This window comes from Balaenoptera borealis (genome assembly GCF_965194805.1).
Source record: "Balaenoptera borealis genome assembly, chromosome: 13".
Lineage (NCBI taxonomy): Eukaryota > Metazoa > Chordata > Mammalia > Artiodactyla > Balaenopteridae > Balaenoptera > Balaenoptera borealis.
Window position 1 is genome coordinate 39,481,988 of NC_138870.1, and position 72,089 is coordinate 39,554,076.

At 38.5% G+C, this 72,089-nt stretch overlaps 1 protein-coding gene across 1 annotated transcript; it reads right to left on the reverse strand.

Moving 5' to 3' along the window:
- Positions 1–6,678: 6,678 nt before the first annotated feature.
- LOC309608861 (uncharacterized protein) lies at positions 6,679–49,190 on the reverse strand. The gene has a single exon (XM_082349507.1). The coding sequence runs from the start codon at positions 14,506–14,508 to the stop codon at positions 14,254–14,256; it is 255 nt and encodes an 84-aa protein (XP_082205633.1). The 5' UTR covers positions 14,509–49,190; the 3' UTR covers positions 6,679–14,253.
- Between the last annotated feature and the right edge of the window lie 22,899 nt (positions 49,191–72,089).

Below are 72,089 nucleotides of genomic sequence, written 5' to 3' on the forward strand. Positions count from 1 at the left end.
TTTCTAGATGCCTTAGTAAGGGTATAGAACATGTAGACTTTGATTTAGTTTCTGAAGAAGGGCTTTAAGTCATTGCTGGACAAAGCTGGTATTTGTGTGCATTGTGCTAATAGGGACTTAGGACACCATTCCTGTAATCATCTCACAGAAACCTTTACACCCATCCAAATAGATAATCAGAGATGTAGATGCAAATGTTCATCTCAGTATTATTTATGATAATGAAGAAACTGGAAACAATTCAAACGTTCAAAAATAGATTAATATTTAATTAAATCATGATATCTATTATATAGATATGCTTTTTAAAAATTACCTTTTATTTTTATGAAAGTAATACATGTGTATGGTTAAAAAGTCAAATAGTGCTAAAGGTTTATCACAAAAAGAACAGCTCCATGACTCAACCCTCCTAATTCTCAGTCTGGCTTTGCAGAAGCAATAATATCCAGCTCTTAAGTATTTATTTTGTTATTTACCATTCCCCCCAAATAATATATGATTATAATGCCACTCCTTGATTTGTTAATTTTACATATTATTCATTCTTTTTCAGACTGAGCAGACTTCAGAGCAAGAGAAGTATCAGGGATAAAGAATGGCATTATAAAAAGTAAAAGGATAAAATCTCCAAGAAGACATAGCAATCTTTAATGTATATGTGCCTAACAAAAGAGTCAAGATATGTGGGCAAAAATGATAGACTTGCAAGGAGAAATAGATGAAACCACTATCATAGTTGGGGACTTTAACGCTCCTCGGTCAGAAATGGGCAGATCCAGCAGGTAGAAAATCAGTACGGACATAGTTGAACTCAACAGCACCATTAATCAACTGGATATAATTGACATTTATAGACTATTCCATTCAACAACAGCAAAATACACGTTCTTCTCAAGCTCACATGGAATGTTCACAAAGACAGACCACCTTCTGAGCCATAACACGTACCTTAACAAATTTTATAGAATAGAAATCATACAGTGTATGCTCTCAGACCACAGAGGAATTAAACTAGAAACCAACAATGGGAAGATATTTGGAAAACCCCCACATACTTGGAGATTAAACAATAACATGTGGGTCAAAGGAGATATTTCAAGAGAAGTAAATATAAATGAAAATACAACTTATCAAAATTTGTAGGATGCAGTGAAAGCAGTGATTGGAGGGAAGTTTATAGTATTGAACACACACATTACAAAGTAAGAAAGTTCTAAAACCAATAATCTAAGTTTCTAGAAAACTAGAAAAAGAAAAGCAAACTAAATCCAAAGTAAGCAGAAGAAAATAAATAATGAAATTTAGAGCAGAAATCAATGAAATTGAAAATAGGAAATCAAAAGAAAGTCAATGAAATGAAAAACTAATTCTTTAAAAGATCAATAAAATTGATAAGCCTCTAGACAGGCTAACTGAGGGGGGATAAAAAAGAAGACACAAATTACTAATATCAGAAATAAAAGAAGGGACATCACTACAGATCCCACGGACACTAAAAGAATAATAAACAAATATTGTAAACAACTCTATGCCCACAAATTTGATAACCTAGATGAAATAGACTAATTCCTTGAAAGACTCAATCTATCAAAACTCACACAAGAAAACACAATATAAATAAGAATATACTTACCAAAGAAATTGAATCAATAATTAATAGCTTTCCAAAATAGAATGCCTGTGGTCCAGATGGGTTCACTGGTGAACTCTACAAAACAAGGAAGAAATTATACAAATGCTCTAAAATCTCTTCCAGAAGGTAGAAGCAGAGGGATGCTTCCTAACTTATCCTATGAGCACAGCATTACCCTAGTAACAAAACCAGACAGACACCACAAGAAAACTACAGACAAATATCACTCATGGACATAGATATGAAAATTCCCAACAAATATTAGCAAATCAAATTCAACAATGTGTAAAAGGAATTATACAATAAGACAAAGTGGGATTTATCCCAGGTATGAAAGGCTGGTTCAACATTTGAAAACCAATTAATGTAATCCATCACATCAACAAGCTAAAGAAGAAAAATTACATGATCAATAGATGCAGGCAAAGCATTTGACAAAATCCAACACCATTCATCATAAAAACACTCAGCAACCTTTGAATAGAGAGAAATTTCCCCAACTTGATAAAGAACATCTACAAAAATTTTAACTAACATCATACTTAATAGTGAGCCAGTAGAAACTTTTCCACTAAGTTCAGGAACAAGGCAAGGATGTCCTCTCTCACCACTTCTTTCTAATATTGTACTGGAAGTCCTAGCTAATGCAACCAGACAAGAAAAGGAAACAAAAGATATACTGATTGGGAGTGAAGAAATAAATCTGGCTTTGTTTTCAAATTACATGGTTTTCTGTGTAGAAAATCTGAAAGAATCCACAAAAATACTCCTGGAATAAGTGACTAAAGCAAGTTACAAGGATACAAGGTTAATATACAAAAGGTGCAGGATACAGGGTTAATATATAAAAATCAATCTCTTTCCTATACACCAGCAATGAACAAGTGGAACTTGAGATTCAAAATACAATACCATTTACATTAGCACCCAAAAGAATGAAATACTTGGGTATAAACCTAACAAAATATGTGGAAGAGCTATATGAGGAAAACTATAAAATTCTGATGAAAGAAATCAAATAACTAAATAAATGGAGAGATAGTCCATGTTAATGGACAGGAAGACAATATTGTCCAGATGTCAATTCTTCCCAACTTGATCTATAGAGTCAACAATCTCAGTCAAACTCCAGGCAAGGCAAGTTATTTTGTGTATATCAACAAATTGATTCTAAAATCTATATGGAAAGGCAAAAGATGCAGAAGAGCCAAAACGATATTGAAGGAGAAGCAGAAAGCTGGAGGACTGACAGCACCTGACTTCAAGACTTACTATAAAACTACAGTAATGAAACAGTGTGGCATTGACAGAAGAATAAACAAATAGACCAATGGAACAATATAGACAACCCAGAAATAGAGCCACATAAATAGTCAATTGATCTTTGACAAAGGAGCAAAGGTAATACAATGGAGCAAAAATAGTCTTTTCAACAAATGATGCTGGAAGAACTGGACAGTCACATGCAAAAAATGAATCCAGATCTAGATCTTACCTCCTTGACAACAATTAACTCTAAATAGATGACAAAAAACTATAAGACTTCTAGATGATAACAGAGAAAAAGTCTAGAAGGCCTTGGGCAAGGTGATGGCTTTTTAGGTACAATACCAAAGGCACAATCCATGAAAGAAATAATGATAAACTGAACTCCGTTAAAATTAAAAACTTCTGGAAAAGACTGTCAAGAGAATGAGAAGACAAGCCACAGACTGGGATAAAATATTTGCAAAACACATAATTGATAAAGGACTGTTATGCAAAATATACAAAGAACTCTTAAAATTTAACAATAAGAAAACAAACAACCTGATTTTAAAATGGGCAGAAAATCTGAACAGACACCTCACCGAAGAAGATAACTGTTAGAGGAGACTCTTAGAGGACACTGTTAGAGGAAAACATAGGGAGAACACTCTCTGACATAAATCATAGTGAGATCTTTTTTGATCCACCTCCTAGAGTAATGAAAATAAAAACAAAAATAAACAAATTAAAATCAAACCTAATTAAACTTAAAAGCTTTTGCAAAGCAAAGGAAAACATAAACAAAATGAAAAGACAGCCCACAGAATGGGAGAAAATATTTGCAAAAGAAGTGACCGACAAGGGATTAATCTCCAAAATATACAAACAGCTCATGCAGCTCAATATCAAAAAAATAAACAGCCCAATCAAAAAATGGGCAGAAGACCTAAATAAACATTTCTCCAAAGAAGACATACAGATGTCCAAAAAGCACATGAAAAGATGCTCAACATCTCTAATTATTAGAGAAATGCAAATTAAAACTACAATGAGGTATCACCTCACACTGGTCAGAATGGCCATCATCAAAAAATCTACAAACAATAAATTCTGGAGAGGGTGTGGAGAAAAGGGAACCCTCCTAAACTGTTGGTGAGAATGTAAACAGGTACAGCCACTATGAAGAACAGTATGGAGCTTTCTTACAAAATTAAAAATGGAACTGCCATATGATCCAGCAATCACACTCTTGGGCATATATCCGGAGAAAACCATAATTTGAAAAGATACATGCACCCCAATGTTCATTGCAGCACTATTTACAACAACCAGGACATGGAAGCAACCTAAATGTCTATCGAAGGATGAATGGATAAAGATGTTGTACATATATACAATGGAATATTACTCAGCCATAAAAAGAACAAAATAATGCCATTTGCAGCAACATGGATGGACAAAGAGATTGTCCTACTGAGTGAAGTATGTCATACTGAGTGAAGTCAGACATTGAAAGACAAATATCATATGATATTGCTTATATGTGGAATCTAAAAAAATGGTACAAATAAACTTATTTACAAAACAGAAATAGAGTCACAGATGTAGAAAACAAACATATTTACCAAGGGGGAAAGGGGGGAGGGATAAATTGGGAGATCAGGATAGACATATACACACTACTATATATAAAATGGATAACTAATAAGGACCTCCTGTATAGCACAGGGAACTCTACTCAATACTCTGTAATGACCTATATGGGAAAAGAATCTAAGAAAGAGTGTATATATATATATATATATATATATATATATATATATATATATATATATATATATAAAACTGATTCACTTTGCTGTACAGCAGAAACTAACACAACATTGTAAATCAACTATACTCCAATAATAATAAATTAAAGAAATAATAAAATGGGCAGAAAACCTGAAGAGACACCTCACCAAAAAGGATATATAGGTGGCAAATAAGCATATGAGATGTTCAACATCACATGACATTAGGGAACTGCAAATTAAAACAACAGTGAGATACCAGTACACATCTATTAGAATGGCCTAAATTCAAAGTATTGAAAACACTAAATGCTGACCTGGATGTAGAGCAACAGAAACTCTCAGTCACTGCTGGTGGGAATGCAAAACGGTACCTCCACTTTGGAAGATAATTTGGCAGTTTTTTTAAAAAAACGAAACATACTCTTACCATATGATCCAGCAATCGCCTCCTTGTTATTTATCCCAAGGAGCTGAAAACTTATATCTACACAAAGACCTGCATGCAAATGCTTATAGCAACTTTATTCATAATTGCCAAAACTTGGAAACAACTGATGCCCTTTAGTAGGTAAAGGATAAATAAACTATGGTACATCCAGATAATGGAATATTCAGCACTAAAAAGAAATGAACTATCAGGTAATGAAAAGCATGGAGGAAACTTCGAAGCATATTACTAAGTGAAAGAAGTGATAAGAGAACTATAAAGACAGTAAAAGGATCAGTGGTTGTCATGGACTAAGGAAAATGGAAGGATAAATAGACAGAGCATAGAGAATTTTTAAGGCAGAACAACACTCTGTATGATACTATAATGGTGGGTACATGTTATTATACGATCGTCATAACCCATTGAATGTACAACACCAAGAGTAAACCCTGATATAAACTATGGAGTGTGCATGATAATGATGTGTTAACATAGTTTCATTGATTGTAACAGATGTACCCCTGTGATGAGGGATGTTCATAGTGGGAGAGTCTTTGCATGTGTGGGAACAGAGGCTATGTGGGAACTCTACACTTTCTGCTCAATTTTACTGTAACCTAAATCTGCTTTAAAAATGTGTGAAAAAAAGTCTATATACCTAAAAATATAACTATTTTTCTCTCACACACATTTCTTGTCTTCTTTTCTCTTATTTTTTTCCTGGCATTCCTTCTAGTTAGATATTGGACTTCTTAGCTTGTCCTTTTAATTTGGTTCCCTTTTCTTTCAATTGCCCATGTTTTTTGTCTTTTTGTTCTACTTTCTGGGAAATTTCTTCAATACACTCCAAACTTCCTATTGATTTTTTTCCTGCTATAGTATTTAAAAGTTTCCATGATGTTTTTCTTGTGAGTTTTCCTTCCTCCTCTCCTCTACCTCCCAGCCCCAGATTCTGTTTCTTATTTCATGGTTGTACTATCTTCTTTTAAGTTTATGTCTTATGTATACAGTTTTATTTTTGTGTTTTATCCTCTTTCCTGAAATGTGTTGGGTTCCATTAAGTTCTAGTTTTTAAGACCTGTTTGTTTTTCATGGGGGAAGCCTTCCTCCTATGTCTGGAGATTTGTCTCTTCATTCATGTTTAAGAACGAGGCACTACAAAGTTGGCGGGAACTAAGTGCATGGCATCACTGCCGGATGATAGGGCTGAGAGTTAGTTTTTCTATTAGTTGGCCCACAAATATTAGTACCTGTGGCTTTTTTTTTTTTTGAAGGTGGCTTTTTTTTGTTTTGTTTTATGTCTCTGTTGGGTCTTCGTTTTTGTGCGAGGGCTTTCTCTAGTTGCGGCGAGCGGGGGCCACTCTTCATCGCGGTGCGCGGGCCTCTCACTATCGCGGCCTCTCTTGTTGCGGAGCACACGCTCCAGACGCGCAGGCTCAGCAATTGTGGCTCACGGGCCCAGTTGCTCCACGGCATGTGGGATCCTCCCAGACCAGGGCTCGAACCCGTGTCCCCTGCATTGGCAGGCAGATTCTCAACCACTGCGCCACCAGGGAAGCCCCTCAAACCCCCATTTTCAATATCTTGTATCATCTCTGGCTTCTCTTCTAACCTCTGCCAGGCTGGGCAATCACATGTCTAGGAGGTTCTCTGGTTCCTTTTCTCCAGAGAATGAATCCTCTGTGTCTATGTGGTAGGAAGGGATAGACCCTTTGTTACTGTTCAGGGTTCTTGGCCTTCCTTAGTCAATAGAGGTTGATAAGAAGCCAGACAGGAAATTCGGGCAAGGCTTTATTGGGGCCCCTGCTGCAGCAGGGGGCAGTGAAAACAAGTAACAGGTTTCCTTTCTCGCTCCCTGATGGGGGGTGAGCTGGTTCCACATATGGGGTGAAGAGAGGGGTGTGTCCAGGGGTTGGGCCAGAGGGGTGTGTTGGGTGGTTTGCCCACCCCTTTGGTGGTGTTGTGTGCAGGGGGCATGCGCAGTACCCTGCGTTTTCTCCTGACACCCTGTTGTTGCTCCAGGCTCTTCAGAAGTGGCAGTTGGGCTTTTTTTGGTCTTTTTGTATCTTGTTGTCCATAATTTGCCCCAGCTGTGCATGCACGCAGTTATTTTTTAGTCCCTTATCGTTTCTTTGTGTTTTGTTGCTCGAGGAGACCTTTGAGGAGATGTTTGTCATTTGTCCAGGTGCAAGCACTGCAGCAAAGGGTCCCAGGTCCCAGGTCCCAGCTTGTCTCACCTTGGCTATGCCCAATGGACCCTTGGTGTCTACTCCTAATACAGTTCCATGCTCAGTTCCATGCTTCGCCTCTACTTTCTGTGAATCCCTTTGAGAGGATTCTAGAATGAGTTTTCTTGTAGCTTGATAAAATTCCCAGCTGTAGGCACTTAGTTTCAGCTTTTTTCTGTTCTACTAAGACAGTTACTATGCCTTCATGTAATTTCCATCTTGAAAAAAATGATTTTGCTTACTCTTCAGTTCTCTTTGTAATTTTTCCCTTTACGTTGAGAGGTGAAGAGAATGAACATATGATTTCAATCCACCATGTTTAACCATGGGTAATATGCTTTTGAATAATTTTTTTAATGTCAAGAGAAAATGCTCAGCATGTGGAAAAATTAGGAGACTAAACTGTGAAATGAAACATACAAAAGTTTATCCCTAGATTGTGAAATTATTGGTAATAATTTATTATTTTCTTTAAAAAATCATTTCTGGCTTTGCCAAATTTTCTGTAATAATCATACACCCCTTTCAGAATCAGATAATTTAAAAAATATGTTTAAAAATTCATACTGATGCTTATATTGCCTCAACAAGGGCAACTTTGATTGCAGTGAATATTAGTGATCTGGAGAAGAAAGAAGTGTTCATTTTCTCCATAGTAAATATTAAAGCTTCCATAAAAAATTAAATGTAGGCAGGGGAGAAACAAGCTATAATCTTCCTGGTAAGAAATGGTGAATTTTCTCATCACTACCAGTGTAAATTCAATTCCTATAGATAATGGTTAGCCATATATACTTTAAGATTATATAACTGGTATGTACTAAGGATTTAATATAAGGATATATTGCATACAATATGGTTACTCTAAATATTGGAAGGTGCTTTTAAGTGTCTGCCTATAATCTGTCAGAATATTCCAAAATGTGTTCTATGAAATACCAACTCCAACTGATTGTCTGCAAAGAAATAAGTTTGTAGATTGCTGCGTATAATTTTGCTTTCTAGGAGAAACAATTCACATTAGGTAACTGAAGCCTTTGAGGATACTGCAGTAGAGAAACTTGGTTAATTTTATTGGTTTAACTTTGTTTGGTTATGAGTTTTTGAAGCTTAATTTGACCATGGAACTCTTTTTTCACAAAATCCTACCATGTTATCCTGATCATTATCTTCATCACTGTTATTATTGTTACTTAAACTTAAATGTCCAGTTTTTGATTTCTTTCAAGTCATAATCATGTTCTTTGGGCAGAGAGGTTATGGGGCCACAGCTGCTTTTGTGGTCTGGTAGAGTCAAATCATTCAGTTTATTAGAACATAGAGTGCAATAAAATGAACTATCCTGGGTGTCCCCTGCATTGCTTTAGGAGGAAAATATTTTACTGTTTTGTTGGGGAAAGGGGGTAGAATAATTTTCTTGTTTTGTTTGTTTTGTTTTTGGATAAGGCTCAGGAGTCGTGGTTCCCCGATATTTTTCCAGTAGCCGTGGCATTTTGTAAAGCCTGGAGCATCTTGTCGGGGGGGAGTATATTTGCTAAGATATATCTGTAGGTGCTGATTATTGTCAAATTGTACAGCTGGAGCCCTGTGATATGAAGGTTTATTGTCTAATTTTCAAGCAAACACAATTTTAATGAAAGTAATCATTGGGGGATTTTCTTTACCACATTTGTTTTTTATGTCTGGACTCTTTATGAAAGGAAATGGGAAAAATAATTTGGGAATCTAAATAAATCAGACTTTATCTGTTGATATTGTTAAACTGACTATCTGCGCATATACAATAAAATAAATTGCTGGGAAATAATCAGCTCTTTGAAAACAATTTTTCAAAGCCTCCCACTCTAGTCTTTCCACAATGGGAGGTCTCTGGTCTTATGGGAAAGATTTAGAGTAAAGACATGGGTTCTAGTCCCAGGCCTGCCACTAAACAGCTCCAAGATATTATTATTAGTACTATGAATAGCAACTTTTATTGAGGGCTTCATATATTTTAGTTATTGTGCTACAGGCTCTATGTGCATGGGTTCTTTTAATTTTCACTATACCCCATCGGAGAGTTGGACTAAATAACTCCTTGTCCCTTTTCTAGGCTTAAATGATCCCAGAAGATATGTCTCTGCTGCAAGACCTTAATTCCACTGGGGTTGAGGTATGTGTGTGGGGGGGTGAGGAGTTAGGAAGTGAATCTTATCTTCACTAAAAGGGATGAATAGACAAGTTCTTGGGAGCCTGAGATGGAACTCAGAACCATTTTCTAGTCTAAACCAGTGTATAATCTAATATAATATATATTATCACCAGATGTCTTCAGTTGGTTTTTCTGGGGGCCCAAGCATCTGATACCCAAACATAGCATTGTTTTCTTGGATCATAGTCTGTTTAAGTTGGGCAGGGGAGAGGTGGCTTTCATTGACTTGACCATTAAGGACACTGGACAGCCATTCTTCCAGAACTACCAAAATTATTGTGGCTCCTTGAAAAAAATAAATCTTTCAGTTTTTTTAAATAAGGCTCCTGTGTTTGACCATTTCACCATCAACTGTACCAGTCAAGTGCCATCGTGTATCCCCATCACTGTAACTCCATCATCTGATATTTATAAAGTGTCTTGGGGTTTTAAATTCATCTCCTCACCCATGACCTCATGTGATTTCTGTTCCTCAGTATTATACCATATTGTTACATGTCTGGAAGACAAGAACTTCTAGAATATTACTTTTACTGTCTGAGTGCAGGGCTGAGCCACCATCCAGTGGACTCAAGGAGGGAAGGTAAAATCCAGAGGCTTATTCTCAGTTCTGACTCAGTGGACTGAAAGCTTGCACTGCGCCTTGGCCAGATGATTTCTAATTGGCTTCTCTGCTTTGGTAGTGTGGCCTTGGTCCAAGGGGCCATTCTGGCTTGGAGATGGCATGGCAGGCAGAATCCTATTTATCTGTTTTTAACACAAGTATTCCAATGTACAGAAATTTGGGTGTGTGTCACTTCTGTATACATTATGCCTTCTTTTGATGTACAGCTTTAGTGGAATGCATCATCCATCCTTTATCTTCTTAAAAATGTGTCTCACAAAACACTCAGGGAGCTTTTAAAATTCCTAGGAAACTGAGCTCGATGTTTATTGAACTCTGTCACTCTTCTGAGCTCATCTTTCTTAGTGTTTACCCTTTAAATTGTTATCTGCTGAGAGACAGTTGGGAGGTAGTTTTTCTCTGCTCAGTTCTTATTAGGGTTTTAATGATTCTATTACCCCTTCCTCCATTAGGAAATAACTACATGTTAAATAGTTCACCAAATAAGAATAAAATTTGATTTAAACGCTAATAAAATTAATTAGCGTTTAAATCAAATCTGCTGAGTTGAAATGTTTTTGTGGGCAAAGCCTTCCCTGTCTTTTAACTGTGGAACCTTATTTTTAAAAAAAACACACAAAAAACGGAAAGATTTATTTTTTCAAGCAGCCTCAATAACATGGTAATTCTAGAAGAATAGCTGTCCATTTAGTTTCAGGCAAACTGATTTCCTAGGGCCCCAGATCACACAGCCAAGAGTTTACAGAGATTCTGGTGCCTCTAACAATTATGAACAGGCAACTCCTACACAACATGCCACAGTGTGGGTGTGGGGACTGTGAAAGAGACTCTGACCAGTCTAAAATCCAACAATTAGAGATTTATTATTTTGGCTCAAGATTTTGTCACCTGGCAAATTATAAAAAAAACCCGTGTGAGGGTTGACATGGTCAGCCTTATGAGTTTCTCAAAACCTTTCCTGAGAGCAGGTTTTGATATTGCTGGCTGGGACGAAACTAGACATCTAGGGATGGAGAGAGGATTGACAGTGTCAGGGAGATGGCGGCTGGGGGAAGGGAAGCCTAAGAAGGGCCAGCTGGTGATGGGAGAAGGGTGGAAGAAGGCAAAAGATAAATTCTGCCTATTGTGTTCATTTATTTGTTCAACAAATATTTATTGGGAATCTATTTTGTTGATTGAGAAGCACCGTGTTAAGGACTGGGGAAGACAATATCACACCCTGTGGGAGTCTAGGTGTGGGGGCAGGAGGCAGGCAGCCACGTCAACATGTAGTGACAGCAGAGTATATGAAGTGTCATAAGATAGGTGGGCACACAGCACGGTGGGGTCGCAGAGGAAGGATGTATGGCGAGAGGGATGACAGAGAGCCATCTCAGAGACACGGATGTTTGAATTTGGTTTTAAAAGGCAAAGAGAAATGTTTGCCTGGAGGACTAGAGAGAGAATGGACCCTGTATGCCGAGAGGTAGCAAAGGGCACAGAGGTGGGGAAGGGCTTGCTAGGGTACCGAGGTGAGACATTCCAAGAGGCTGGAAACCATGAGGTGCATGGGAGTGGCTGGGGAGTTGGGATAAACTCAAGCTGGAACAGTGTGGCAGACCTTCATCTTTCTTATGGAGCTTGAACTTGACTCTGTAAGTCATGGGGAGGTTCTGACGGAGTAAAGGGCCTGGCCAAATCTGCATCATTGAGGTATAGCTCTGACCACCTTGAAGTGGATGGATTGGTGGCCAGGGATGCAGAGAGACTGAGGACAGGAGAGCAGTGCAGTTTTGACCATATCATGCTTCTGGCACATCCTACAGCTCGAGGGTACTCTGAAAATGGGAACAAAATGCATAAAATCTGTGCCTCTGTAGCCCGCAACTATATGCAAACCTCAAGCAATTGTTTGCTCATGCCTGAGTTTCAAGTGTTTTTGAAGGAATATAACTCAAAGCCTCACAAGGCCAGGAAGACCTAATAGCATAAGACGATGCAATTATTTAAATCTTGGATGAGATATATAGGCTTATGCACAAGTGTTCTTGTTTTTATATTTGTACCAAACGTTTTCAGGTTGTTTTTAGCCCATTTGAATAGTCCATCGACACAAGAACTAACAAGAAGATGAAATTTTGTGAAATTCAACTGAAAAGTAAATGTAATCCTAAGGCTTAATGTTGGTATTTTTCAAAGGACTCTTTCAAACCTACCAAATGAAAGGCTTCAACTTTTAGCAAAAGCTTGGTCTTGATATAAAACATGCCTTTTAGATGCAGTTTCAAAAATATGATGTTCCAACCCAAAAGACACACTCTGATTTGAAGTCCTGCTTTCCTCAGAAGGAGGACAAATCCTGCTGAAGCCAGGAGCTCTTACTGTCAATCCCCACCCTCATCTGGAATGTTTCTGTGGCTCAGACGCAGTGAGCTTTGAACCCGTGGACCAGCGCTCCTGTGGCCATTATACTATGTCAAGGGTAAGAGGCAGATTATGAGAAAATAAATGTTCAAAAGGGAGCAACCTTGCAGAAATAAGAAGAGGGAGGCAAGTCAGATCCTTTTGCTTTGATTGTGAGATAGAGTCACAGCAGGTGCTGGGACTTATGTCAAAATTATAAATAGAATGGAGATTCTCATAAGAATAGCAGAGTGACGCCAGGGTAAGAACTAAGATGAGGTTATGGAGACTTACTTGATCTCCAGTGGCATCTTTTCATGGGGCCTTTCCTGATTCCCCAGCTACACTTTCCTCTCCTGCTTTGCTTATAGTTTATTTCAGGCAATGATTTCCTCTCTTTTGCACCAGAGTTTTGTATTAGGTTTAGCCTGACTACTGCATTGAATTTACCCATTTATTTATCCCTCTTTTGTCTGAGATGGGATTTAAATTGGAGCTACATGGTAAGCCCCTTTGAGGACAGGACAGGTGTGCTACTCATACTGGTTTCCTGATAGTCCAGGGCCTTATATGTAGTAGGTGCTTTACACAGACTGCTTGAAGAGAACTTCAAGGTTTCTGATAGGTTTGATTTCCTGCCACTCACAGCATATGACCTGAGGCAAGGAGTTTAACCCCACTAAACACCAGATTTCTCACTGGGTTCTGCTATTAAATGAAATAATGTATTTTTAAAGCCCCAGTACCTAGCACATAGTATGAACTTAATAATTTCGTACAATTATTATGTGTCTATAGCTTCAAGATTACAATAAACCGTGAGAACAATTTTATTTACACCTATAAGTGGGTTACCTTACTTTTACAAAATGGGACCAAAATACTCTGCCTGACGGAAGTAACAACACACTAGATATAGTGGGTGTTCAAGAGACTCAAAAGTCAAGGTTATACGTCCTACCCAGAGAAGTGATGGAAGAAGGAAAAGAGTTTTAGACAAACTGACAAGTGCACTGGAGTCACACGGGGTTCCAACTTAGACTATTTGTAATGAAAACAGTACTGCCTATTTGTATTTTTCAAAGGACTTGCCCATTTCACAAAGTCTCATTATTTGATGGCTGACAAGATCTGAATTCTCTAGGTAATATCTATAATGTAGCTGGCACGCAGGCAATTTTCTTGGTGCCCTTGCTTGCTAGAAACAAGGGCATTCTCAGTTTGGGCCCCTTCTTCCCTGGGCAACTTCAGATAGAATCTACTTTTCTTCTTATCAACCCCAGCCCTTCCTCAGAAAGTAAGAAACACAGAGTGATTAAGTATGTGGGCTTGGAGACGATTTTGGGTCCCCTGGGATCTGAGACTGAAATTACATATTCAGTTTTTAATTTGGATTTCACACAACCCTGTGAGGTAGGTGGGTAAGTATTACTTTACCCCCTTTCCAGGAGGGGAAACTGAGGCTCAAAGAGGTGAAGTCATTTTTGTAAGACCACACGGCTCATGTGTGGAAAGGTTGGGATTTGAACTCACTTCCGTAGCTAGCTCATAACCGCTATGGAACACTGCTTTCCTGGCTGAGCCAATCACCGGCTGGTCAGTATTGACCAAGCAGTTAGAACTCCCAGAAGGGTAGTAGCAGCGCTGCTACAAGTCAACACGATGTCCCACATGCCCACAACACAGCCAGACCAAAATCCCACCCAAGGAAAGCTGGTTAATGATGACCGTCAGTAGCCACACGCCTGATTTTATAAACGCCGAAGCCCATCAGCCCCATTCCTACCCAAATCTCCTGGTAAACTTGGGTATAGTAGGGCTTCATGGGGATCCAAACATTCTTAATAAGACTTTGAAGCATCTTGACGCAGGACCAACGGCTCAGGCAGCCCCAACTCACAGCCGACAACTCGAGATCTCCCAGCACTTCTGCCTTCTCATTTGTTGTTGTGAGAATAAGTTGAGATAACATTTATATATACTAGTGTTTGTATCTACCAATGGGCAGCTATTGAGGTTTGGGTGAGGGTTTTGAAGAGGGTGATTTTAGGTAGTCAGACGCTGCTCATGCTTCCATATGGCACCAAGGATCGCAGAACCACAGGGACTGTGCAGTGAGAGAGAGCAAACGTGCATCTAGCACCGAGGCCGGTGCTCAGTAAATGTTTGCTGAATGACTTGTTTGAACCTCTATGTTGTAAGTCGTTTGCAACGCAAGATGCAGTAAAGTACACAGTTCCTCACATCGAGAACCTCCATTCTAAACAGAAGGAGCTAGACAAGTAAACAGAAATTAAAACAGTATAATATGTGAGTGAGGTGTCAAGAAGAATTCTTGGAAGAGAACTCTGGGCACTGAGTCTTAGAGGACATGTGGGAGTCTGTCATGCAAAGAGAGGAACGTGTGCCAGGAATAGTATGTTAAAAGGCGCTTGGACGCCAGGGCCCTTTGAAGAAGTACAGATTTTTCTGGGAAGAAGGCGTGTGTGGTGAGTGGGGAGTGAGCGATGGGATACGGCCCCAGGCCTTGAAGGCTGTGCTGGGGAATTGGGATTGCATCCACAAGGCAATGCGTGGAGCCCCTGAAAGACCTTAATTAGGGAAGTGTCATGAGCACATTTTTATTTTAGAAAATTCATACCATTGGGAAATGCACAGAAGGGGTAGAATAGGAAGAGGGTGGATATACAGATAGAGTTACAAGGTTATAATGGTAGAAAAGAAGTCGAGTTATTACAGCAGGGATGAGGAGGAGGAAATGGCTTTCAACTGTACTTAGAAGGTAGAATTTATTGGACATAAGGTCAGGTTAGCTAAGAAAAAAAAGGGATCTGTCTTATTTGGGCAACTACATACATGGCGGTTTCATTAATAATATTAGCTCCCATTTATTGAGTGCTTATCATGTACCTGGCATATTGCTAAGTGCTTTGTGTGCATTATTCCATTTCATTCTCATATCGGTCTGCAAAGTGGTTATTATATTCATTGCATGGATGAGGAAGGTGAGGCTCAGGGCAATTAGGAGCCTTGCGATATGTCATGTGAACTAAGAGGTGGAATTGGGATTCGAACCCAGGTGTCTGACCGTGGGCTCCCAAGCCTATGTCATCAGTCACTGGGGCATGCACAGACACTTCCTGTGCCGAGGAACTGTAGAAAGAGAAGGTCTGGAGAGGGAAGGGAGGAGATGCTGATCACACAGTGCAAGCATGTTCCTACATAAATCCAACCCCGAAAGTTCTATGCTGAGTTTTGCTTGCTTGGAAGCAGCATAGCTCTTCACTGGGGGTGTTGGTCGGTGTGGGTAGAAGAAGGAACCAAGAAGGTGGTCCTTACTAGCATCCTGCTGACATCATGGTGTCTCTCTTCCCTCCTGTAGAGTAGCTGTTGATACAGGAGAGAGAACGAGCAGGATTCTTTAGGTCAGTGTCCCCAGCTTTAGAGGGGATGAGGGAACCCAGCATCTGAAACTACAAGCAGGGAAACCCAGGGATCCAGGGAGGTAGACACAGCTTACATCTCATGGTTAAGGACATTACCCCCACAGGCTTCCTTTAAATACTGAACTCACAGCAAGCAAACGGGCTTAAATAAATATTGGTGGAAGTGATGCAAATTATATGCGAATGAAGAGCTGTTAGTTCTCCTGGCAATCGGCATCTAAGTCAACTCCAGAATGTGTGTGAATCTTTGACTAAGGCAGGCATGAGTGCAGGGGCTCCAAGAGGACGCATCCCCTGTCCATGCCCTCTCAAAATGCAGCTCTTTATTCTAAAGAAGGGCCCACTTAAAGCCTGATTATTCTCCCTAAAGAAGCCTCAGTCTCTTGGGTCTGTCTTGTGAACACATTTTGAGGGTAGGGCACGAGAGAATGCAGTGCCTGTCAGCAGGGAGAGGAAATAAGCTTGGCTTTGAAATGCAGGAAAATACAAACTAACTAATTAGGGTTAACCATTATGCTATTTTTTTTGTAATTCAGCACAGGTTACTCAGTAAATTAGGGGCAAATAGAAATTTTTCATGAATTTCGTCATCAGTCTTTGCCACCATTCAGGCCAGCTAGAGAAAGAGAGGAAAAAGCTCTATCTGGAGTGGTGCCTTCTCAGTGTTGTTCTAAGCTCACAGTTATTCCTTTGGGAGGCTTATTGATAAATCTACCAATGAGACTCCAGCATCTCTGAAGGTTGACTACAGTGAAATGGACATGTCAGTCCTTTTGCTCTCTCACCTTTTGGCACTTGTTTGTGTGGGTTGAGAGGTGTTGGGTAGGATGTGGGATGGAAGAGTGTCAAGAATTAATGGGCATTGCCCAAGAAGATGAATCAGTTGACTGTTTAAGAACCACCATCTACGTGGAAGTAAAAATAACTCTGGGGCAGGAAACCTTATTATGCATATTGTAATTATTGTCTGGGGCATGAAATGACAAGAATGTGTGCTATGTCTATTTGGCTACTGACTTCCCCATTCCTGGCTCCCAGGGACCCCCAGGAGAAGTCTTCTTCTCTTCCTTTGCCAAAGTACCAAAGGTTTCTGCTTCAAGAATGGTTGGGGAGGGGAAGGGGTTCGTCCACCTTGGTGCTTTACCGATTATCTTCCTTCACCCACATACCCGCAGGCCAGTCACCCCTTTCTCGCCAATTTGAGGAGATAGGCAGAGTCTGCACCTTTTGTTGGTATTTCCAGGAGCTGGGACATAAGGAAAGGGGCAATGATATTATCAACATCAGGCCAAATTTGTCTCTTCTCTCTCCCCCTCAATTATTTTTTATGATTCTTTTTTTTAAATTATTATTTATGTATTTATTTATTTATTGGCTGTGTTGGGTCTTCGTTTCTGTGCTAGGGCTTTCTCCAGTTGCGGCAAGTGGAGGCCACTCTTCATCGTGGTGCGCGGGCCTCTCACTATCACGGCCTCTCTTGCTGCGGAGCACAGGCTCCAGACGCGCAGGCTCAGTAGTTGTGGCTCACGGGCCTAATTGCTCGGCGGCGTGTGGGATCTTCCCCGACCAGGGCTCGAACCCGTGTCCCCTGCATTGGCAGGCAGACTCTCAACCACCACACCACCAGGGAAGCCCCCCTCAATTATTTTTAATTGCAGAAAGTATTTATTTAAAAATCTAATAAATATGATACAAATTATACATCCAACAACATCTATAAAAAGAGTCATCAGAAAATCAATATTTCTGTTTGAAGTTTACAGAGATTAATATAGCTCCTTTCCTTAAGAGTTCTATTTCTTTCAACTAGGCAGCCGTCATTACGGATAAGAAAACCATGGCCACAATAGCAGTATTAAAGTTTAAATAACCTTCCACTGCTCTTGTTTATGTCTTTATCATCAGTTGAGCTTTCCATTTCTTCAAAGTCCTGTACATGGCTGGTAATTTTCAATCATCAAATCAAAGTCCTTTGTTGGAATTGTTTCTTTGGTGTCATGCAAGATATGCAGTAATTTGATCAGTCCAGTCCTTTCCATAATTAGAACAAGAGCACATCTTCCTGAAGTATGTGCTCATATCATGGTCTGAAGTCACACAAAAGCAAATGCACAAAGCCCTCATGTTGTGTGGTCCTAAAATATCAGCAATTTTAAATCAATCAATCAATCTGTTTATTTATTTACTAACCTCCAGTAGTTTTTCCACCACCCCAGAGCTAGACATTTATAGCTCTGCTCTATTTTTTTTTTTTTAAATAAACTTATATATTTATTTTTCGCTGTGCTGGGTCTTCATTGTTGGGTCTTTGCTGCTGCGCACGGGCTTTCTCTAGTTGAAGTGAGCAGGGGCTTCTTTTCGTTGTGATGCGCAGGCTTCTCATTGTGGTGGCTTCTCTTGTTGCGGAGCTTGGGCTTTAGGCACGTGGGCTTCAGTAGTCGTGGCTTGTGGGCTCTAGAGTGCAGTCTCAGTAGTTGTGGAGTACGGGCTTAGTTGCTCCGTGGCATGTGGGATCTTCCCAGACCAGGGATCGAACCCGTGTCCCCTGCATTGGCAGGCGGATTCTTAACCACTGCGCCACCAGGGAAGTCCTCTGCTCTATGTTTGACTTATCTGCTGATGATAATGAATGCAAGTCAGAGCATTTCACTTTAAATACATTATTTCTCTGTTCAATGGGTGTGTTGTGGATACCCACCCACAGAAGACTTATTCTAAACCTTCTTGGGTTCCTCAAACACTTAAATGCCTTGAGGATTCCCTATTCATATTATTTACATACCTGTAGAGCTTTAGGCATATGATCACCTGGATGTAATGTGGCATGAAAGCCTCATGGGATTGCTGAGATTGTAGGTACTGTGACCCTTATTTTAAATTTCATTTATTTATTTATTTATGGCTGTGTTGGGTCTTCGTTTCTGTGCGAGGGCTTTCTCTAGTTGCGGCAAGCGGGGGCCACTCTTCATCGCGGTGCGCAGGCCTCTCACTATCGCGGCCTCTCTTGTTGCGGAGCACAGGCTCCAGATGCGCAGGCTCAGTAGTTGTGGCTCACAGGTCTAGTTGCTCCGCGGCATGTGGGATCTTCCCAGACCAGGGCTCGAACCCGTGTCCCCTGCATTGGCAGGCAGATTCTCAACCACTGTGCCACCAGGGAAGCCCACCCTTATTTTAAAGAAGGGGTAACATGTGAGGTGGGTGCATTTATCTGAAGGTCTTTTGTGGGGCAGAGAAGATAAATGCTATGCTCCGACTCTCAGGGGAGACTTATACTGCATCAAATGTCTTTCTCTTTCCGCTGTCTTCTGGTGGTCTCCCTGTCCTGGTCTCTTTCCTCTCTACGGTCCTCCACACAGAGTTAGAATCAAGTTCCTTGACCCCTTTATCGTATTTCTCCGTATTTTCTAGTTTATAAGATTCAGACATCTCAGCTTACCCTCTCTGACAACTGTCCCTGTGTCATGTGTCACAGCAGCCTTGTTTTACATTAGTCTCTCTGGTCCATATCTTTGCATTTGCTGCATTAAGAGTCTTGGCAACTTCTTTCTCCTCCTGGCCAACACAAGCCCATCCTGTCTTCTGAAATAGTCATGAAAACTCCCCTTATCCAGGCCCAATATTCTTGGGGGATTGATTTCACCTATTTCTAAACACCCTTCTCCACATATAATTATGTAAATAGTTGAGAAGTGTTTATCTAATTTTGCAACGATATAAAGAGAAAAACTTTAAGACACATTCATAACCCTACCATCCTAACACAACTTTTAAATTTCTTCATGTTTCCTTCACGTAAGCATTCACATGGTTGTAATATACACAACTTGTATTTCACTTTTCATTCAAAATTATTTTGTTACTATTTTCCATGTCATTGTATTACCTTCATTTTTTAATAATGGTAGTACTATACTCTATGGGCTGCGACTGAGAGAGTAGGGTTTGTGGCCAACCTATGTGTACCCCTTGGGCAAGGCACATAAGCCTTTTTGAGCCCCAGTCTATCTGTGAAATGAGGATAAAATGTATGTAAAGCACATTGTACAGTGCCTGACATTGGACAAACTCTTGCTGTGATTTATTACCTGGTTTCAGCCATGTGACATTGCTTTTATGGTTTGCTGTTTTGAAAACGGTTTTAAGGTTTCTGTCGTTTGTCGTTTTGTCGCTGTTTCATGGGCAGTTCCCAGACAATTGTTCAGCTTCTCTAGGGTAAAGATGGAGCTTTTGTTTGTTTTGTATCACTTCATAGGTCTTCCATTAAAAGACAGAGGTCTGTTTCAATGGACTGTCAATCACTCAGTGCAGTGGCTGACTACACTGCATTCTAAATAATTTCACTCATCGGGTTGAAACCTAGTCACTAGATTTCTATGCCCTGAGACCCCTCTGAGCTTAGTTATAAGTTGCCAAAATAGAAGAAGCGGCTTTGGCGAGATCCCTTTATTTTCTACATCGTTGCTAGCCCATTCCAGCTGAGAAAGTTGAGTTCAGTCAGTCCTTCATTCTGCCCACCTAATTACCTTAACTCTAAAATCTAGGTCATCTTGTGAATGGATAAAGAAGATGTGGTACATATATACAATGAAATATTACTCAGCCATAAAAAGAATGAAATATGCCATTTGCAGCAACATGGATATACCTAGAGATTACCATACTAAGTGAAGTAAGTCAGACTGAGAAAGACAAATATCATATGATATCACTTATATGTGGAATCTTACAAAAAAAATGATACAAATGAACTTTTTTACAAAACAGAAATAGATTTACAGATATCGAAAACAAACTTATGATTACCAAAGGGGAAAGTGTGTGTGTGTGTGTGTGTGGTGGGGGATAAATTAGGAGTTTAGGATTCACAGGTACAAACTACTATATATAAAATAGATAACCAACAGGACCTACTGTATAGCACAGGGAACTTTACTCAATATTTTGTAATAACCTATAAGGGAAAAGAATCTGAAAAAGAATATATAAATATATTCATATATATATACACATATATGAATAACTGAATCACTTTGCTGTACACCTGAAACTAACACAACTTTGTAAATCAACTATAGTTCACTAAAAATAAAATAAAATAAAATAATCTCTCTGTAAAAGATAAATAAATAAATAAATAAAATCTAGGTCATCTTGGGCAAACAGCTTAGCCTTCATCTAAAAGGGGTGTGTCCACCGCTTGTTCAGAACATTCTAATTTATTTAAGGGAGGAAGAGAGGGGTGAAGGGAATGAAAGATGGTCTGCCACTCTGACCTGTGTGAAGGCACTTATGTGATAATGGGATGGGGGTGGAGCCCTGGCCCCCAATTCATTTACATATGGCTTCCTGACAGCCAATCACCAATTGTTTAGCTTGACCACTCCCCTTCCTGAAAAAGGTTCCCCTTAAAGCTTACAACTAACATTTTCCTGACCAGTTTAGGAGGTTCAGATTGGAGTTTTCCACTAAGAAATGGCTGCGTACCCACATATTCTGGTATATTCTCTTTCCTAAAGTACTAACTTGTCATTTTAGAGTAAGCTCTTTCCTCCCATTTACAAAATGAGGAATAATCACTGCACTCTCTGTATTTCATGGACCCAGCAGATAATGTTAGCTGAGAAGAAAGGTGCTTTTAAAAATTCTCATGTTACTTTGGTTTCAGCTGTTTACATATCCTAACAACTATATGCAATTTTCCATGTTCTCAATTTTCTGTCTAGTGATAAAACTTTTGTTCTCCAACACCTCTTGATGGCAGTTGCCCAAAAGTCTCCTGTTTTGTCTTGTAAGCTTATCAAGCTTATCAATGGTTAGTTGTGTTTGTAGTAATTCTCTATTTTAATATGGGCTTCTGATATTTTAGGTTCAAAAAATAGCTTCTGTGCTAATTCTCACGTCAAATGAGGAGGCTCATTTCCAATGATTGCTTAATCTTTATCCCCAAAAGAATATTTCCACCATAAAAAAGTCAAAAGGCATTCTCCACACCAACTTGCCTGCACATGTCTGCTTTGCTTTGTTCCCTTTTTCTTCTGCTCTTGAAATCTTCTGGCATGACTGAAGCCTGGGAAGCAACATAATTTGAGGTGAAAAGTTTGAAGTCGTCAACACACCTTCTGAAGATGCATTTCTAGTATCAAAATTATGTAGAGATGGAATGGGGTCAGTTCCCATCTGGCTTTTCCACCTTACATTAGTCTGTAGTTTAGACTAATTGACACCATTTCCCATTGCATTGTATCAAATTTTAGGAGAATTGTTTCCCTCAGGGTAGAATTTCTATCAAATCCCTGTATAGCTTACTCTGCAACAATAATGGGAGAAGACATTTTGCTAAAGTGTGAGCAACTGACCTCTTGTTTTTGAAAAGTAATTATGAAGTCACCTCTTTTTTTAATCCTAGTAGATCAATTTTCTGATTGAAAAGAATTGAAAACTTTGTTTTGCTTTTTTTTTTGAAAATATGACTACCATCAGGAGTTACCAAGTGTAATTTATTCTTTATATATGAAAGATAAAGTCACTAGAAGAACATGTGAGGGGGCAGAGAGATAGATTTCAAACATGCTGTCTAAATAAAAAACCAGTTTTCAACCTGTTTCAGGGGACAAATTGTATGAATGAGAGGCAGTGCATCATGGTGGATAAGAGCATAGACTGGGTTTGACTCCTGGCTCTACTTACTGGCTGTGTGACAGCAGGTGAGGTATTTAATCCCTCTGTGCCTCAGTTTCCTCATCTGTAGAATGGGGAGAAGACCCCCCCTACCACTACTAATACCTACCTCAGAAGGTTATTGTGATGATTAAATGAGTTAATATTTATAAAGTGCTTAGAATGGTACCTTAGCGCATAGTAAATGTGATGTTTCAGCTGCTGCTATCACTACAGATGTAGGATTTTATATTATGAAGACCGAAAGAGCTTTTCTGTAAACATGGCCTAGGGCCTTCTTCCAGGGAAGATCCTTTAGGTCTAGACTTCCTATTTTACAGTTTTAAATTTATACCAACATTTCTTCTGTTTCACTAAATGGAGAATCAGTTCTACCCAGAAATCTCAATTCTAATCATTATCTGATAGCCTTAACTGACAAACAGCGCACTATTTGGGGAAGTATTTTTCAAGAATCGCTTGATGATTAAAGTTGACTGATAAAAAAATTAGAGAACAAACAGGAACATTTGATGGTGAAAATACAGTATTTTTAGGATCATGGTGAGTATGTGTTGTAGTTCTATATGTAACAGTTTGTAATTCTCTATGTGCGTGATTATTTAAGCAAACCTTGCTTTCCTAATGAGACCTGAAACTCCATGGGAATAGGGACTATGTTTTGCTTACCATTAAATTCCAGCACCCATTGCTTGACACATAGTAGGCATTCAAAAGTAGTTGTCAAAAGTAGTTGAATGCATGGCTTGGTAATAAAAAATGATCCTTTGGAAGTCATTTTGTTATACAATAGCCTCTTAAGAAGTTGATATGTAGCTGATGGGGTTATTCATACTCTTACTATTTCTATTAAGAAAGTATAAGTGTGACAGAACAAGAGCAACAGAGAGATTCATTAACTTAGCAAAGAGGCAGGCTTGAGGATCAGCCTCTAGTCTTCTGAGTCCTAGTCTGGGTGTGTTTCTAGTAAGATGAAAAGGATTTACAAAATCAAGAAATTCTGCCTTCTTTTTCTCTTTAATATTTTTCTTTCTTCTCCTCTGCAGTAGTTCCGTGGCTTGCATCTCTAGATGCCGAAAGAGGAAAGGAGAGAATCTTCAGACACTTGGTTAGTACTCTCCTTCTGGAAGAAAGTGTACATCAAAGAACAGACTAGCTAGCTACATACTCATGATTCAGAGCCTTGCCTCTGAGGGGCCAGGTCCTGGTGACAGTTTCTGACATTCTGATAAAGTTAGTGTGTGCTGCTGCCCCCCAGGCAGGTGTCCTGAACATCAAAAGGTTAGTATCAGCAATGGCAATTTTAAATGAATGTGACATCTTGCTGAAAAATTACCGCATATGCAAATGGATGACTTTGTATTTAGCTCCTGAAAATACTGTACATAGAAAGACATCCTTAACCATCTGCAAACAATTTTGAGGAAATTAAAGTTTTGGAGCTCAACTCAATGATTTCCTCTTATCTTTGTTATTATTATTATTTCCCCGTTGCCTTGCCCTCAAATCAGATCCTAAAGCTTGTTTCCTATAAAATAGCTCCCAACAAATTTGTAAGTCAGACTCTTTGCCCTCTGTCCTCTTTGACTTTCAGACATCCCTCTGGTCTTGCTCTAAGTTACGTGTACATATCACAGACCTAAATGTTCTTGCTTTTTTGCTACTCTTAGCACATGTGGAGATGATTTAGTTGCTGAAAGAGGAAGTTTTGGACACCTAGTTTTTACAAAATCCAAATCCTGTGGAATCAGACAGAGGTTTTTCTGTCTCCTTAAACTGTAAACCAGAAGCAAAATCAAACTAAATTTAAAAAAATCAAATTATGCCATTAGAATAATGTTCTGTATCAAGGGCATGAGAATTTAAGGTTAGGTAATTTACAGTTATTACTGTTAGGCCACACACAACTCTATCCAGTTTGGTTACATCAGGTGGAGTTGTAATCGTCTTTTGGACTTGTTGGCTCTCTTGTTTCATTTCAGCCTCCATGCTAGATTAAAATTCCATAAAACCGTGATTAACTAAAATGCTTGAGGAATGAGGACTTGTGTTTCACTTAATTTTCTGGTTAGCTGTTAGCTGAAGTTTAACCAGAAAAACTCTTGGCTTTAATCCTTGTTGAAAAACTTTCTAAAATTATTTCATTTCCTTGAATTAAAAGGATAGCACAGTGGAAAAGTCTGTCACTGGTAGTTTGGAACATTGCACGTTTCTAGGGATCATTTTCTGACTGTTATAAAATGTTACAGATGGAGGGTTGAAAGGTTGAAATGAATGTGGAAACTAGACCCCTGAGGTCAATCAGCGAGTTACCTCTATGTTTTAAAAGTGGACAATAAACTAGTAATTATTGAGCACCTATTACTTGCCAGACCTTAGACTCTCCCCTTCAGGAGCCCAACATTCTGGTGGAGAGAGAGATGTGTTAACAGATAATTACTATATAATGTAATAAGTGCTTAAGAAGGAATGAGGTAAGTGCTATTGTAGCTCAGAGCAGGGAACAGTCAATGACCTGAGGAAGTCAAAGACCTCATCTGGTGGAGGATGGTGGCCTGGGTCTTGACACATGCATGGGAGTTAAGTAGAGATGAGTAGGTAAGACATCCTTGGCACAGGGAACAGACTGACCCGGTGTGTCTATCTGTCTGTGTGCCAGCTCGGGAGACACTGTTGGTAGATGTGTCTGGACAGCAGGCTAGGGCAGACTCTAAAGGGTCATTTATACAGAGTTCAAGTGCTAGTTTGTATGCAATATTTAACAAAGGAGTTTAAAAATCTGATGTGTTTTCCAGAAAGATTGCTCCAGCAATGGTGGGAAGGAAGCATGGGAAAGAGGAAGAGGCTATTTTGACTAACTAGTTAATATTTCAAAAAACCTTTTACTGTTTTGTTGACCTGAATCATAGTTTGTAATATTATTTTACTGTTAAGTGGGAAAACATTTCAGTTTTCTTCTCTCTTTTAGGTGCTGTATTATTATTATCTTCACTTTGAATATTGGGAAACTAAGGCACAATGGGCTTGTGACTTCCCCAAGGTTCTGAATGGAATCCATTGAGAAACTGTCTCGAAGTTTCTTCCAGCAATCGCTAGACCCCACTCCCCAATATTACAGCATATTTATGATATAATTAACTTTCAGAAAGCCATATGGCTTTTGTTACAAAGACTAAAGGAATGTGCTTTTCATAACAAATGGCATATGGCCTCCAATAGCTCTTTGCTTGCATATTTTAACAAAATGAACACATACAGAAATTAGATGCCTCAGGTCAGTTAGCAGACTGAGGTTGATTTTCTTCTGCTCTCTCTAATTATAACTGCATTTTTGACAAATATCAAGGGGTTTTTTGGCAGCCTGTGAATGTAAATATACACAACGTGGCTCAGATGATCCTTTTCTCCTATGGCCTTGCCCCTTTAAAGAGTTGGCACTGGTCTCATTCACAGTGGAGCGTGCAGCTCACAGAAACAGGCCATTTCTCGTGAAGCTGCACCCTTGCAGAATGGTGGGAAAATCAGCTGACTTAAATGATAGAGTAGACAAAAGGAACACATAAATGGGTACCACTGAGTTGAAAGTTGACATTTATCTTTGGTCCCTTAAGTGATGTAGTGCTGATTGGGTACATGATAGTTACTCACATGCTGAACTAATTTAGTCGCAGTTAAGTGTGAGGGCTCACACTTGATCTCTTAGAGTTATTCGGGAACCTTTCTATTTTGGGTAACATGCCTTAAAGTTCTGCCCTCTTAGTTCACACTGTGTCTCCTCCTTTTACTGATTTAGCAGGTTTTCTGATGGAGTCTGAGAATGAATTCCTTGCAACTTTCATATTATCATATTACAATATTCATCACTGATTATTTGTGCTCAAGGTCAATGACATTATCTCATTGGAATTCCCTGGACTCTGAATTCATAACATAGTCCAAAATGCTCTTGTCTGTGATGGGAAAATTGCAGCACAATTACTGTAAGTCAGTTGGTTCACAAAGGATCTGAGTTTCAAATTTAGCTACTCATCGTATCGGCAAATCACTTGCATTTTTTAATGCTTGTGTTTATATTACACTACTAATAAAAGTTTTTTGTTAGTTAAGTGGAAGTATATCAACTTTAAAAGGAAAATTAAAATATGCATGTTTCTTCAGTAACTAAAGTAAAAAGTAAAAATACATTTTAGTTGATATTGAAATAGTTAAATCCTCCTATTCAAAGTGTAATTTTCTAAAAACAAAACCACATAATTTAGGATAATTTATTAATGTAGAATAAACCAAATGTTTTAAATAATAAATTAAACTTTTAGTCTGTCTTTTTCTCATCTAAAAATGACTCATTCAAATCCTGTTCATACAAAAAAAGAAAATGTTTGTTAACTTGGATTCTAATTCACCTTCTATTTACTATAATCTATATTCCTTTTTTGGACAAGTCATAGCTTCTCCTTTCATAAAATAATATCTTCCATTATGTTATAATTACAAAGTGTGGACTCATAGGATCAATGAATCATAGGGCTGGATGAAATAAGCCTTCAGCAATCATCTCTGCCTCTAGGGCACCTCTAAACCATGAGTCAAAAAACAAGGTGAGTAAGAGACTCCTTTAGCCAGAAACATGGTTTTGGCTAGATAACAAAAAAAAGTAAACCTGGGAATTCTTTTCTTCTTTAGGGAAAATACTTCTTCCTTCCTTTTTTTTTTTTTTTTTTTAAAGTGAAACTCACCCCAAACTGATATTGTTAGAATAATAACCCCACCTAAAAACCTGTTGTGTATAAAAGTGTGAAGCGAGTTAGACTCACTTCATATTTGAGAACTGGATTCTAGGATCTGTAAGACTCCAGATAAATAGTGTTTGAGAATGAAAGATTCTGCACTCATTGACTGAAGCATCTTTTATTACCTGACTGCAAAATATAAAAACAGTATGTAAGGCTACCACGGAGCAGAAGAGATGAGGATGAGTAGAGGACAATTTAAAACGCCACAAAGCTTGCTGTTATGATTGTTTTATTACTATTTTAGCTGTTATTATTGTTTTAGCCATTTTTCTTGAATAAACGCTATTCAGATTTAAAAAAAAACAGTATGTAAGTACAAGATTTGTCAACAGATTAAATGCTACATCATCTATAGAAAGCCAAAAAACTATTTGGAAGAGAAAGGCATTAGGGTAACATTTATATACTAACAAAAGTCAATTGGAAGTTAGAATAAAATGTTATTTTCTTAAATGTTGTAATTCACTCAGGTTAAGACCATTCTCATCCTGCTTATAGGTCCTGTACAACTTGGATATCTCCAAGTATCCTTGTATTCGAGGATATGCTTCCAAACACTGAGACAATATGCCTCACTGTGTGAAGTCAGGGCAAAACTTCAAGCAGACTTAATCCCCTGGCTGTTTATACGATGGTCCTTTCAGGACTGAACAAATGTGGACACAAAAAGAGAGACCTGGCTCCCTAAAATTACCTTGAGTATTTGGGTCAATTTGAATTTCATATTCTAAGGAAGTTATGATACGCAAAGACACAAACAACTTGTTTCTCCAGAGTTTCAAATCCTGCGCCAAATTATTTTAACAAACAAATATGGTTACAATGTAAATGGGGGACATGGCCAAGACCAAACACAACTGCCTTTAAAGGGAGGTGGATTCTGTTACTCAAAAATATGTCTTGTTCTGCTGGACGCCATACTGGGTCTGAATATTCTAAGGTGGTCTTAGAACTAATTTTGAGGTTGGACGTGCAGAGAGCTGAACCGGAGTTGGAGAGACATATGAAAGGAGGGGTAGAGGAGGAGAAATGGAAGGCGAGAGAGGAGAGCAGCCAGGGAGAGGATGTGGTGCTGGGAAACCACCGAGGGTAAAGGCAGTAAGTGAAAATCCCGAGTGGCGAGGTGCCTGAAGGATTCTTAAGAACAAGAATTCTTAATATTGAATGAAATTGTTTCTGTTTCTGTGATTGTAAATGATTCCAACTCCTCAAGTTTTAGTAAAGTCTGTCATAAGCATTCATGCGTTGAGGACTTCCTTTTGTTTTTGGATTGAAAATTATGGGAAAGACCTCATTCCATTTTTTTGAGGCTGGAGAATTTAATTCCTAACCGATGACCTTTGGGTTTGCTGCCCCCATCCCAGATGGGGGCCTGGATAAGGCTTTGCTGATTGACACAGTTGAGGTGCCAGGACCGCATTTGGCGGAATAGGGTCAGCATGAACAGGAAGAGCCATAAATCAACACATTAAGCTGAAGCAGGCATTCAGAGCCAAGGAAGCCCTTCCCTGTCCCCCAACCCCTCCACCCCACCCGCAAGTGTCTAGAACTTTTGAAGTGACCTTTGGTTTCCCACAACCCATGGGATGGATGTTTGAATCAGGGAGAGAGTAGATTCCAGCTGATACTTGGGTTATATCCATACAATCTGAAAATACAATAATTTATTAAGAGTGGAATTAGGGGTGGAAAATTTTAATCTCTAGGGCTTCACTTTTTGTCATATGGTTCATTGTCAGCAGCCCATGATGCTGTTGGCATTTTCTTCTACAAACATACCAGGGATTTAGCATATTTTGATTTTTAAAGTCAAGTCCAAGCTAGTCAACTATGTGTCTGGTAAACCAAAAGATATTGTGGCAACGGTAAATCGTGGCAACGGTTCTGAAATTATTTTGTGCATTTGCGTTTATTGGAAGTGTAATTATAGGTTGCTTCTCTCTGTAGCATTCCCCATGGCACACAGAGGAGTTTGTTTGTATGTGGAAATCTTTATAGGAAGTAGCATTGTTGTGTGAGGCTTGTAGACTGGTACCTACATGTTTGAAGATGCCCACATTCTTATGGTTTATCATCACTTATGAATAATGGCCCTGGGCTATAGTGAAAAAAGTATCAATGATCCATTGCTTGAACTTCTCTTTTAAAAGGGCAAATTTCACATATGTCTAAAATGAAGATGACCTATTTTTTATGTTAAATTAGAATTTTAATCTACCTACCTTCATTATGTTCTGCTGCATTATTAGTGGCAAGATATGCACATTTATAAATGGATGAGAAAGAAAGAAAGAAAAAGAAAAGAAAAGATGTTTTAAGATACAGCTTGCCTAATTTCTTTAATTGGAAAGTCTCTCATATTCTGTTTTTAACGGATATGTCTTACAGTGCCACATCTTGATGTTCTGATAGGGTCTTCAGGGAAATTTTATTTTATGGAGCAACTCCTAGGTGGCATATCTTGACATCTGAGAACCTTCCAGAAAACAATGAAGTGTACTAACAGAACAAGTGCCTTGACTAGTTTTCTACATTTAGCCATAACTATGCTATTCTCACAGTTGTGGGAAAGTCTGAGGGCCAAGTTCTTGTCTGGCTTTGAATCTAGTCCAGTCTTGACATGCTATGAAGCTTCAGGGCAAAGTTTAATTTTCCCAAGACACAGTGAGCCTACTGTGTAGTGATACAAAATTATATTTCTGCTTTAAAAAAGATGACACAGTCAAACTGATTTTATGGAAATCTGAAATGAAAGCCAAATATTAGGTGATTGTAATCCAAATAAAATATAATCCATAAAAACCTGAAGATTGTTATTATATTTGGAAACATTGTATCTTCCATTGCTTTTCAAAGTGAATCTATGACCACTTAGACCACATAAAATCACCTTGTTTGAGAGTCTGGAGACCACCTCACTATGTGGTTTCCAACATCCCAAGTATGTTCTCAAAAATCTCTTCTTGTCTGTGTTCTCCAGCCTTTATTCACAGAGGGCAGTGTGTCTGTGTGTATTATATGAGCATTCTTGTTTCTACCAGCTTATTATTTATTTTTCCCAAACTCTTGCCATTCACAAAATAGCAAGTGTACCACGTACAAATTCATTTAATCATTGACGAAAATGGAAATGAGGGCACGGCAAAGAGAATTCTATAGCATGGTACTGGTGTCCACACTGCAGGGTGACATGGGTCTGTTAATCATCACTCTGTGGGTGCGGTTGTTTAACCCGTTTAAAAATTATTTATTTAACAAATATTTATTGAGTGCTCCCTCTGAGCCAGGCTTCATGCTGGGTGGTAGAAATTAGAAATGATACTGTCCCTGACCTCAAGCACCTCAACGGGAGAAAGACATGGAAATGAAGAGCTGTTATGAAGTGTGATGATGCCAGAAGACTCTGTGAGGCAAGGGACTTAAAATCCTGCCTGGGATTTTCTGAAAAAATAAACTGAAGAGAGTAAGACATTTTTTGAATTGTTCAAAATGTATTCAATTTATTCCACTAATTTTAGAAACATTTCATCAAATTACCAAGAAAATTCTATCTGAATTTTGATTATAATTGCATTAAACCTTTAAATTTATAAATTGAATATTCTTATCTAGAGCCATGATATATCTCTCATTTAATTCCCACATATTTTTAAAAGGTGATTTTTAGATATTTTGGTTTTTGTTGCTCTTGAGTTAGGACTTTTTCCATACCTTATCCATGGTTTTTGTGGGTTTCCAAGAAAGCTATGGGTCTTGACTTATTGTTTCTAATAGTTTTTCAGGTGATTCTATTAGTGTTTTCTAAATCAAAAGTCTTTTGTGAATAGTGTATTGATAATGATAATTTAATCCCTTCTTTTTAAACCTCCTATTTGGTTGTGTATTTCATGAAATTCTAGATTTGTTTGAACATTGTAACATAAAACACGGGACTTTAATCACATCCACTTGCATTTCAAACAAGTGCAAATGCACCTACAGTGTAGCTTCCCAGCTGACTTAAATTTCAGCAGGAAGTAGAAACCGGAAGTATTGCACCTACTCATGTCCCACAGAAATGCAACTTTGTCTCTTTTCCCAAGACATGCTCATTGCCTAATGATATCATGGATGCTCTTGCCAGCTTGCTTTTAAAAAATATGTAAGAAACATAATTGGAAAAATTTAAAAATTATTGAAATTAAGAATGGAAATAAAAGTGAGAAAAATGGAGTGTAAAAATATGGAGGGACTCTTCCATGAGACTAGTTTATGACAGAGGTGTTTCAATTTATGAATGCTTCATCAGGGAAACATATGGTTGTTAGCAGAGTTAAGTAACCTTGGTTAACAGGTATAGTATGTGGTCAGTTCCTATTGTATATTCTTTACCTCTATACCCCTATTTCCTGAAACAGGAATTGCCATAGTGACAGCAGGAAGCATCCTCATTTTAGTTTTTCAAACACGGAAGGCATACGTACACAGTTGCATTTTAGAAAGGTCACTCTGATGACATGGTGAAGGATGGATAGAGGTAGACAAGACTGACAAAAAGACACTAGCTGTGGACTAAAGTAATATTGGAAAATACGAAAAAGTGAGGTAGATCTGTGAGTGTGAGGAGGTAGAATCAGTTTTTCATGATGAATTAGATGCAGTGTTGAGTAGAGGAGAATCAAGGAGAGATCGCAGGGTTTTTGACTGGGTGACTGAGAGGACTGTTTTGCTTTATTGGGAATAGAAGAAGAAAAGCAGATACAGCAAGAAGACAATGAGTTCAGTTGTGAGCACTGAGTAGAGATGGTAGCTAATATACGGATTTGGCATTCAAGAAAGAAGGCAAATCTACCATGCTTTCCATCCAGTCTCAATTTCTTCTCTGGAGCCCAGGAAATGATAAAATACATTGGGTAAGGATTATGGCAAGAACATAAACAGAATACAATAAATGACTTGTGTACACGCTCATGTGAAACTCTTCCAAAGAAATTTTTGTTTTTTCTAACTGTGGTAAAATATACAAAACATAAAATTGACCATTTTAACTGTTTTTAAGTGTACAGTTCAGTGGCATTAAATACATTCACACTGTTGTACAAACACTGCTGCCATCCATCTTCAAAACTTTTTTATTCCCAAACTGAAACTCTGTACCCATTAAAAGCACCTCCATATTTCCTCTTCCCCCAGCCCCTGGCACCATTTGACTTTCTGTCACTATGAATTTTACTACTCTGGGTACCTCATATAAGTGGAATCATACAGTATTTGTCCTTTTGTACCTGGTTTATTTCGCTAGTCATAATGTCTCCAAGTTTCATCTATGATGTAGCATTTTCAGAATTTCCTTCCTTCTTCAGGCTGAATGACATTCCATTATATGTATACACCACATTTTTTTATCCATTTATCTGTTGATGGGCATTTGGATTGCTTCCACCTTCCACCATTACTCGCCTGACTACTGTGAATAATGCTGCTGTAAACGTGGATGTACCAATATCTTTTTGAGGCTTTGTTTTCAGTTCTTTTGGGTATACACCCAGAAGTAGAATTGCTGGATCATATGGCAATTCTATGTTTAATCTCTTGAGGCACTCCTGTACTGTGTTCCACAGCAAATGTACCATTTTACATTCCCACCAGCAATGCATAAGCATTCCAATTTCTCCACATTCTCACCAACACTTGCTATTTTCTGTTTTAAATTTTTAAAAAATAATAGCCATCCTAAGGGGTATGAAGTGCTAGCTCATTGTGATTTTGGTTTTCATTTCCCTAATAATTAGTAATGTTGAGCATCATTTCATGTACTTTTTGGCCATTTGTATATCTTCTTCGGAGAAATATCTTTTCAAGTCCTTTGTCAATTTTTAAATCAGGTTGTTTGTTTTTTGTTGTTGTTGAGTTGTAAAGAAGATTTTCAAACCTTAAAGAGAGGGGTCAAATTCTGACCATTTACAGAATTCTGATTTCCATTATTGGCAACAACTTTATTCCTTTAGAAAACAGCATATGAAGCATAAGTGGAACTCATTTCAGGTACATTGGCATGGATCTAATATTTCTAGCTATCTTTGCCTAGTCAGATGCTTGAGATAATTTTTCCACACAATGAATCAATGCGTATTTCTGTTTTGTCCACATTCATAACTATTTCTGAACTCAGTCAAAAGTTCTAAGAACTACCCTCAGACTCTTGTCTTGCCTGCAAAAATACCAGATAAATATACACAAATGACAGTGCTTTTCCATTTCCAGGATATATTTGGCATTAAACTCAGGACAAAGGGAGACACAGACTTTAGCCTGTGATTTGGGTCCCCCAACCCTCATGAAGGTGTTTGTTTCCACCTACTGCCTCCCAAAGGTGCCACTGCCCTCTGCATATATGAATCTGTTTATAATCTGAAGCTAGAGGTGAGAAAGTATGTTGATTTTCTATTTTGTGACATTTTTGTGGTGGCACAGATATTTTTATGAAATCCAGGAATGAAATTTCCCTTTTCTGAAAAGATAACACATAAGGAATTATTTTAGAAGAATAAACTATTTAACTAACTACCCTTATGTGCTCCAAATAAACCTGCATTCAATTGTTTGTAATTGGTTTAGCTGGCTGATTTGGGGGCAGTAAATTTTAATAGATTTCTACGATATTCAGCTATTTATACATCAACAAATGGAACTATATTATTTTAAAATGCCCCAGAGTATAAAGTAGTGTTTATAGAGGCACTCAGTAAAATGTTGCTTTGTAAAGTAAATGTCCTAAAATCGTTTTCATATGTTACCATTTATTTATTCCCAAACAGATTGTAAGCAACTCAACGGAGCTGTTTTTAATCCCCTTTTATTGCATAATATAATGTTCTTTGTACAGTGTTAGCTAAATAACTGTTGCTGACTGACTGATCTGGCACTCGATGGAACTTTTTTATTGGCTATTCAAAAGTTATTTTAAATTTTGGGTGGAAGGAAAAGAGGCTTAGAAATTTATAGTATTTCTGTTAGATAACTAGTTTTAATACATTCTGAGGATTTCAAATATAATGGGTGAGTGTACCCATATGTTCTACATTTTAAGCATTCTCTTTGGCCATATCCTATTGCTCTTTGGCCATGTTCTACTCATTTTCATTTACCATTCCATTCCACTAATGAAAGTGACATTCATCAGCCCTTGGCAGACAACGTTACCTTTAAAATTTGCTCTTCACATGCTATACTTTGAGGATTTTTTAGGGGTGTCCTCAATTTTCTCTCTGCTTCGTTCAGAGCTAGGAAAATATTTTTTAATTGAAATATAGTTGGTGTACAGTATTATGTGAATTTCAGGTGTACTACATATTGATTTGACAATTGCATACATTATGAGATGATAACCATGAAAGTCTAGTAACCATCTGTCCCCATACAAATTTATTAAAATAATATTGACCGTATACCTTATGTTGTATACTACCTCCCCATGGCTTGTTTATTTTCTAACTGGAGGTTTGTACCTCTTAATTCCCTTCACCTATTACGTCCACCCCCCTCCTTCCACTTTAGCAACCACCTGTTTGTTCTCTGTTTCTGAGTTTGTTTTCATTTTGCTTTGTTTTCTTTGTTTGTTTTGTTTTTTAGATTCCTCATATAAGTGAGATCATATGGTATTTGTCTTCCTCTGTCTGACTTATTTCACTAAGCCTAATACCCTTTAGATTCATCTGTGTTTTCCCAAATGGCACGATTTCATTCTTTTTAGAGCCGAGTAATATTCCATTCTACCAAATCTTCTTTATCCATTCATCTATCAATGGGCATTTAGGTTGTTTCCTACCTTGGCAATTGTAAATAATGCTGCAACAAACATTAGTGTGCATATATCTTTTCAAATTAGTGTTTTTGTTTCCTTCAAGTAAATACCCAGAAGTGAAATTGCTGGATCATTTGTCACTTCTACTTTTAATTATTTGAGGAATCTCCATACTATTTTCCATAGTGGCTGCTCCAATTTACAATACCACCAGCAGTGCACAAGAGTTCTCTTTTCTTCACATCCTCCTCAACACTTGTTATTTGCTGTCTTTTTGATAATAGCCATTCTGACAGGTGTAAGGTTGTATCTCATTATGGTTTTAATTTGCATTTCCCTGATGATTAGTGGTGTTGAGTATCACACAAGCTTTTTAGTTTGATGTAATCCCTTTTTTTTTTGTTTTTTGTTTTTTGTTTCCCTTGCTTGAGGAGACATATTAAAAAAAATATTGCTAAGACCAATGTCAAAGAGCTTACAGCCTATGTTTTCTTCTAGAAGTTTTATAGTTTTAGGTCTTACATTTAAGTCTTTAATCCATTTCAGTTTATTTTTGTATATAGTGTGAAAGAGTAGTCCTGTTTGATTCTTTTGTATATAGCTTTCCAGTTTTCCAACAACATTTATTGAAGAGACTGTCTTTTCCCCATTGTATATTCTCACTTCCTTTGTCAGAGGTTAATTGCCTGCATAAGTGTGGGTTCATTTCTGGGCACTCTATTCTGTTTCATTGATCTATGTGTCTATTTTTGTGCCAGTGCCATACTGTTTTGATTACTGTAGCTTTGTAGTATAGTTTGAAATCATGGAGCATGATACCTTCAGCTTTGTTCTTTCTCAAGATTGCTCTGACTATTTGGGGTCTTTTGTGTTACCATACAAAATTTAGAATTAGTTTCTATTACTGTGAAAAATCCCATTGGTATTTTGATAGAAATTGCATTGAATCTATAGACTGCCTTGAGTAGTATGGTCATTTTAACTATATTAATTCTTCCAATCCATTAGCATGGTATATCTTTCCATTTGTTTGTGTGTCATCTTCAGTTTCTTTCATCAATGTCTTACAGTTTTCAGAGTACAAATCATTTACTCCTTTGGTTAGATTTATTCCTAGATATTTTATTCCTTTTGATGCAGTTGTAAATGAGAGTTTTCTTAATTTCTCTTTCTGATAGCTCATTATTAATGCATAGAAAAGCAAGAGATTTCTGTATATTAATTTTTTTACCCTGTAACTTTACTGAATTCATTTATTGGTTCTAATACTTTTTTGGTAACATTTTTGGGATTTCCTATACATAGTATCATGTCATCTTAAACACTGACAGTTTTACTTCTTCCTTCCTGACTGGGATTCCTTTTATGTATTTGTCTTGTTTGATTACTATGGCTAGGACCTTCAATATTATATTGAACAAAGTTAGAGGGAGTGGGCATCTTTATCTTGTTCCTGATCTTAGGGAAAAAGTTTTCAGCTTTTCACCATTGAGTATGATGCTGGCCGTGGGTTTTGCATATAGCCTTTATTATGTTGAGGTATGTTCCCCCTACACCCACTTTGGGAGACTTTTTATGATGTGTTGAATTTAGTCAAAGGCTTTTTCTGCATCTATTGAGATATCATATGATTTTTCTTCTTCAATTAGTTAATGTCGTATGTAACATTGATTGATTTGTGAATACTGAACCATCCTTGCATCCCTGGGAGAAATCCCACTTGATCATGGTGTATGATCCTTTCAATGTAATGCTGAATTTGGTTTGCTACTATTTTGTTGAGGCTTTTTGCATCTATATTCACCAGAGATATTGGCTTGTCATTTTCTTTTTTTGTGGTGTCTTTGTCTGGTTTTGGTATCATGGTGATGCTGGCTTCCTAGAGTGAGTTCAGAAGTGTTCCTTTCTCTTCAATTTTTTTGGAATAGTTTGAGTGGATAATGTTAACTCTTCTTTAAATGTTTTGTAGAATTCATCTGTGACGCCATCCTGGACTTTCATTTGTTCAGAGTTTTAAAATTACCAGTTCAATTTCATTAACTGGTAATCAGTCTGTTAATATTTTCTATTTCTTCCTGATTCAGTCTTGGGAGACCGTAGGTTTCTAGGAATTTATTCATTTCTTTTAGGTTGTCCACTTTATTGTTGCATAATTATTTTTCGTGGTAATCTCTTATGATCCTCTGTATCTCTGTAGTGTCGGTTGTAACTTCTCCTCTTTCATTTTTGATTTTATTAATTTGAGTCCTCTCTCTTTTTTTCTTGATGAAAGTTCTATCAATTTTGTCTGTCTTTTCAAAGAACCAGCTCTTAGTTTCACTGATCTTTTCTGTTGTTCTTTTAGTCTCTATTTCTTTTACTTCTGCTCTAATCTTTATGATTTCTTTCTTTCTACTAACTTTGGGGTTTATTTGTTCTTTTTTTTCTAGTTCCTGTAGACATAAGGTTATGACAACCAAAAATATTTCCAGACATTGCCAAATATTCCCTAGGTGGGGAGGGCGGGGTGTGAAATCTTCCCTGGTTGAGAACTATCCTTGAGAGTCTAAAAGAGTATTTGTGGAGGCATCCATTACGATGTTGCTTTGTACACGTTCTAAGGTGTTTTTCTTAGGTTTAAAGATTATTTTTCCAAACAGATCACACAAAACTTATTTGACCTTACTTTTTAACCTTACTTTGGTGCATAATATGTATATAGTGTTCTGTGCATGGTGAGAGGTCAGTAATTGCTGTTTACTTTTTCAGTTCTAATTTTCACCACCCCCAGCTTTTCTAGGCTGTTAGTTCACAAAGTAGAAGGGGTTGTTCATCACGCCTCAGTCTTTCCAAATCTTGGCATTTGGCAATCACTGTCAACAGTGTTGTTTTTATATACGTGGGCAGTGCTTTGAGTCAATTAATCATACCAGACTTATTGCCAGGGACAAAGCCTGCAAAACTGTCAGTATATTAACGTCTGAGGAAGTGCTGAAGAACAGCCGGGACCCCTGCAATAGCCCAAAGACACTATAATAGAAGGTCACTAATTTTGGAAGAAATGATTTTCATTTTGGTCACAGCTGTTGGCATTCCAAAGGGCTCGCATTCTATCTGTTGAAATAAGGAGGCTCTGTTTGAGATTTTGTTCTGTCAGAGGATTTGGTGATATTGTTTAGAGAATTACTAGGCTGTCAGTGAATATGTTTTATGTATAATGACTAACTATTTAAAACTGGTTTATAAAGATAGGGATGGGATTCTAAAAGCTGACCAGGAGTTGGTTCTCAGAGAAAAATGCGTCATTTATGAGAGAATTTTCCTAAACTGAAGGAAGGGAGATTGCTTTTCTGGAGAACATTCAACATCACTGGCCCCTCATGTATAAAAATCTACTTAGGGCTGCAGCAAGACTTGTTGGCCCCATAGCTATATCTCCGACCCTTTCCTTCATGCCTCGAATTTCAAGCATTTGAGTAACTTGGTAACAATTTATATAGTTATAGTGGTGGCATTTCTTTTGAAACCATGGCTGTGATACAGTTGTAACTTAAGAAAGCCCCTCCATCCACTGCCACAAACTTTGTAGATCTCACTATTTGCAGGGGCCCTAGCAGTTCTGTCTCATATTGGACAGTGGGTCAATTTCTATCTCACATTCTGGCTCAACTCCATATATGCTGAGAAACCACTCTGAATGGGGACTGTGGTCACTGACTATTTGTTTATCATCATCAAGTCTGTGGGTAACTGTAGTTGAACTCAGTTAGATTTAGCTCATATTTTAATAAAAAAGAATTTTCTACTCTCTGAAAGGGGAGCATTGCTTGGCTTACTAGATATTTCTTCTAAAATGTATGCTAGTTTCCATTTTGTTAATTTGAAATCTGGATTTGTTAGGCCAATATTCACTACCAGGGCTTTAAGTATGGCCATTTAATTGTTGACCCCTGTCAACAACCCCCTACTTTGTTACCATGTAGAGAAAATTGTTTAGGAGAAATTCTACTCAGAATACAATCTTTTTGATTTAGAACCTAGAAATTGGAGAGTTCCAAATCAGGTCACACCTAAAAGTTGTTCTTTCAGTTATGATCTTAAATTATTAGCGTACCTATTTCGCCAATAGTATGAGTGCAGTAAGCGAAGGGATCATGTCTTCAAAGAATAGAGCATGCTCAAAAATGTTTCAAGTAAATATTTTGATGTATCAGAAGGCAATAAGTTTTTCATGGTATTGGAAAGGGAGAGAAACTAGATACATCATGGATTCAAAATATTCTACTTCCTAGACTTGTTGATAATAAACCATATTACCATCACTCATACCTGACTGTTAACAAAAATAGAAAGCAAAATAGCAAGCCCTACCCACTTGCCTCAAGTCTAATTAGGGTACTTGAATTTACCTCCTGAGTTTGTGTCTTTTTTTAAAAGTAAATCTTAGAAATGAAGTTCTGACTTTAGCCCCTCCCCCCCAAAAGAAAGAAAGAAAAGAAAAATACCTAAAACAACAACAACCCACTCATACCCTGTCCTCTCCCCAAGAAACAACGGTCATCATTGCTCTCTGAGCTACTTGAATAAAGTAGTTTAGAAATCATCACTGGAAAACAGTGAGACTGGGAAATTTAATCAAGTTTAGTGTCAGGCATTCTACAAATTGGCTATGGTCTAAACTTGGACATAAATCCACTTGCATTTGGAAGTCACTTATACTTGGCTACATAGAATACAATTTTGTGTAATTTGAATGTTTTGGCCGATATTAATCTGTAACTGCCAATATCAATTTAAATAATAGGGTTACACCAAATTTCAGGGGCCACAAAGTACTATTTTACTCTAAATTTTGGTAAATCATAGAGTATCCTTTTTTGAGCAAGCAAATAAGATAAACAGTAATAGAAATAACGGCCTTATTTTGACCACTCTATTTTGATTCTATCATTTTTCTCAGTCCTCAAATTCCACAAAATTGTTTATAAAAACTTTGCTTGCTCAAAGAGAGATTTATTTATCAAATGTGCCTACTGAGTGCAAAGTGCATCCAGGTTTTTTCAACTCTGATTGACTGAGCCACAGCCTCTTGCTTTGCCTTAAACTCTGTTTTGTATTGTTTTGCTTTATACTGCAATGAGCCACTTCATAGGTGTAAGTTTTATTTTCATTCCACCTCCATGGCTAACCAAGATTATAATACACCAGAAGATCAATGCCCAGTAACTTTTATATAGTTTGTATTCCCTATGGCACTGAAAAGATCATTCTAAGCCCATAACAGGCCCAATGATCTTGAATTGCCAATGTTAATTTCATAAAGACAGGGATTTTCATTGGATTTGTTCCCTGTTATATCTTTGATGCTTATAACAGTACCTGACATATTATAAGTGCTCAGCAAATATTTTTTTTGAATGTGTAAATGAATTAACCCACAGTGGTAATTTATACTAGTTAAACCTTTCTTTAAAATGCAGAGAATAGTTCATTCTGGCACTATTGGCAAGTATTATTGGATTTTTGAGCATTATTCACTTCTTTTTATCACACTGATTTAGTAGGCTTTTTAGATCAATACTATGTAAATTACTCGAGAAACCCCATGTTTATTTTTGCATTAGGCTGGACCTGGCCTTAGAATCCTCACTCCAAAGAGCTTTGCAGTCAAAGAAAAAAAAGGAAACATCCCACCACCAGAGGCAGTCAGACAATGAGCACTCAGTCAGGAGAGGCACCAGAAAGGAAGACAGGCACCAGCTCTAAATAAAAGGAATCCCATTTTTCTTGATGTGAGAATGAGAGATAATTCCCTCCCTAAGCTCTAGTGGGTGAAAGAAAGCTGGTTTAGATATTTTCTTTCTTATCTATCAATTATCTATCTATCTACCTACCTACCTGTCTCATCTTTTTATCAAAAAAGGGCCAAAGATTGAACTGGTTCATTGGTTGCAATGATTGCTCTTTATACACACCTGGTATGTATACAACTTTGTTCATGCCACTCATATAATCATAGCTAAATTTATTGAATTCTTTCTACCATTTTGACCTACCTGGAAAAATATCTCTTTAACTCTTCAAACAATTCATGAAGTAGGTACTACTTTTTAATCACCTCTATTTCACAGGTGAGGAAACTGAGGCTCTGAGCAGTCAATATATTTGCCCCAAGGTCCAGAGACCAATACATGACCAAAGTGGGATTTAAAGCTGGGAGGTATGACACTGTGTGAACTTTTAATGCTAGGATAAAATGCCTTAACAGTGCTTCTATTGTTGTTTGTGTTTCTCTTACTTGATTGTGAGAGTCTTGAGGGCACGACTGGGTCTTGTCCATCTTTATATTCCTCACAATACCTTTCACAGATCAGCACCTTGAACATAGTGATACCCAGTAAATGTATCAGATGGAAGACAATGCTGTTATACTTGAAATTTGGAAACCTACGTGCAGTTAACAAATGACCTTGTCACTCTGAATCTCACTGGTTTAGAGCATTTATGCATATACTTTTAATTTTTTAATTAAAAAAACAAAAATAAAAAGAAGAAAAGAACCAGCATGCTCAAAAATTCAGTGATTCAGTCTTAATCTATCATCTTAATCAATTTCCCACTTGCTTTTGGTCTTTTCTTCATAGCATGCACTGCGAAACCCACTTGTGAGTAGTGGTTTTCCAGGAACATTTAGAAAATAATGTGGGATTTGTTTGCTTTTGACTTGGAGAATTTCATGTTCTCCTGAAAGATAAGCTTTGACTTGGGGGTCTTCACAGGGAAAGTATATTGTGGCTGTTGTTCCAAGGGTGGTGAAAATATCCTATAAAAACTTTGGATGGGGCTTCCCTGGTGGCGCAGTGGTTGAGAATCTGCCTGCCAATGCAGGGGACACGGGTTCGAGCCCTGGTCTGGGAAGATCCCACATGCCGCGGAGCAACTGGGCCCGTGAGCCACAATTACTGAGCCTGCGCGTCTGGAGCCTGTGCTCCGCAACGAGAGAGGCCGCGATAGTGAGAGGCCCGCGCACCGCGATGAAGAGTGACCCCCGCTTGCCACAGCTGGAGAAAGCCCTCGCACAGAAACGAAGACCCAACACAGCCATAAATAAAATAAATAAATAAAATTAAAAAAACAAAAAACAAAAAAAACTTTGGATGAACTGGGCTTGGGAACATTTTCTCCTTCACACTGGAATCAGATTAGGTAGGTAGGAACTGGCCAAGAAGGTTTGTGCTCAGTGGCCTTCTCCAATCTGGGCCTCTGCCAGTGAGGTCCTGAGGCAGTTTTAAGTTCTTATATTGATTTCAGATTTCCCATATCATGTACCCTAGTCAACATTAATATGGTTCTAACACAGAATCAGTAGCAGCACCTGCACAAGGTGATAAGAAGAAGCCACTAAAGTGATTGCTTAGAGTTCAAAACATTGACTAAGCCATGTTCGCTGGTAGGACCACTGCAGTAAAAGGCACTGCATATTCAAGCACGCTCTCCTATTCTGCCTCTGCTCTTATATCTCTGGGTTAGTAAGTGAAGACAAGTCTTCTGTAAAGATTCACTCTCTTTCATCCTCTTTCTGAACATGCTGGTTTACAGATTTTCATTTATAATGGGAAATAGGGTACTCTATTTTGGCCTGCTAAGTTAGATCCCCCCAAATCTATGACTGAAAGCTATTTCTTGGCATTGAAAGCCCTTGATCAGCTTTTAGTAGCATGGGGTTCACGCAGTATATGCTTTCTCAGGAGCGTGCAAGGAAGAGGGATGTTTGGTAGAACAGGATATGGCGTTTTTGGATTCCTGGTTATCATGCTATCTAAAATGCTTAAATCCTATCTAACCTCTACCAATATTGTCAAAGTTTATAACATTATCCTGGACATTTCAGGGTCAATAAAATACAGATAATTTCTATCTTAACACATGTTGGTAAGCAATGGTGGGAGTTATGTAATCACACGATGGTAGTTTGGCAAGTACAGATTATAAATAATTAGGTTTTTGGTGGATGGGTTTATAGAAACAGAATTCATTTGTTGTATAGACCAAGGGCATTTTCCCTCCATTCCTGAAGGTCTGGTTAAGGGAAATAGGTAGAAAGTTTCCCAGTATAAGATGCATTTTAGATTGGAATTCTGCATGGATTACAGAATGTGGTGAGGTGAAAAGAGAACAGGTTTGAGAGCCAAGAAACCTGGGTTTCTCTCAGCAACTCATCTTGTGAATTGGAACAAGGGACAACATTTGGGGGCTTCAGGGTCCCCATATGCAGGGTGGAGAAATTGGCTTTGGTTTCTGTATTGCTTTCCCCTTCAAGTACTCTATGCCCGAACTGCCCCTGTTTGAAGGGGAGCATGTCTTAGACTGAAATATACTTGCTGGGCAAAAGACTGGATTTCAGAAATGGAAAACTATTTTATTGCTCGTGACGTTCCTTCATCCCTCCTTCTTCCTCCCTCTTGGTGAAACTTGGATGCACGCATAGTAAGGAAACTGTCATTTAAGAAATGAATGTCCTTAGCTTCGTGGAAATCTTTTCTCTTTTTCTTCCCCTGGTCAGCTGAAAGTCAGGGCTATTAGCTTGTTTATCCCACTGCCCCCTTCCATTCCTTAGCCTCTCCCTGTATTAAGGTCTCAGTGATAAGCTAGTTATCTTTTAATATGTAAAAAAATCTCAGAAATGTTAGATGTAACACCCTGCATGGGTGACAATGATAGGTCCAAGGGCTTGTTCCCAGGGCCCAGGAGTCATGATGGAGAGAATGCATTCCTGGAATGAGGCTCAATACAACACGGACAGAAAAATGTTAAGTGTATGTTCGATTTGAGGCATAGAAGTCTCTCCAGAAATAAGTACATGTGGCTGGCTTTAACTAGGTGTGTGCTTCTGAGGTTTTGGGAGCACCTAGGTGGAAATGCTGGACACTTTAAGAGCCTGAGTCCCTATATCTTGACTCTTTCCTCTCTCATTCTGTGAGTAAAAATAGCCTTGAGACCTGACAGTGATCTTAGCCAGTCCTTGCTTGTCCTTTCTCTCCTTCTATGAGCTATTGTTTATTCTGTAGGATTTTTAAAAAGGCTCTTGTAAACAGGGTACCTAATGACATTTTATTTTAGAACTACCACACAGACAAACTTTACAGGAATTTGTCTACATTTATATCTGGCCCAGCACATCCCCCCCCTCTCCCAGTTCAGCAGAGATGACCCCATCCATCTTCTGTTATGTTAGTATGAGAAGAAAACTCCTGGCTTGTTTTCTGGCAGCATAGCACGCAAGTACACTTAACATCTTCAGTTTTGGTAAAGTTGGATCTTCTGATTTATTTCTTACTTAGAAACAAGCTAACAAATCAAAACACACAGATTTCTTTTTTTTTATGAGGAGAGGGTGTTGAAATGAGAGGATTATTTTTTCTTTTCCCAGATCCCTACAGAATAGAGTGTTCCAACTCCATGAGATTTTAAATTCTGTGGAGGAATCAATCATGTTTTCCAGTTGTTGGTCATGTGGTCATGTGACGACTCCAAGGATCATGTTCCATTTTGTGACACAACTTCAGTGGACAGTCACAAGCTCATCCGGCTCTAGACTTAGGCACACAAGTCTTTTGGAGGTTTGCGGGAGCAGCAAAACCACAGTTGAAAGCACATAACAGTGAGAAAGCCCTGGAGAGTCTCTAGACAGCTAAATATTTATAATGTGCCTTTCTGGATATGGTGTCAAGCTTGTTGCAAAGTAAATACCTCAAGGCCAGGCTTGCACCAACCTGAACGAGTGGAACATTTTCCTGGTGATTCAGTTCAGTTCAACAAGGATTTATTGAGCTTCAGAACACTGTTTACTATGGAAAATACAAAAGAAGTCCAGCAATTGAGGGCATGATTGCAGCCCTTAAGCAAATTTTGATCTGCTTGGGAAGACAAAACTTAACAATGAAAAGAGCAACACAATATTTAATTAACTTTGAAGGCCAGATACCTTCCAACTTCTTAACATTTTTCACATCATGATACACATAGAAAAAATATTTAAATAGTATATGAATAGATTTGGAAGTAACTGAGGGTTACATATATGGGATTTGGTAAAAAAAAAAAGCTTAAACACTTTTATAATGTACAATTGTGATAAGAAAAATGTAATGTGAAGCATTAGAGGATATATTAAGTATTGAATTTATGAAAAACTTCCAAGAAATATTTTCAAATATTTTAAAGAGAAACTTGAAATTGCTTTCATAAACATAATGTTTTTTTTTCTTTACAAGTAAGTTTGAACTGACTACATGCAATTCCTGATCAAGACATTCTATCTTTTTTTTTTTTAACATCTCTATTGCAGTATAATTGCTTTACAATGGTGTGTTAGTTTCTGCTTCATAACAAAGTGAATCAGTTATACATATACATATATCCCCATATCTCTTCCCTCTTGCGTCTCCCTCCCTCCCACCCTCCCTATCCCACCCTTCTAGGTGGTCACAAAGCACCGAGCTGATCTCCCTGTCCTCTGCGGCTGCTTCCCACTAACTATCTATTTTACATTTGGTAGTGTATATATGTCCATGCCACTCTCTCACTTTGTCCCAGCTTACCCTTCCCCCTCCCCGTGTCCTCAAGTCCATTCTCTAGTAGGTCTGTGTCTTTATTCCCGTCTTGCCCCTAGGTTCTTCATGACCACTTTTTTTCTTTTTTCTTTTTTTTAGATTCCATATATATGTGTTAGCATACAGTATTTGTTTTTCCCTTTCTGACTTACTTCACTCTGTATGACAGACTCTAGGTCCAACCACCTCACTACAAGTAACTCAATTTTGTTTCTTTTAATGGCTGAGTAATATTCCATTGTATATAGGTGCCACATCTTCTTTATGCATTCATCTGTCGATGGACACTTAGGTTGCTTCCATGTCCTGGCTATTATAAATAGAGCTGCAATGAACATTTTGGTACATGACTCTTTTCGAATTATGGTTTCCTCAGAGTATATGCCCAGTGGTGGGATTGCTGGGTCGTATGGTAGTTCTATTTTTAGTTTTTTAAGGAACCTCCATACTGTTCTCCATAGTGGCTGTATCAATTTACATTCCCACCAACAGTGCAAGAGGGTTCCCTTTTCTCCACAGCCTCTCCAGCATTTATTGTTTGTAGATTTTTTGATGATGGCCATTCTGGCTGGTGTGAGATGATATCTCCTTGTAGTTTTGATTTGCATTTCTCTAGTGATTAATGATGTTGAGCATTCTTTCATGTGTTTGTTGGCAACCTGTATATCTTCTTTGGAGAAATGTATGTTTAGGTCTTCTGCCCATTTTTGGATAGGGTTGTTTGTTTTTTTGATATTGAGCTGCATGAGCTGCTTTGTATATTTTGGAGAATTTTTTGTCAGTTGCTTTGTCAGTTGCTTCATTTGCAAATATTTTCTCCTATTCTGAGAGTTGTCTTTTCATCTTGTTTATGGTTTCCTTTGCTGTGCAAAAGCTTGTAAGTTTCATTAGGTCCCATTTGTTCATTTTTGTTTTTATTTCCATTTCTCTAGGAGGTGGTCAAAAAGGATCTTGCTGTGATTTATGTCATAGAGTGTTCTGCCTATGTTTTCCTCTAAGAGTTTGATAGTGTCTGGCCTTACATTTAGGTCTTTAATCCATTTTGAGTTTATTTTTGTGTATGGTGGTAGGGAGTGTTCTAATTTCATTCTTTTACATGTACCTGTCCAGTTTTCCCAGCACCACTTATTGAAGAGGCTGTCTTTTCTCCATTGTATATTCTTGCCTCCTTTATCAAAGATAAGGTGACCATATGTGTGTGGAGTTATCTCTGGGCTTTCTATCCTGGTCCATTGATCTATATTTCTGTTTTTGTGCCAGTACCATACTGTCTTGATTACTGTAGCTTTGAAGTATAGTCTGAAGTCAGGGAGCCTGGTTCCTCCAGCTCCATTTTTCTTTCTCAAGATTGCTTTGGCTATTCGGGGTCTTTTGTGTTTCCATACAAATTGTGAAATTTTTTCTTCTAGTTCTGTGAAAAATGCTATTGGTAGTTTGATAGGGATTGCATTGAATCTGTAGATTGCTTTGGGTAGTATAGTCATTTTCACAATGTTGATTCTTCCAATCCAAGAACATGGGTATATCTGTCCATCTGTTTGTATCTTCTTTAATTTCTTTCATCAGTGTCTTATAGTTTTCTTCATACAGTTCTTTTGTCTCCTTAGGTAGGTTTATTCCTAGGTATTTTATTCCTTTATTTTGCAATGGTCAATGGGAGTGTTTCTGTGATTTCTCTTTCAGATTTTTCATCATTAGTGTATAGGAATGCAAGAGATTTCTGTGCATTAATGTTGTATCCTGCTACTTTTCCAAGTTCATTGATTAGCTCTAGTAGTTTTCTGGTAGCATCTTTAGGATTCTCTATGCCTAGTATCATGTCATCTGCAAACAGTGACAGGTTTACTTCTTCTTTTCCGATTTGGATTCCTTTTATTTCTTTTTCTTCTCTGATTGCTGTGGCTAACACTTCCAAAATTATGTTGAATAATAGTGGTGAGAGTGGGCAACCTTGTCTTGTTCCTGATCTTAATGGAAATGGTTTCCGTTTTTCACCATTGAGGATGATGTTGGCTGTGGGTCTGTCATATATGGCCTTTATTATGTTGAGGTAAATTCCCTCTATGCCTACTTTCTGGAGGGTTTTTTATATAAATGGATGTTGAATTTTTTCAAAAGCTTTCTCTGCATCTATTGAGATGACCATATGGTTTTTCTCCACTTTGTTAATATGGTGTATCACATTGATTGATTTGCGTATTTTGAAGAATCCTTGCATTCCTGGGATAAACCTCACTTGATCATGGTGTATGATCCTTTTAATGTGCTGTTGGATTCTGTTTGCTAGTATTTTGTTGAGGATTTTTGAATCTATGTTCATCAGTGATATTGGCCTGTAGTTTTCTTTCTTTGTGACATCTTTGTCTGGTTTTGGTATCAGGGTGATGGTGGCCTCGTAGAATGAGTTTGGGAGTGTTCCTTTCTCTGCAATATTTTGGAAGAGTTTCAGAAGGATAGGTGTTAGCTCTTCTCTAAATGTTTGATAGAATTCGCCTGTGAAGCCATCTGGTCCTGGGCTTTTGTTTGTTGGAAGATTTTTAATCACAGTTTCAATTTCAGTGCTTGTGATTGGTCTGTTCATATTTTCTATTTCTTCCTGATTGAGTCTCAGAAGGTTGTGCATTTCTAAGAATGTTTCCATTTCTTCCAGGTTGTCCATTTTATTGGCATATAGTTGCTTATAGTAATCGCTCATGATCCTTTGTATTTCTGCAGTGTCAGTTGTTACTTCTCCTTTATCATTTCTAATTCTATTGATTTGAGTCTTCTCCCTTTTTTTCTTGATGAGTCTGGCTAATGGTTTATCAATTTTGTTTATCTTCTCAAAGAAGCAGCTTTTAGTTTTATTGATCTTTGCTATCGTTTCCTTAATTTCTTTTTCATTTATTTCTGATCTGATCTTTATGATTTCCTTCCTTCTGCTAACTTTTGGGGTTTTGTTCTTCTTTCTCTAATTGCTTTAGGTGTAAGGTTAGGTTGTTTATTTGAGATGTTTCTTGTTTCTTAAGGTAGAATTGTATTGCTATAAACTTTCGTTTTATAACTGCTTTTGCTGAATTCCCATAGGTTTAGGGTCGTTGTGTTTTCGTTGTCATTTGTCTCTAGGTATTTTTTGATTTCCTCTTTGATTTCTTCAGTGATCTCTTGGTTATTAAGTAGTGTATAGTTTAGCCTCCATGTGTTTGTATTTTTTACAGATATTTTCCTGTAATTGATATCTAGTCTCATAGCGTTGTGGTCAGAAAAGATACTTGATACAATTTCAATTTTCTTAAATTTACCAAGGCTTGTTTTGTGACCCAAGATATGATCTATCCTGGAGAATGTTCCTTGAGCACTTGAGAAGAAAGTGTATTCTGTTGTTTTTGGATGGAATGTCCTATATTAGGTCCATCTTATTTAATGTATCATTTAAAGCTTGTGTTTCCTTATTTATTTTCATTTTGGAAGATCTGTCCATTGGTGAAAGTGGGGTGTTAAAGTCCCCTACTATGATTGTGTTACTGTCGATTTCCCATTTTATGGCTGTTAGTATTTGCCTTATGTATTGAGGTGCTCCTATGTTGGGTGCATAAATATTTACAATTGTTATATGTTCTTCTCGGATTGATCCCTTGATCATTATATAGTGTCCTTCTTCATCTCTTGTAATAGTCTTTGTTTAAAGTCTTTTTTGTCTGATATGAGAATTACTACTCCAGTTTCTTTTGATTTCCATTTGCATGGAATATCTTTTTTCCATCCCCTCACTTTCAGTCTGTATGTGTCCCTAGGTCTGAAGCAGGTCTCTCATAGACAGCATATATACAGGTCTTGTTTTTGTATCCATTCAGCCAGTCTATGTCTTTTGGTTGGGGCATTTAATCCATTGACATTTAAGGTAATTATCGATATGTTTGCTCCTTTTACCATTTTCTTAATTGTTTTGGGTTTGTTATTGTAGGTCTTTTCTTTCTCTTGTGTTTCCTGCCTAGAGAAGTTCCTTTAGCATTTGTTGTAAAGCTGGTTTTGTGGTGTTGAATTCTCTTAGCTTTTGCTTGTCTGTAAAGCTTTTAATTTCTCCATCAATCTGAATGAGATCCTTACTGGTTAGAGTAATCTTGGTTGTAGCTTTTTCCCTTTCATCACTTTACATATGTCCTGCCACTTCCTTCTGGCTTGCAGAGTTTCTGCTGAAAGATCAGCTGTTAACCTTATGGGGATTCCCTTGTATGTTATTTGCTGCTTTTCCCTTGCTGCTTTTAATATTTTTTCTTGTATTTAATTTTTGATAGTTTGAATAGTATGTGCCTTGGCGTGTTTCTCCTTGGATTTATCCTGTATGGGACTCTCTGTGCTTCCTGGACTTGATTAACTATTTCCTTTCCCATATTAGGGAAGTTTTCAACTTTAATCTCTTCAAATATTTCCTCAGTTCCTTTCTTTTTCTCTTCTTCTTCTGGGACCCCTATAATTCAAATGTTGGTGCGTTTAATGTTGTCCCAGAGGTCTCTGAGGCTGTCCTCAATTCTTTTCATTCTTTTTTGTTTATTCTGCTCTGCAGTAGTTATTTCCACTATTTTATCTTCCAGGTCACTTATCCGTTCTTCTGCCTCAGTTATTCTGCTATTGATCCCTTCTAGAGAATTTTTAATTTCATTTATTGTGTTGTTCATCATTGTTTGTTTGCTCTTTATATCTTCTACGTCCTTGTTAAACGTTTCTTGTATTTTCTTCATTCTATTTCCAAGATTTTGGATCATCTTTATTATCATTATTTTGAATTCTTTTTCAGGTAGACTGCCTATTTCCTCTTCATTTGTTAGGTCTGGTGAGTTTTTACCTTGCTCCTTCATCTGCTGTGTTTTTCTCTGTCTTCTCATTTTGCTTAACTTACTATGTTTAGGGTCTCCTTTTCACAGGCTGCAGGTTCGTTGTTCCCATTGTTTTTGGTGTCTGCCCCCAGTGGCTAAGGTTGGCTCAGTGGGTTGTGTTGGCTTCTTGGTGGAGGGGACTGGTGCCTGTGTTCTGGTGGATGAGGCTGGGCCTTGTCTTTCTGGTGGGCAGGTCCACATCTGGTGGTGTGTTTTGGGGTGCCTGTGACCTTATTATGATTTTAGGCAGCCTCTCTGCTAATGGGTGGGGTTGTGTTCCTGTCTTGCTAGTTGTTTGGCATAGGGTGTCCAGCACTGTAGCTTGCTGGTCGTTGAGTGGAGCTGGGTCTTGGTGTTGAGATGGAGCTCTCTGGGAGATTTTTGCCCTTTGATATTCCATGGAGCTGTGAGGTCTCTGGTGGACCAATGTCCTGAACTTGGCTCTCCCACCACAGAGGCACAGCCCTGATACCTGGGTGGAGCACCAAGAGCCTGTCATCCATACGGCTCAGTACAAAAGGGGGGAAAAAAGAAAGAATGAATGAAAAAGATAAAATAAAATAAAATAAAGTTATTAAAATAAAAAATAAAAAATATTTTTAAAGTAATTAAAAAAGAAAGAAAGAAAGAAGAGAGCAACGAAACCAAAAAAACAAATCCACCAATGATAACAAGCGCTAAAAACTATACTAAAAGAAATAAAACAAACAAACAAAAAACGGACAGAGAGAACCCTAGGACAAATGGTAAAAGCAAAGCTATACAGACAAAATCACACACAGAAGCATACACATACACACTCACAAAAAGAGAAAAAGGGGGAAAAAATATATATCGTTCCTCCCAAAGTCCACCTCCTCAATTTGGGATGATTCGTTGTCTATTCAGGTATTCCACTGATGTAGGTACAAGTTGTTTGTGGAGCTTTAATCCGCTGCTCCTGAGGCTGCTGGGAGAAATTCCCCTTTCTCTTCTTTGTTCACACAGCTCCCGGGGTTCAGCTTTGGATTTGGCCCCGCCTCTGCGTGTAGGTCACCTGAGGGCGTCTGTTCTTCGCTCAGACAGGACGGGGTTAAAGGAGCAGCTGATTCGGGGGTTCTGGCTCACTCAGGCCAGGGGGAGGGAGGGGTACAGAATGCGGGGCGAGCAGAGGCCGGCGTGACATTGCACCAGCTTGAGGCGCGCCATGCGTTCTCCTGGGGAAGTTGTCCCTGGATCACGGGACCCCGGCAGTGGCGGCTGCACAGGCTCCCGGGAGGGGCGGTGTGGATAGTGACCTGTGCTTGCACACAGACTTCTTGGTGGCTGCAGCAGCGGCCTTAGTGTCTCATGCCCGTCTCTGGGGTCCGCGCTGATAGCCGCGGCTCGCGCCTGTCTCTGGAGCTCCTTTAAGTGGCGCTCTTAATCCCCTCTCCTCGCGCACCAGGAAACAAAGAGGCAAGAAAAAGCCTCTTGTCTCTTCGGCAGCTCCAGACCTTTTCCTGGACTCCCTCCGGCTAGCCATGGCGCACTAGCCCCCTTCAGGCTGTGTTCACGCCACCAACCCTGGTTCTCTCCCTGGGATCCGACCTCCGAAGCCCGAGCCTCAGCTCCCAGCCCCCCCACACCGTGGCGGGTGAGCAGACAAGCCTCTCTGGCTGGTGAGTGCTGGTTGGCACCACTCCTCTGTGCGGGAATCTCTCTCCTTTGCCCTCCGCACCCCTGTTGCTGTGCTCTCCTCCGTGGCTCCGAAGCTCCCCCCTCTGCCACCCACAGTCTCCACCCGCGAAGGGGCTTCCTAGTACGTGGAAACCTTTCCTCCTTCACAGCTCCCTTCCAGAGGTGCAAGTCCCTCCATATTCTTTTGTCTGTTTTTTCTTTTTTATTTCGCCCTACCCAGGTACGTGGGGAGTTTCTTGTCTTTTGGGAGGTTTGAGGTCTTCTGCCAGCGTTCAGTAGGTGTTCTGTAGGAGTTGTTCCACATGTAGATGTATTTCTGATGTATTTGTGGGGAGGAAGGTGATCTCCACGTGTTACTCTTCCGCCATCTTGAAGCTCCTCCAAGACATTCTCCTGATAATCACTTCAAGATTATTGAGAACCAGCATCAGTGAGAAACCTTGTTCAAACATATATGATACAAAATATAAAGCAAATTTTAACACAACTGAGAAGTTTACAGTAGTTGAAATTACATTTAAAGACTTTAACAGCTCTTTCTTAACTTTCACTGACAAAGGAAATTAACTTTTCAAGTTTTTCAAATAATGGTGAAGCTCTAATTTTTAGAATTCAAGTGAACTTTTTCTTATTGAGGTGAAATTAACATAATACACAATTAACCATTTTAAAGTGTACAATTAAGTGCCATTAGTATATTCACAATATTGTGCAACAAATACCTCTCTCTAGTTTCAAAACCTTTTCATCACCCAAGAATAACACCTCATACTCATAAAGTAATCACTTTCCTTTCCCCTCTCCTTCCAGCTCTTGTCAACTACCAACCTGCTTTCTGTCTATTTGGATTTGCCTGTTCTGGATATTTCATATAAAAGGAATCACACAATACGTGATCTTTGTGTCTGGCTTCTTTCACTTAATGTTTTTGAAGTTCATTCAAATTGTAGCATGTAACAATACTCCATTTCATTTTATAGCCAAATAATATTCCACTGTATTTGTTTATCCATTCATCTATTGTTGGCCATTTGGGTTGTTTTCACCTTTTGGCTACAGTGAATGTTATGAACACGCATGAACAAGTTTAGTTTGAGTACCTATTTCAGTTCTTTGGGGTATGTGCCTAAGAGTAGAATTTCAGTGTCATATGGTAATTCTACATTTAACTTTTTTGAGGAATTGCTAAACTGTTTCCACAGAAGCTTTACCATTTTACATTCCCACCAACAATGCATGATGGTTCTTATTTCACCTCATATTTGTCAGAATGGCCATCATCAAAAAGACCACAGATAACAAATGCTGGTGAGGATGTGGAGGAAAGGGGACACTTGTACACTTTTGGTGGGAATTTACCAATTTACAGTGTAGCGACTGTGGATACCAGTATAGAAGTTCCTTAAAAAACTAAAAATAAAACTACAATATGATCCAACAATTCCACTCCTGGGTATATATCTGAAGAAAATGAAAACACTAATTTGAAAAGATACATGCTCCCCAATGTTCATAGCAGCTCTATTTACAATAGCCAAGACATAGAAGCAACATAAGTGTCTGTCAACAGCTGAACAGAGAAAGAAGATGTGGTCTATATATACAATGGAATACTACTCAGCCATAAAAGAATGAAATTTTGTCATTTGCAACATGCTGGATTGACCCGGAGGGTATTATGTTTAGTGAAATAAGTTAGAGAAAGACAAATATGTTATGTGATCACTTATATGTGGAATCTAAAAAAATAAAACAATTGGATGAACATAACAAAACAGAAACAGACTCACAGATCAGAGAACAAACTAGTGGTTACCAGTGGGGAGAGGGTGGAGGGAGGGGAAGACAGGAGTAGGAGATTAAGAGGTACAAACCACTATGTAGGAAATAAATGGGCTACAAGGATGTATGGTATAGCACAAGGGATTTGGCTAATATTTTATAATAACTTTAAATGAAGTATAATATATAATATTTTGAATCACTATGTTGTACACCTGAAACCAATATAATATTATCAACTATACCCCAAGTGAAAAAAAAGCCACGAAAAATCTGAAATAAACAAATGAACTTTCCACCTCAAGGAACTACAAAAAGAATAAACAAAACCCAAAGTTAGTAAAAGGAAAGATATAACAAAGATTAGAGTAGAAATAAATGAAGTAGAGACTAGAAAGACAATAGAAAGGATCAATGAAGCTAATAGCGGATTCTTTGAAAAGATAAACAAAAATGAAAAACTTTAGCGAGACTCCCCAAGAAAAGTAGAGAGAGGACTCAAATAAAATCAGAAATTAAAGAGCAGATATTACAACTGATACCACAGAAATACAAAGGTTCATAAGAGACTTCTATGATACACCAACAAATTGGACAACCTAGAGGAAATGGATAAATTTCTATAAACATATAACCTATCAATACTTAATCATGAAGAAATAGAAAAATCTCAACAGACCAGTAAGGAGATTGAATAAGTAACCAAAAGCCTCGCAACAACAAAAGTCCAGGACCTGATGGCTTTGCTGGTGAATTCTACCAAACATTCAAAGAAGAACTAATACCAATCTTTCTCAAATTCTTCCAAAAAACAGTAGAGGAAGGAACTCTTTCAAATGTATTTTACAAGTCCAGTATTATCCGGATACCAAAACCAGACAAGGCTGCCTGCCATAAGAAAAGATAATTATTGGCCAATATCCCTGCTGAACATAGGTAAAAAAAATCCTTAACAAAATATGAGCAAATCAAATTCAACAATACATTAATGGATCATACACCATGATCAATTGGGATTTATTCCAGGGATCCAAAGATTGTTCAACATTTGTAGATCAGTCAGTGTGATACACCACATTAACAAAATGAAGGATAAAAATCATGTAATCACTTCAACAGTTGCAGAAAAAGCACTTGACAAAATTCAACATCTACTTATGAAAAAAACTCTCAACAAAGTGGGTATAGAGGGAATGTACTTCAACATAACAAAGGCCATATATGACAAATCTATAGCCAATATCATACTCAATGGTAAAAAGCTGAAAGCTTTTCCTCTAAGATCAGGAACAAAGCAAGGATGCCTACTCTCACCACTTTTTTTAAAAAAATTATTTATTTATTTGGTTGTGCTGGGTCTTAGCTGTGGCAGGCAGGCTCCTTAGTTGCAGCTCGTGGGCTCCTTAGTTGTGGCTCCCCAGCTCCCCAGCTGTGGCATGCGGGCTATCCAGTTGTGGCATGGGAACTCCTAGCTGCATGCATGTGGGACCAGGGATTGAACCCGGGCCCCCTGCATTGGGAGCACAGAGTCCCAACCACTGCGCCACCAGGGAAGTCCCTCACAAAGATGGGTAGAAGATCTGAATAGACATTTCCAAAGAAGACATACAGATAGCCAACAGATACATGAAAAGAAGCTCTACATCATTAACCATCAGGAAAATGCAAATTCAAACCACAGTGAGATACCACCTCACACCTATTAGAATGGTATTTTCAAAAAGACAACAAATAACAAATGTTGGTGAGGATGTACAGAAATGGGAACACTCGTGCACTGTTGGTGGGAATGTAAATTGGTGTAGCCACTGTGGAAAACAGAATAGAGGTTTCTCAAAAATTAAAAATAGAACTACCATATGATCCAGCCTTTCCACTTCTGGTTATTTATCCAAAAAAAAAAAAGAAAGAAAGAAAAGAAAACACTATCTCAAAAAGATATATATACCCCATCCTCATTGCAGCATTATTTATAATAGCCAAGATATGGAAACAACCTAAGTATCCATTGATGGATGAATGGATAAAGGTACACAATGGAATATTATTCAACCATAAAAAAGAATGAAATCTTGCCATTTGCAACCACATGGATAGACCTCAAGATCATTTTGCTATGTGAAATGAGTCAGACAGAGAAATATAAATACTGTATGATCTCTCTTACATGTGGAATCCAAAAAAATCTTGAAAACCAAGCTCATCTATATAAAGAACAAATTGATGGTTGCCAGAGGTGGAAAGTGGGGTTAGGAGGAATGGTTGTTTGTTTTTGTTCTCAGTTTAAACAAATAGAATAAAATAATTAAAAAATATCTGGGGGGCTTTCTTGGTGGCGCAGTGGTTGAGAGTCCGCCTGCCAAGGCAGGGGACACGGGTTCGAGCCCTGGTCCGGGAGGATCCCACATGCCGCGGAGCAGCTGGGCCCGCACGCGCCTGGAGCCGGTGCCCTGCAACAGGAGAAGCCACTGCAATGGGAAGCCCACGCACCGCGGCGAGGAGTGACCTCCGCTCGCCGCAACTAGGGAAAGCCTGTGCGCAGTGATGAGGACTCAACACAGCCAAAGATTAAATAAATAAATAAATAAATTTACTAAAAATAAAAATTGGGGCAAGAGCAGTAAAGATGGAGCTTCATCATGTACAATCCTCAATCTACGTGGGTTGTTTTCAGCTAATGATGCTATCTCATAACAATTTGTTTTCCTCATCGAATAGATGTCTGTTCTTTAAGCACGAAGTTCAAACAGTGGAGGGGAAAGTGCTCTGAGTACAGTCAGAGGACCAAGTTCTTGACCAGGCTGTGTGATCTGGGGCAATTCTTACTCTTCTCTCATGACATTCCTTCTACATTCCCAAATTTAGCTCATCTTCTCAGAGTGACGGACCCAAGGCAGGCCTCAAAATTCTTTTGTTGATTCATTACTGGGTCCATTCATTATATTGCTCATAGTATTTTAACCCTTGGATGTGTGAGATATATTAGGGCAATCCAGGCTACAAAGGAGAGCAACAGAACTTTCTAAACTTTATTCCACTACTTTAAAATCACTACAAATGTTCCTCCTGTTTTGATAATCCATTGATTATCAAAAATAATGTTGGCATGGTTGGCAATTGAAGAGTTTACAAGTATAACAATTATTGTTTGTTTTAAAAGGCACCATTCTTAATCCAAAAAATAACACAAATGAACTTATTTATGAAACAGAAACAGACTCACAGACAGAGAAAAGAAACTTATGGTTACCAAAGGCGAAAGGGGGTAGGAGACAGATAAATTAGGAGTTTGGGGTTAGCGGATACACACTACTATATAAAAAATAGATAAAGAAAAAGGTCCTGCTGTATAGCACAGGGAACTATATTCAATATCCTGTAATAAACCATAATGGGAAAGAATCTGAAAAAGAATATGTATATATATGTATAAGTGAATCATTTTGCTGTATACCTGAAACTAACACAACATTGTAAATCAACTATAGTTCATTTCTAAAAAAGACGCCATTCTTAATCATTCAGGATATGAAAGTTTCTCTCAGAATTCTCTCGGTGTCTGAACTTTAAGTAGTCTCTTGGTGGGTTCCTCCTCACCAAGAGTAGGGAATTTTCAGTACAAGGCAGTTGGAGAAATGACTGCTCTGGGAGTCCATTCTTTTTGTCCGTTGTTTTTGCTTTCTGTCTCCAAGGAGCGCAGCTCCGGTGGACCAAGAGGCATTCTTCGCAATGGCAAAGGCATGGAGTAAAAGTAAATTGCTGGCAGGCCTGAGCTTTGGGAAAGTCCTGGCTCTGCTCCTTTTATTGCTCGTTTTAGGTGAATTATTATGATCGGTGCAATGAATAGTTAGTGGTGGAGTAGGAAACTGGGAAGAGTGTGCTTAAACTAGAATCGGATGACAAAGGATAATGATTACACGTATGTCACACGCTTTCTCCAGTGACGTGGAGCAGATTATACATGTGGTTTTAGGGACAGCAGAACTTTCTAGAAATTGATCAAAGCTCAGGATTTGCATATAACCACATGAAGCTTGCCACTTGGGGAGCAAGAGGGTAGCTGATCCTTGGTTCCTTCAGAAGTGGGTAGCTGTTTCCCTGGATTGGCTCAGCCATCAGCGTCTCCCTGCCATTCCCCTTGTGCTGGCTTTTGGATCTTTTATCTGCTTATTACCTCCTCTACTGAAGAGGACCGGTGGCCAGGGCTGGCGGGAGGGCAGGGAAAGCAACCCCTATTAAAGATTTTGTTTCTTGTTTTCAATTCTAGCCTAGGGGTCATGGTAAAAGAGGCTGATGTTCATAACCGTAGGATGTGGTTTGGGGGCTACACATAGATTTCATTTATCTGCCCTTCTCTCTCTCCTCCCTTTCCACATACAGCCGTGAATTGACTGTATAGCAACGCTCTTGTGCTCTGGGAAAATGCAGTTTGAGAGTGTGTGTAGAGGGGGAAGAGGACTATACTCCTTTTTTCTTTTTCTACTCTTTAAGTGCGCAGTGTTCTCTCAACTGGGCTGAGTTATTATCAGAGGACCAGCAGCTTTCCTCTTTCATAATTGCAATGAAAATAGCTGCAGGGAGACAGTTTGCAGTTTGGAAATTTGTTGTTACTGAGTTTAGATGCAAAATGGTAGCTGCTTTAGGAGACGAAAAAAATATTTACAACATTGGCCTTGGGTTGAACTTTGGCTCCTGACTTACGAGATATGACTTTGCCCCTGATTAGAGATATTTATTTTCATTTCTGTCTATGGGAACTACTTTGTAAATGTTTTAATCAAAGTATGTCTTCCTTTCTATTGATATCAACAGGTACATCCTGGTGACTTGGGGGTTTGTGGATAGATTGATGACTGAGTCACAACTTTGTAGATTCTATCTTCAGGTATCATGATAATGGTGATGACAATAATGAGGATGATGAAGATGAATGAAACCTACATTCTCACCTGTCCAAATTCACCTGTCCCTGAAGTCTCCATTCAGTGGAAGCTATTGAACCTGAGGGAAGCAGAGAGTTATTGGCATCAGACAGACTGACTCAGCTATTTGCCATCTCTGTGACCTTGGGCAAGTCAGTTAACCTTGCTAAGCCTACGTTTCCTGATGTGAAAAATAGGGATTATAATAGTGGAGATATAATATTTAAAGTGGATGTTTGTCATTATTTTTGGCTGTCCAGCACGTGGACTCTCCCTGCTATGTTTAAGGAATTCTTTCACAATATAATGCCACCTACTTGCTCTCCCAGCCTACCTTGCAACTAGGGTACAGGCACCTGCCCTAGAGGTGCAGGTCAAAAGGGAATTTTTACAGAGTATTGTGGCAGAAGGTGTCCCAATTTTCTGGGGCAGTGGTGGTGGCAGATACGGCAGTGTCAGCGGTACAGGTTGCACTGGCCACTTCCCAGGTCAGCGATAGTTACCTCACCAAACTGGTTCAGTGGTAAGATTTTAGGTGGTGTTTCTGCCTGTAGAACCTCAAAACTGGTGCTCCTGGTCAACAGATCTGAGATGTTGTGAACTTTTTAGGGAGAGATTTTGAAGGTAATTGCTGGAAGGAATCTATAGATGCAAACTTGATTTTCATAGAATTGACTGGAAAAGACTGGACTTAGTCCAGCTTTTGCATTTACAGATGAGAAAGGCTCAGGGACATTAAGTGAATTACTCAGTGCCACCTGCTAGTGGCAGATCTGAGCTAGAGCCTGAATTTTCTAACTTCTGAGCCTTTTGTTCTTTACCTCACACACTGCCTCATGCTATTTCAGTTTAAGTGTTTAACAAACATATATGGCAGGTATGGCTTAGGTTCTATGACGAATTGTAAAATAACCAGGGGTGATACTTTGGATTGTTCAATGAAATAATTGAATATACACATAACCAGAAAGAATAGAGACCAGAGTAAAAGAGCACGGCACACACTTGTCCCTGTGGCTATGGAACCACAGGGCAGGGCATTCTTCATGCGCTAAAGTCAGGGAAGGTCTCATGGAGAGGGTGAGAATTGAACTGGTTGTGTGGGTGCAGATTTCTTTTTTTTTTTGGCATGCACAACATGGCTTGCAGCATCTTAGTTCCCCAACCAGGGATTGAACCCACACCCTCAGCAATGAAAGCACGGAGTCCTAACCACTGGATTGCCAGGGAATTCTGCAGATTACTTTTTTAGAAAAGGGTTAAGGTGAAGCCAAAGTAAGATATTTACTTGTGGGTTCATTTGTTTGTTTTTGAGAGAGCATCAGGGTAGATCTTTTAAAAATACCATGGAAATGATAGGATATGAAGTATGATGTTTAAATAAAACAACATTTTTAAATCTCTGCTATAAACTCTTAGAGGATGTCCTGTTGATTGTTTGTCTTAATCATCTTTGGACATTTAAGAAGCATTCATAATAAATTGGAAATGTCAGTGAAAACATCTTTATGGCATTTTAATATCATTTGGTGGTTTTTAAGGTATATTTATGTGGGACTTCCCTGGTGGTCCAGTGGTTGAGAATCTGCCTTCCAATGCAGGGGACACAGGTTTGATCCCTGGTTGGGGAACTAAGATCCCACATGCCAGGGGGCAACTATGCCCAAGCACTGCAACTACTGAGCCCGTGCACCACACCTAGAGAGAAGCCTGTGCACTGCAATGAAGAGCCTCCAGTATATTCAAGAGCCTCTAGTATATTCAAGTCCAGGCACCTCCTAAGCACGTAGTAAATACTTGCTGGTGGCTGTATTTTCTCTGTAATGTGGGATGGCTGTAGCCTCAGCTCTGTCATAGGGCAAGGTCATTACTCTGTCATTACCTCTTACCTCAGTTTCCATCTTCTCCTTCTTCACACTTCAGAGCAAGGGCCAGAGAACTTATGTTTTTGCAACAATATCAGAGACAAAATAAACTGAGAACTCGTTGAAATAATCCATGATACACAGTTTCTATCTTAGCTCAAAAGATGCAGGAAGCACAAGAGCAATTATGGTAGTTTTCATCTAAACATACATACAGACACAGATAAACACACAATTATAGGTACACTTATGTGCACCAAGAATAAACACATACACACACACACACACACACACATACACACTCTGTACCCAGTGCTCAATTCAATTCAGGCTTGGGACACAGTAAATATTTGTTGAATGAATGAATGAAACAATGCCTTATCAGATTTGCTCAAATTATTAGTTGCTTGTGTAACTCATTTGCAGGTCACCAGAAAATGAAATCAAAACAAAACAAATCTACTTTCTAGTTAAGATATATTCTTAAGGAATTCTTTTTCAAAATTATTCTAGGAAAACCTTTATCCTCCCCAAATTCTTGGAGTCAAATAAGACTACACTTCTTGAATTCCACTTTCCTACTCTATCCCTGTATACCTCCAGTGGCAATGGTCAGAGATAAGTATCCTTTTCTGCTTTATAGATTAGGAAACTGAGGCATAGCCAAGTCTTGTAGTTGAGACTTGAATTTAAGCTAGCAAAACTAAATTCAGAAAAAGGCAGGAAATGTCCTGTAATTTTGATTTTTCTTATCAGTAATATACCCCTCAGACTCACTGATATTGTAAAAAATTTACAGCCAAGACAATATTTTTAAGAGCTCAATTCTCCCTAAGTTGATCTATAGATTTAATACATTCTTAATCAAAATCTCAGCAGCCTGTATTGGTAGAAATTGAGAACCTGATTCTAAAATGTATATGAAAATGCAAATGACCTAGAATGACAAAAGCAATTTTAAAAATGAAGAACAAAGTTGGAGGTCCCATACTACCAAATTTCAAGACCTAAAGCTACAGTAATCAAGACAGTGCGGTATTAGTGAAAAGGTGGACATATAGATCAATGAAACAGAAAAGTTCAGAAATAGGCCCATATATTCATGATCTGTTGATTTTTTTTGAACAAAAATAGCAATTCAATGAGAAACAATTTCTTTTCAATGAATGGTGATGGAGAGATTGTAGATTTGTAAGAAAAAAAAATGAACCTTGATTCTTACCTCACACCATATGTAAAATGGATTACAAACCTAAATTCTAGAAGAAAATATAGGAAAAGAAATCTTTATGTCCTTGAGGTAGGCAGAGTTCCTAGATAGACATGAAAATCATGAACTATTAAGAAAAAATAATAAATCAGGCTATCAAAATTAAAAGCTTTTGCTCTTCAGAAGACACCCTGAGGAAAATGTAAAGGCAAGCCATAGAATGGGAGAAAATTTTTTGCATATATGTTAGTTATCTATTGTTGCATAACTAATTACCCCAAAACTTAGCATCTTTAAAGGACAAACATTTATTATCAGATTCCTGTGGCCGAGAATCTGGGAGGGTGCAGTTAAGCTGTTGGCTGGGGTTACAGTCATCTCCAGACTTGACTGGAGAAAGGTTCACTTCCAAGCCTACTTATATGGCTGTTGGCAGACGATCCACCAAGACTTCTCTGTTCCTAGTCACGTGAGACCCTCCATAGGCTGTTTATCAGTCCTCAGGACATAGAGCTGGCTTTTCCTAGAATGCGTAGCTCGAGAGAGAGGGGGAGAGCACACCAAAACAGCAGCTACAGTCTTTTTATGACCTGCTTTCCAAAGTGATATCTCATAACTCTGTCATATTCTATTTGCTAAAAGTGAGTCCCTACATGCAGCCCACCCTCAAGGGAAGTTGAACTAAGCTCCATCTCTTGACAGGAGGAGTGTCCAAAAATTGTTGGACTAGCTTTAAAACTGCCACAACATGCAGCTTACGCAGAATTTGTGTACAGAATATACAGAGAACACAAACTCTATAGTAAGCAAACAACTCTATAAAATATAAGTAAAAGAATTCAACAGACACCTTATAAAAGAGGATATTATAATGTCTAATAAGCACATGAAAGGACGTTTAACATCACTGGTCGTCAGGGAAATGCGAGTGAAAACCAGTACACACCAAGGGTAAAATGAAAAAGACTGGACATTTTGACTAAATGTTTGCAAACGTGTGAAGACACTGGGACATAACATTGCTGGTGGGAATGTGAAATAGTATAACCACTTTGGAAGACCGTCAGTTTCTTAAAAAGTGAAACATGCGCATAACATATGGTCTAGGCATCCCACTGTGGCTACCCAAGAAAAACAAACAGATGACAGCATAAATGTTTGTACACATGTGTTCACAACAACTTTATTCACAATAGCTATAAGAACTGGAAATAACCCAAATGTCTATCAACATGTAACAGAGAAACAAAATGTGGCACATCCATACCATGGAGTATAATTCAGCGACACAAAGGAGCAAGCTACACGAAATACACAAAACAACATGGATGAATCTCAAAATCATTATGCTAAGGGAAAGAATCCAGACACAAAGGGGTACACACTGTGTGAATCCAATTGCATAAGATTCTAGGAAATGGAAACTAATCAATAGTGACCAAAGCAGATCAGTTTTGCCTTGGGCTGTGGGTCCAGGGAAGAACAGCCGACAAGGGAGAAACAAGGAACCTTTGGGGGCAGGTGGAAATGTTCTGTATCTTGCTTGCTGGGATGGTTTTGAAAGTGTATACATCTGTCAAAGCTCATCGATTTGTATACCTTAAATGGATGAAGTCTGCTGAATATGAATTATATCTCAATAAAATTGACTTTAAAAAGATGAGTTTGGGGAGGATATAAAAATCAATAATTTTGCATCTCTGAAACTGTTAAATATCACTTTGTACGAGTACATTCACCACTTGCATAACTTGTGGCTTGGCAAAGCATTAAATTATCTGAATTTCAATGTCCTTGTCTGTGAAATGTGTGTATTTGGCAGAGGTGAAGGCAGATGAAGAGGGAGGGAGGGTTTGCCCTGTTGGATTAAGTGATCTCTGAGGCTTCATCCAGTTGTTGCAAAATCCTGTCTCCCTACAATGTGGACAAGAGCCCATGCCTTGGAATTCAACAGACCTGGATTCAATTCCGGCTCTGCTATTTCTAGCAGTGTGACCATGGACCAGTTACTAAGTCTCAGTTTCCTCAGAGGTAAAATAAGGATAATATTACTTACACTGAAATGAATTGCCATATAAAACACCCAAGACACAAAGAAGAAGGCACAGAGAAGGTGTTTGATGAATATTCATTTTCTTCCTTCCCCTTCCGGAAAGGTCTTAACACAATCAAATTTGAAATTATGGGTCCTAAGGAAATTAGGACAATTTTCAAGAGCATTAAGATGTCAGCAAAATCTGTAGCTTTTGACTGTGCAAAGTATAATGGCAAACTGAAGAATAAAAACACATCTAAGGAGGAAAGTAAAATGAGAGTTAAATCTTTAGTTGTTTCAAATCAGTACTTCAAATTCCAAAGAGACACAAGTCACTTCTTCAAAATAGGAAAATGCATTCATTGCAAGTAACATATATATATATCACCACACTTATTAACAAGCCTAACTTGAAAAATGGAAGTAGTTGTTGGAAGTGGATAGTTGATGATAAGTATCCTCACCCACAAAGCATTACAAGAAAACCTAAAGCATATGCCCATTGCTAAGCTCCAAATGAAACAGACGCACAATGAGTGTGTTATACGGTCTACTTTACCCCCATGAATGTTTTCAGTTTTGTTTCGTTTTGGTTTTTTGCCAAATTGGTGAATATTATCTATAACTTTCCTGGTCTAAAATCAGTATGAGCTATATAATGTTTATATCAGAAAAGCAAGTATTGCATATTGGGTACAGAGCAAGAAATGCAAGAAAAAATACTTTTAAAAATAGAGAGGTATTACCTCCTAATTTAAAAGAGGGGGTCAAGAAAATAGTTAAATTGATTGTAAGTATTTGAATGCTTTTAATGGTTTTTATTACAATTTGTTCAATATTTCACTCAGGAATTTCAAATGTTAATTAGGAACGCTGTTTTTTCATCTCATCCATCAGGGCATGAAGCCAGGAGTTTGTTTTTGCTAGTTGGTGCAATAGCTCATTGTCAGTTATGTTAAGACTCATTTAAACCAGCTAAACGGGAGTAAATGTTCCTTAAAACAAATGAAGCTTTCAGAAAATAATTGAACTCATCAAGTAGCTACTGAATGCCTACTTTGTGCGATTGTAGTGACGATGTCTCCCGGTTTCTGCTCTACCACTTCTTTCTCATGTCATTTCCTTTTGTTCTACCTTTCTTTTTTAGATTGCATGCTCCCTGTTGGGGAGCAGGTTGGGACTTACTTTGCCAGTGGACACCTGCACCCATGAATGCCCTATACACAAGTGGCGTTCACTGTGGAGTGGCAGCAAGCTAGAAATCCAATTTCCCTCCATATAGAACATTTGATGTATATCATGTCTCATATCGTCTTTTTTTTTTTTTTTTTTTGTTCATGACCCACTATTCTTTTTTTTTTTTTTAACATCTTTACTGGAGTATTGCTTTACAATGGTGTGTTAGTTTCTGTTGTATAACAAAGTGAATCAGCTATACATAGACATATATCCCCATATCTCCTCCCTCTTGCATCTCCCTCCCACCCTCCCTATCCCACCCCTCTAGGTGGTCACAAAGCACCGAGCTGATCTCCCTGTGCTATGCGGCTGCTTCCCACTAGCTATCTATTTGACATTTGGTAGTGTATATATGTCCATGCCACTCTCTCACTTCATCCCAGCTTCCCCTTCCCCCTCCCTGTGTCCTCAAGTCCATTCTCTACATCTGCGTCTTTATTCCTGTCCTGTCCCTAGGTTCTTCAGAACCTTTTTTTTTTTTTTTTTTAGATTCCATATATATGTGTTAGCATACAGTATTTGTTTTTCTCTTTCTGACTTCACTCTGTATGACAGTCTCTAGGTCTATCCACCTCACTACAAATAACTCAGTTTTGTTTCTTTTTATGGCTGAGTAATATTCCATTGTATACATGTGCCGCATTACCTCCTCTTTCCATGTAGACAGGTGAGAGGTGTTGGAAATGAATGCAGGTGGAGTTTAGGACCCTGACTATGGTGCTCAAACAGGTAATGAATGCTTGTCACCCATGGCTTCAGCTGCTTAGAATGTTCTCTGCTGGGAAGCACAACCACAGTGGTGAGCGCCAACAAACCAGAGGCCCCTTGTAAGTTTCAGGGAGCTGCTTCTCTGACTTTAGAAGGGAAAAAATATTCATATTCAACTAGACCACCATTTCCTCTCCAGTTTTTCCAGTAGAGTGAATGAAAGTGATATCCAGGCCCAATCATCTGAAGCACTGAGAAGGAATTCAGCAGCTCAGCTCTGCAAAGATGTAAATTTCCTCCTCTGAGATTGAAAATGGAGCCACCAGGCTGTAAAATTTGAGCTCTGTGATGTTTGCCTCGGCCTCTGAGAAACATGCAATGAAACTTGTGTAAATAAAAGCTGAATAGCTTGTTTTGTCCGGGATGACTTAGGCGTGGGGCTGCCTAGAAATGAGAGAGGTGGACCAGATGACCCCTCAGATTCTCCCAGGAGCCTTGTATTTATGAGTCCTTGGCAGACTTCCAGGTTCTCCCCATTTGTCTCCAAACTGTCTGCCCAGATTCATGAACCTGATTCCCTCACGTAAAAGTTCTATTTCTGTCAATTTGATATTTTAATAATAGCCTGTTCATCAACCCCTTTTGCCTCCATACAACTTATTTATTTATTCAACAAATGTTTACTGAGTACCTTCTCTGTGCCAGACACTGTTCTAGGTGCTGGGAATCCAGTAGCAAACCAAACGGACAAAACTCCCTGCTTTGTGAAATTTACATTCTAGTGGAAGAAAAGATGAACAAGATTAATAGTTAAAATATAAGGTAGATTATATAGTGATAAGCACCAAAGAGAAAATCTAAAGTGGAAAAAGGTAATATGTAACTTCAGTGGGTGGCAAGGGTTGAAAGTTTATATAAGGTAGCCAGGGGAGGCCCCACTGAAGGTGGGTTTTGAGTAAAGACCTGAAGAAGTAAGGGATGAACCATTCACACATCGAAGGGGAAGCATTCCAGGGGGAGGGAACAGCACATGCAAAGTCTCTGAGTACATAAGTTGGTCTGAGTGCCTTTCCCCCCCACATATTCTTTTCCTGTCATGCTCCTCTCTCTTCCAAATTGTATTTCCTTCAAGACCTCTCTTTCTGTCTCTTTACTTCTTCCACAGAGTCTTCCCCATTCAATACTTGGTCTCTTACAAATCCAGCTTCTTGAGGCATTGTTTTGGGTTTTTACCAATTCTGTAGCGCTTAGGATAGGCGGTCTTCTTAATTTAATCATGTGTTTGCAAGTATGTATATGTATGTCTAACCAAACAAAGAGCAAGCCCAGGAAGGGCTGGGGCCGTGCATCCTGAAAAGGACCCCAGAGGGCAGGGATTCAACATGTTACTTGATACCACTGGTGCTTACAAAAATGTAAGGATATAAGGTTTCACCTTACATTTTAATTTATGGCTTGCTCTATTTTAATAATTAGCCTCTTTTAGAGTTTCCAGCAATGTATACGAAGGTCCTAGATCATTCCCTTGGGAATGATTTTCTCCATGATCATCTGGCAAACTTTAAACAGTAATTGGAAGCAAAAATCTGGAGAATTTCACTCCAGGAACAGTTTTGAGCTGGCTGTTACTTTTCTTTTTTTTTCAAATTAATTTTTATCAGAGTATAGCTGATTTACAATGTGTGTTAGCTTCTGCTGTACACCAAAGTGACTCAGTTATACATACACATATATCCACTCTTTTCTAGATTCTTTTCCCATATAGGCCATTACAGAGTATTGAGTAGAGTTCCCTGTGCTATACAGGAGGTCCTTATTAGTTATCCATTTTATATATAGTAGTGTGTATATGTCAATCCCGATCTCCCAATTTATCCCTCCCCCCTCCCCCTTGGTAACCATAAGTTTGTTTTCTACACCTGTGACTCTATTTCTGTTTTGTAAATCAGTTCATTTGTACCAGTTTTTTGGATTCTACATATAAGCAATATCATATATTATCTGTCTTTCTCTATCTGACTTTACTTCACTCAGTATGACAATCTCTAGTTCCATCTATGTTGCTGCAGATGGCATTATTTCATTCTTTCTTATGGCTGAGTAGTATTCCATTGTATATATGTACCACAACTTTATCCAATCATCTGTCGATGGACATTTAGGTTGCTTCCATATCCTGGCTTTTGTAAATAGTGCTGCAATGAACATTGGGGTGCATGTGTCTTTTTGAATTATGGTTTTCTCTAGATATATGCCCAGGAATGGGATTGCTGGATCGTATGGTAGTTCTATTTTTAGATTTTTGATGATTTTTAGATGCTGTTGTCCATAGTGGTTGTACAAATTTACATTCCCACCAACAGTGCAAGAGGGTTCCCTTTTCTCCACACCCACTCCAGCATTTATTGTTTGTAGATTTTTTGATGATGGCCATTCTGACCTGTGTGAGGTGATACCTCATTGTAGTTTAGATTTGCATTTCTCTAATAATTAGTGATGTTGAGCATCTTTTCATGTGCTTTTTGACCATCTGTATGTCTTCTTTGGAGAAATGTCTATTTAGGTCTTCTGTCCATTTTTTGATTGGGTTGTTTGTTTTTTGATATTGAGCTGCATGAGCTGTTTGTATATTTTGGAGATTAATCCCTTGTCGGTCGCTTCATTTACAAATATTTTCTTTCATTCTGTGGGAGAAACATTCACTCCGGAAACAATTTTGAGATAGCTGTTACTTTTCAAAGATTGCAGACACTTTTTAATAGGGAAGATTTTTATTAAAGGAGTATGCCATTAAGGTTTGTTTTTTCAGTTTGTCATTTTACTCTTTCCTGATATGTGTGTGTGCACATATATGTATATGTATAGATTTGTATATATTTTATATGTGTGGATATATTGTATATGTTATGATATCACATATATTATGACAATTTATTTTGCAATGTATATTAGTGGCATATTAGTATATTAGACAAACAGACTGAACTCAAGTAAACATAAGGCAAGCACTATTGGACATACCATTAAACTAAGCAAGCCATCGTAATGAAACTTTAGATATATCATTGGTACTTTCAGTTTATTCTTAACAAAGGGAAAATTTAGGTTTAAGAAAAAGTCTTCTTTTAGTATGTTACGACTCAGATGTTTGGTGGTTGAAATCTTAAGTCTGGGCTTTTTATGTATTCAGATCAGTTTCCCATCTTTCACTCCAGCCATCGCCTCTACTTCTTCTGCCATGTGGCTTTTGTGAGTGGTCATCCTCAAGGTGGGTCCTCTCATCCATGCAGCTGTGAGCTAAATCTCCACCAGGAGAACCCCTTTCGAGAGACCTCTTTTCAATGAGGAAAGAATCCTACTGGGACTTTCAAAAACTTGTATTGTACAGAGTACCAAGAAATTTTTGGATAGGTAGAGGCATTTTCCACTAAGTGATTCCTAAGACTGGATGCCCAGTTGAAGATATCTCCATAATGTCATGCCAGGAAATGATGCATATTCAGTTCAGTCCTGTGCTTTGGATTACTGCATTGTTTATACACTGGATTCTTAGAGTCTTATCTCACACCAGCTATGATGACTTCATTGTTATTCAGTCCCCTCTCTAGTTACTCTTGAATTTTGTCCCTTGCCTTCCCTAAAGTAAAGGGCTCACCTGTCTCCTAGGCACTCCATCCATTCATTTAACCAATATTTATTTGCATCTATGATGTGCACTGGGACTACCACAAAATGATGAGATGGCAGTTTCAGCTCTCAAAAGTTCGTAGGCTACCAGAGTTACAGGCTGGCAATTCCAACACAATATACTAACCACCATAATGGGGATTTGGCCAATGGAAGCAGAAACAAAAATGATGCCTTAAGCTTGAATAGGGGCAAACCCAGGGAAGGCTTCCTAAAGGAAGCAGTGGTTTAGCCAAAATTAAAAGTTTGTAGGAATTTCCCGAGTGGAGGGGTGGATGGTAGGAAATTCCAGTCAAGAAAGTATAGGCTGGTCTAATCAAGGAGTGGTAAACCGGATGGTGTGGCTCAGTGCACTGGGAAGAATGGTAGAAGATAAAGCAGGATGAGTAAGCAGAAACTTCTTTGTGAATAGCATCCTATGCTTAGATTTTTTCTTATGGGAGGAGAAAATGGGAGGATTTGGAGGATGGTGACAAAAGTGCATTTGCATATGAAAGATAATTATTCTAGGATGGATTTCCAGGAATGGGTGAGACTAGACATCAGGAGACCAGTTAGTAGATGATTGCTGCAAGTAAGCAGTAGAGCCAAATACAAATCCAGTGACCTGGCTGCAGATTGAGTACTCTTAAGCAGTACCTAGGCTGCCTCTCTTGCACAGAGTTCAGGAGCGGAGGCTCAGGAGGCCATCTGCTTGGGTCCAAAAGCCTACTCTGACCCTTAGGTGGAGTGGGATTTTTGGCAGATCAATTTGTGTGTGTGTGGGAAGATTAAGTGGATAAATATTTATAAAGTCCTAGTAACAGTGTCCAGTATATAGTAAGCGTTATGTAAATGTTGGCAATGACGACGATGATGGTGATGGTTATTGTGATGATGATGGCAAATGTGTCTCTCAGCAGCTCCCATGGGAGGCAGCTCAGCTGGTGTTGACACTTCGCCTCATCAATTTCCAGTACATAATGGATTTCTGGAAATTGTTGGAAATGATCAGTTGCTCTGGATAGGAAAGTGGAGTCATTTGTCAAGTTCTCCTGAGTATGACCTTGACAGTGTATTGGCAGTGAGGTTTCCAGTGAGTTTCTGGAACACTAGGTACACCATATCCAGAAGCAAGTTGAACTTTTCCAAAAGGCAATGCATATAGATGGTTACCTGATTACCTCCTGTTGTAGGGTTCTCAAACACTGGGGAGCTTCAGAATCGCCTGGAGGATTTGCTAAAACAGATTGCTGGTTCTCACTTCCAGAAGTTGTCATCAGTAGATCTGGGGTGGGGTCCAAGAAACTGCTTATCTAACAAGTTCCAGGGTGATGCTGATGCTGTGGTCTGGGGTCCAGATGTGGAGGACCGCCGCGTCGGTGTGCGCTCTGCACACTCACTGAAGGAGACGCAGCATTCCCAGCTTCCTGCTGCACCCCAGACCCTCCCGCTGAACAGCTCTCCACTCCCTCGCTGTTTCCGTGCTCCGGATCTGACCCTCCCGGGGGGCTGTGTGCTGCCTGGATCTTTTCTTCATCTGTATAGTCAAGAGATTGGCTCAAATCCCCAGGCCTGCAGAATCAGAATTTAGAATTTCTATGGCCGGGGCCCAGGTACTTGCATTTGACCAAGTGCCCAGGGGATTCTGATCCTTATTAAGAGTCTGAGAGTGACAGGACTAGATATTCCCAAAACGCTTCCAGCTCCAGCACTGCAGGATTCCAGACTCCCTCCATGGGAAGCTTCCATGCTGCCTCTGAGGCCAGGTTCTGCCTTTAAAAATACTGAGACATAATTGACAGAAAAGATTATGTTAGTTTCAGGTGTAAAGCATGATTGCTATTTGTATGTATTGCACGATGATTACCACAAGTCTAGTTAACACATGTCACCACACATAGTTACAAATCTTTTTTCGTGATGAGAACTTTTCAGGTCTATTCTCTAGCAGCTTTCAAATATGCAATACATATATATATATGTAGAGAGAGTCACCATATTGTACATTACATCCCCATGACGATGTTTTCTTGTATTTAAATTGAAGTATAGTTGATGTACAATATTAAATAAGTTACAGGTGTACAATATAGTGATTCACAATTTTTAAAGGTTAGACTTCATTTATACTTATAAAATATTGGCTATATTCCCTGTGTTATACAAAATATCCTTGTAGCTTATTTTATACATAGCAGTTTGTATAACTATTTTATCAGTGGAAGTTTGTACCTTTTGACCCTCTTATCCAGGAGCTGCCTTCTGATGGTGCGAGATGGAGCTACCCTTCCTGACGCTGCTTAGACTTGGGGCCCAGGC

Coding starts and splice junctions, on each gene's coding strand:
- LOC309608861 (XM_082349507.1), bottom strand. CDS start 14,508: ATGTTATCTCAACTTATTCTCACAACAACAAATGAGAAGGCAGAAGTG.